Genomic DNA, 60,948 nt, shown 5'->3' on the forward strand with positions numbered 1-60,948 from the left:
GCAGCGGTAATGCTGGTTGTTCCTCAACTTGACTCGGCGTCTTTAGATGGACACTTCCGATGACGATCCTGGTCTTGTGATGAGGCCGGCCTGGCCTGGCACATCCACCTTGGGGTCCATGGGTCCTCCGCACGACAGGTCTCTTAGACGGTCTCCTAGGCGGGTTTTTTCCTCTGGACTGGCCCTTGGTGGCCTGGGACATCAGGTTATCGTCTCCGGATCGATCTCTGGCATCTGGTCTTTCCCACAGGACATTATAGCTTCCTTCTAGGGTCTGGTCATTGACACCTCCGATCGCCGGTCTGGTCATAGTCTGGGCCTTCCTTTCTAAATTATCAAAATGAACAGTTTGAGTAATGGATATACATAAAATTATGTTACTGGATCCTGTAAGGCAAAATATGAATTATATGTTTAAAGGAAATTTAATAATGATCTCAATATCTCCAGATAGGAATTGGTGGGTTCAGTCTTCCAACAACTGCAATTGAGACTTCGGATGGCAAGCACGTAATTGGTTGATGTGCACCCATCTATCACTGATTTCACCATACCGGGTAACCTGCAATTTATATGCGACCGGAGAAATTTTATCAATGATAGAGAACGGACCTTTCCAAGATGGAAGGAATTTCCGTTCCTTGATCTGGTCTCTTGCAAAGTTGTATAGATAGACTTTGTCACCAATCTCATATTCCTTCTTGGAGGTTTTGAGATCATAGTATGTCTTAGCACTAGTTGCAGCTCTTTCCAAATTTCGCTGGGCAAAGGCAAAAGCATATTGCAGATGTTTACGTAAATCCTCTATGTACTGGTGTGTGGTGGTAGCATTGATCAAATTTTGATCTGTAGTGCGATACAATAAGTGCTGGGGCAGTACCATCCGTCTACCTGTCATCAGTTCAAAAGATGACATTTTTGTAACTGTATTCGGAGTAGCCCTCAACGCCATCAGGACCAGCGGAAGTTTAACATCCCAGTCCTTGCCTGTTTCCTTAACAAATTTCTTAAGGACGTTAACGATGGTCTGATTGTATCGTTCTACACCACCACTAGAGGCTGGCCGATAGGCGATATGCAATTTCCTTTTAACCCCCAAAATTTTCCACAATTTGGCCATCACTTCGCTAGTGAAGTGCGATCCTCTATCAGACTCTATCCTCTGAGGTAAACCAAAACGAGAAAATACATGATTTATTAGCAATGCAGCACATGTCTCGGAGCTGTTATTTGGTGCTGGTATACATTCGACATACTTGGTGAATAAACATGTAACTGTTAACATATACCGATTTCCTCGTGAAGATTTTGTTACTGGCCCAATAAAATCCATTTGAAGGTCTGACCAAGGCATACATATCCCCCTCTTCTGGAGAGGTGCTCTGTGAGTTGGCTTGGTAGGTTGAAATTGGGGACATATTAGGCAACCTTGGCAGTATTCCTTCACATCACGTAACATATGAGGCCAGTAGGCATAATCCCGCAGGATCTCATACGTGATCTTCTCTCCACGATGACCGGAAGTGGGAGCATCATGGGCATGCTGTAGCATCAAACCTCTAAATTTAAGTGGGACGACCCATTGTTGTACGCCACCCTTTGAGGTTCGTATCAACAATCCCTGGTATAAAGAGAATTGGGATTTGGATTTCATTAAGATACGTAAATCCTCCTTCCCACTATATACTTCCTTATTTATGGGATTTTGGTTGGGATCTTCTATATGACTATAAAACAAGCCAATTATTGGGTCTTCTTTTTGGGCAGTAATTAAATCCTCACTAGGAGAATCGTGACTCCACTGTAATGCATTCGGATCACCAGCTGTTCTGGCCTGTTGCCTGGTGACAGCTTCAATCTGTACGGTACCTAAAAATTGGTCAATGTCTAACAATTCACCGGTGATTGCCCCTTCCTTGGCTAGAGAATCGGCCAGATCGTTCCCTTCTTTCTCGGCACCTAGAACCTTGGAGTGGCCTTTGGTCTTCTTGAAGTGCAGAGTGAGATCATTGTACCTTACCAGTTCATCGATGTGACAAAAGAGCTTACCATGTTTCACGGGTTTGTGATTACTCTTGTTCATGTTGTTTCGCTTCCACCTAGGGAAATACTCCACAAAACTATTCCTGACATAATTGGAATCGGTTATGATGGCACACTCTCTGATGTTGAACTCTATAGCCATCTCAACTGCTCTAAGAATTGCAGTAAGTTCAGCAACCTGACTGCTTTTTGGTCCAAGTTTGTATCCCACAGAAATTGGGGTGACACCTTGGGTCCAAACGATTCCAATACCTGCCACTAGTTGGAGCTGTTCCCCATCCTTGTGATGAAAAGCACAACCATCCACATATACACACGGCAGCTGTTTACAGTATTCTTCATCGTAAACCTTGTAGGGAGAGAACAGTTGTTCTTCCAGAAAGTCAGTGTCCGGGGCCTCCATAGCAGGCGTAGTTGCGGAACAATCATGGAGCTCGGCTAGGCCCTGGGCTACTGGACTTTCCTTGTTCTGTTTGTACCGAATTTCAAGAGGCCACCCTTGCAAAGACAAAGTCCAAGCAGTGATGCGGCTATTAGACACATTTCCTCCCTTGATACGTTCACTCTTTAAATACTGTAAAGGCTGGTGTGCCGTTTCAACAATGATTCTCTCTCCCTGAATGTAACTGCGAAAATTCTGTAATGCCCACACGGTGGACAATAGAGCTTTTTCACAGTCACTGAACTTTACTTCAACCGGGGACAAAGTTTTACTGGCATAGGCAATCACCTTACTGACATCATCACGTTTCTGGTAAAGAACAGAACTCATACTTACCTGCGTAAACCCTGTCTCTAGATAGAAATTTTTACCCCCTTCGGGATATCCGAGACACGGAGCTTGTGTGAGACGTTCCTTTAACTCCTTCATGGCGTCCTCCTGTTTCTTACCCCACGACCATTCGACATCCTTCTTCAGTAGGTGAAGCAGTGGCTTGCTTATCTCGGCGTAATTGTCAATAAACTTACGCGAGTAGTTTACCATACCTAGGAATGATCTCAATTCTTTAAGGTTAGTAGGGACTTTACAATTCAGAACCGCCTCAACTTTCTTCTTTTGTGGGTTCAAACCTTCAGCAGTAACTTCATGGCCTAGGAAGTTTACCTTCGTGCGACACCACTGGGCTTTTTGTAAGGACAGTTTAACTCCTGCTGCTTTTAATTGGCCCAGGACATGCCGAAGTTCTGTAATATGTTTGGTCATATCTGTACTTTTGATCAGGATATCGTCCACATATGCCAACGTCCCCCTTTCGAAGGCGTCTGGCATGGCCTTGTGCATGAACACAGCAAATTCATGTCCGGAATTTATGAATCCGAAAGGCATTCTCACCCAACAATATTGTCGATTCCCAAAACTGAAGGCCAGTTTGTATTGGTCTTCCTCACTCACCTTTATGGTCCAATACCCCTGTGCACAATCCAAAGCTGTGAAAACTTGGGATCCTTGGAGCTGGGCGAGACACTGGTCTATGTATGGGACCGGCCATCCTGACATGTACACACGTTTGTTCAGCTGACGGAGATCAGCGCATAAACGCCATTGTCCATTGGGTTTTAAAATACCCAGGATCGGGTGGTTGTAGGAGCTGTGGATGGGCCTAATTATACCCCTTTCATGTAACTTCCTGATAATCTCAGCTAGAGATTCATAGGAAGCTAATGGTAACCTATACTGTCTTACGAATACTGGTGGGGCATCTGGATCTGTTTGGATCCTAGCGACGTGTAGGTCAGTAGTCCCACAATCGTAAGAATCCTTGGCAAAGATCTCTTGGAATTCAAGGAGAAGCTCTCGGAGCAATTGTCGGTCGAGATCACTGGCACACGCGTCGGCGAGGGCCACCATCTCTTCCACTAACTCCTTGAATCCAGGAAAGCTTTCCGGCTGACCTATCTCATATGCCTCTTCAAGTTTTGTGGTGAGGTCATTGGGTATGTGATGTGTGTGTGTGTTCTCCTGCCATCCAGGTTCTTTGGGGTACTCTTGTTCTTTGATTGGGTGATCAAAGACAATTGATGTCTCTTCGATTCGACAGGTGCCATCTTTAGAATCGAATGGATAAATGGACTCTATGGTGAAAATACCCTCTGGTAATGAATGGAATGTTTGTTCAATTAATTGTTCCTCCGACAAATATTCATCGGGGATGAGTCCAATCACCTGGTTAGTGACCCCAAAGGTGTAATATTCAGTCTCTACCGCTAGACCAATAAGGGTCTCTTTGGGTAAGACGATGTCCTGATTGGACAGATTATGTACGTAAATGTACATCGGGGATTGATGTGTGTTGACTAGGGGCGTGTGTGTAATGTTCAGTCCCTCCCCCTGCATTTTATGGGAGAGGCATACTAATGCATCTGACCCCTTCAGTCTATGTCCCTTTTTAACTTGGATGGGGAGTATGAAATTATTTATGCCCTTAGGAATTGTAATCTTTTGGGCTACCTGGACTTCAACAGCATAAGGCATCTGTTGCTGGGATTTTAAAGCTAAGTCCAGATTTTGGTATTTTTCGGGGTCCCCCTTTAGTCGACTCCATAAACAGTCATTAATTAGGTCGACTTGCATTGCAAAGCGATGTAATATATCGTTGCCAAAATAAATTTTAGTTTGGGAATTATCCAAGACTAGGAACACATGGGCGGCTGTTTTGTTTCCTACAGTGACGTTTAAGAGACACCTAGCCATTGAATTGTGATCATCAGAGTCATCAAGGGAGTCTGAAATCCAATGACGCTGAGGTGTGGAGAAACGGATCATTTCCATTTCGGTCAGGTGTTTTATCAACCCATGGCTTACAAAGCTGTGTTCCTGTCTCAAATCTAGTTTGGCATATTTTGACCTATTAAGACCATTTATCCGGATGGGGATAAACAAGTCGCTGTTAACCCTTTCAATACCTGTCAAGAATTGGGTGTGATCTCCCCCTTTTCTTGGTTTATCCTCCTGATGAAAAGATATCGTAAGGATGTCATCTTGGAGGGAAATATCTTTGATTTTATCTTGGGGAATTCTAAAAATGTGTTCCTCATCTCTTCTGATAGGGTTACAGTCATCAGGTTTGATAACCGTTACATCAGGAAGTTGGCTGTTCCTGAAATGGATTTCTAATGATCCAGGCCTTTCTTCCACCAGGTGGCAGTGTTGTCGGGAATGGGGAGTTTTAAGTTTCCCATATTTAATCGGGGTATTTACCTGTGACCACAGCACTTGGTTCACACAATCAACTATGGTGTTTAGCCTTTTTAGGAAGTCCATCCCAATTATCATGTGGTGCTGTGATATGCTAGCAATGATGATGGGGTGTCTCAGTTCCTTATTACCCAGTTTCAGTTTAAGCCAGGCGGTACCCATGACTTGTAAAGGGTCTCCACCTACACCAATCAATGAGCTGTCAAAACTTTTAAGTCTTGGCTTGGTGGGCATGACATTCGCCACTTTGTCAAAATGCTCCTGTGACATGATGGTTGCTTGGGATCCAGTGTCTATTAAGCCGACAATCGAAAGATCACTGGCATCCTGCACCTGCACCGTGGCATAATATGTCCCATCAGATTCAGTCAGTTCACACATGAAATTAGTGTGGTTGAAGATCTGTGGGCCCTTCAATAACATATGACTGGCTCTTATCTCACCGCATGTGGTGGACACATTACCCTTATCCTCCCTGGTGGGATTCTTGGACTGTCTCAAGACAGAAGCACAACTAGAAGTTGGTGCTCCGTCTGGCTTGTCAATCCTGATGACTTCCGATGCCGCGACTATATTAGGGGCAATAGATGGACACTGAAACGCAGGAGAATCATTAATAACCAACAAATGGTCCCCCTTTGCCTGAGAACTAACTTCTCCATTAGTAGGCGTGTCAGGGACGGGGCACACATCTCCTGTCATTTGACTCAGTGTCCTCCCCTGTTGGTTTAAGGCTTGGTTGCCTGTTAATTCTGTGACCCTTGGTTGGTCACAGGAGCTGCTCCTAAAAAAGGATTGGATGGAAATTGAGTGACAAGCCTGTCCATTTGTTCAGCCATTTTGCTGACCTGTGCCTCTATTTGTCCAATACGCTCAGAGGAGTCATTCTGTTGATTCTCCCTCTTCCTATACTTGCGCTTGTATTTTGGACGGGACTGGTAATGAGACTCAGAGTCAGAACTACTGCTCTGGTCCCGACGCCATTGTTCTCTCTGAGGTTTTGGGGTCTCCCTGTTATTAAAGGGAGCCTGGGGTACTGTATCCCCCCTTTGAGCCTGAGGGTGTTCTTGGCGTGGAGGAAATCTTTGGAAGTCGGAGTTTTTATTAAAATTGGGATTCTTATTGTAATTATGGGGCCTGTTGAAATTGGGGTTCCCATAAAAATTCCCATGTTGGTTTTGGCGAGGATAATAGAACCTCTGAGGATACCATTGCCTCCTTTGATTTTCATCACTGTACTGGCCCTTACCATACTTTTTATTCTTCTCACTTCCACTACCGTAGTTCCCTGGCTTTTGCCTATCCTTTCTCACCCACTGGTTTTGGGGTGCAAAGTTATGGACCTCCTTCACTTGCTGGGTTTGAGGTACAAATCTAGGGGATCCATTGGTTTTACCCCCACGGACTACTTCCGCATATGATTTCTTCTCTGCCTGCACATTTGGATTTGGAGGGGAAACGGTAGTGGCTGCTACTATCTTGGGGCTATTTTTAGGTTCTCTTTTTATCCCGCCCTCACTGGACTGTTGGATCGAGAATAAATAGTCACTCTCTCTCACCAACCAATCAAGAGAGCATCCCTTTCTGTAATCCTTTGCAAGTCCCAATTTTATGTAAGCAGGTAATGCTTCATAGAATAGTGTCTTGAATTCTGGCTGGTTAGGATTGGGATCCTTTTCAGCCAGGAAATAGGCATTTCTGAGGACAGCCAGAAATTCTGCAGGGCTTTGGTGAGGACCACACTTTAAATTGTAGGCCGCAGCCTTGGCAGAGGTTACAGTTTTATAAGGCCCAAATTCCATGTGGCACTTATGTTTAACCTCTCTCCAGGACTGATTGGAATAGGCCCTCAAGGTCTCAAAGAATTGCCGGTATTTCTCCTCAAACACCCATGGCAGCAATTCTATTTTGGTGTGGTCATCTCTAATGCCCAGAATCTCTAACGTCTGTTCATATGTTTTCATGTGTTCGGTGATTTCAAGGGACCCTTTCTTAGAAAACATAGGAACAGTGTCCTTTAGGAACTTAATGACCTTTGGGGTGTCATATCTCCTGAATGACCCCTGGGATTTCCCTTCCTGCCTATATGAAACCTCATATCTTTCTTCAGAGCGCTCTGGAGTGTATCTTGAAAGCTTAGGAGGTGACCTATATTCTGACCCTGACTCACTATCAGATACTTCGCTGTGATGCGGGTATCTCCGCTCATCAGCCTCTGGCTTGACTGGGTTAGTCCGTCTTTGGACTCCAGAATTTATTTGGGCCGTCAACCTTATAATCTGCTCCTCCAGAGTTTTCTGCTCAGATTTTATCAAGGTAAGTTCTGACTGGTCATGCTTATCCCCTGGGTGAACTTTAATTTTGACAGGAGATAACCTCTCTGATCTGAAGTACTCCACCTCATCTTTTAAGTCCTGATACTTCTTTTGAAGTTGTTTTAATTCCTGAAAGTTTCTTTCATATAGGTCCTGAGCACTTCGAAAGTCTCCGACCAATCTATCATAATGTTTCTCGGATTCGTCTAAACGAACACCGGCATGACCAAGCTTCCCTTTCAAAGACTCAATGTCCTGATTTTTGCTTTCTAACAAGAGGCGGGCCTCTGACAACTCTTCCCTTAGAGTCTTGGTCTGCTGGGCAGCTCCAGCGGTCATGAACCATAACATGGGCCAAGCTTCTAGGAGAAGTCTGTCACGGCCTCTATCACTTTCTGCTCCAGCAAATGCCATTAAAAACCCAACAACCTGGCCCTTTTGGTTGAACAGGTCCTCAAAGGTATTCATGGCCTGCTCCTTCTCTTCATCCACAAATTCATTATTGCTATCCCCCAAATTCAATCTCTTGCGGAGATAATCTATTACTCCACATTCAACATAATTCTGCCAAGCACCGGCAGCTTTCCGGGCTGGCTTCAGAGTTTCTTCCTCAATACCTTGGGCCGCCATATTTTCCTCGTTATGCTTGGAAGAGGTGGATCCGTGATTACTGGATGCCATTTTGATACAAAATATATGTTTGATAACGTGTACAAATATACAATCACCAGTGCGTTTTGTGTTATGGTACGATTTCTATGGATCTCAGCAGTGCCTCCAAATTTATGTTGTGGTGGTTTATGTAAGGATATATTATTTATAAAGGGCGTGTCCCTTTCCCTTAGATGAAATATTACAGTGCCTCCAGCCGTTAAAATACGGCAAATATTTAGTAAACCAATAATTTGGACACCTTGATAATTCGATCACCACTTATTATTATACCTTGAATTCTTTTAGCCAATATGATTTCGTACCATACACACAAAATTTGCCTTATAATAGATAAATATAAAAATTTATTTATGTACAAAAATTATATATATATTAACACAAAACACAAAAGACTGGTGATAAATGAATATTGGTACACACAATCAAAAATATATCCTACCAATGTAAGACACACTAATAATGTCTCTAACTAATTACATCAATCACAAATTTAAATGATATGATTTTTATTAAATTTATTAATAATTAATAATTTCGAATATCTCAAAGGTTATATTCTTACATGCCGTGGCCATAGGCTTGCAAGAAGTAAGCCCTTGATATGTGATACTCTGGTTATTAATATTCAATAAATGATGAAATATGGAAAAATTTATAATATGGCAATCAACAATTTTTTTTAACAGTAACACAGTATCTGACTACATATATCTAACTATCCAATATTGTTGTAATACACTAAGGTAATTTTATGATTCTACACAACAGAGGAAATAATTAATACAAAATCAAATAAACATCTCACCACACCCGGACGTCAGACTAGGCAACTCTCCCGTGGATTTAGCTGGCAGTGGAACGCCTTTAGACTGATATATAGGCAAGTGATAGATTCAATAGGGGAGAATGTAGGAAGTTATAAGATTAGAGGTTTAAAGTTTTAGGAAGTTTGAAAAGATGGAAGAGTAGTTATTCAGTAGAGATCTTCTTCAGATGTCAGGTCTTTCCATCAGGTCTTATGAGGGTTCTTCTTTTTCATGAGGTTTTTTCTCTGTTACAGCACATGGGCTTTTTATATCCACTAGTCCATTGTTCTAAGATACCTTCCCACCAGGCTTCCTGATTGGCTAGTTGAGAAATGTGTGTACATAAGCTATTTCTCACCTGCCCGCCAGGTGGCGGTCATGTATCACAGAACAATGTGAGTATTTGATATGACTCATATCTTGGGTGGAATCTTCAGGTAATTTCAGGAATAAAATATACAGCACTTTCCAGATATAGCAGTGATCATACCTATGATATTCTAAATAGGGACCATGGAATATAGGTGTATATTCGGTTATTCCTCCTTGAAGTATCATCCTGTTTGTTTCCTGATAAGACATGTAACTAATGCTAGTTTATAATACATCTTACTTCCCATCATCTCAATACTCAAGTTAGTGATATATAGTTCCCATTGCTGAGTATTTAGTGGTGTTTAAAGTCTATGACATCTTATTTATAATCTGTTTTTGTAGTACATTTTTGTAATGATATACAGTGAACTTTTAAACTTAAATGTCCTGAATTTCACCCCTTGGTTTCAGCATCAACATTCCCTCTGTGTAGGGAAAAAAATCTCTGTTTGCCTAGCCCTTGTATTTGACTCATGGTAAACAATTGTTAATGCTTTCACCCTTGGTGAACAATAGTAGATAGTAATAGTTTCAGAGGTTTGTTGGTTCATCACACTCTACAGGTTTTGGGTAAGCTCTCAGACAATCAGTTTGGTTCCTCTATTGTCATGTCCAGACCTTGTATATGTTTACCTGCTTATTGAAGTCTGAATGATGGTGTTTGATCACCTGTAGAACTTTAAAATAGTATTGTCTCTAGGAGGAAAGAAAAACAATCCCTTTACCCATTACATTTCTCTAGCTAGATGGTTCAACCAAGACAAAATTAAGTCTTAGCATCCGGCTATTGCTGAGCTGTTTGCCATATAATATTATGTCTTGATAAAAGTCATATTTTTGAGACATGATTCAAAAGCCCACAACACTTTAATTTAAATGCCCTTGGAGATGAGGAAGGAGAAGGAGAAGGATGAGAAGAAGGAGAAGGATGAGAAGAAGGAGAAGGATGAGAAGAAGGAGAAGGATGAGAAGAAGGAGAAGGATGAGAAGAAGGAGAAGGATGAGAAGAAGGAGAAGGATGAGAAGAAGAAGGATGAGAAGAAGAAGGAGAAGGATGAGAAGAAGGAGAAGGATGAGAAGAAGGAGAAGGAGAAGGATGAGAAGAAGGAGAAGGATGAGAAGAAGGAGAAGGATGAGAAGAAGGAGAAGGATGAGAAGAAGGAGAAGGATGAGAAGAAGGAGAAGGATGAGAAGAAGGAGAAGGATGAGAAGAAGGAGAAGGATGAGAAGAAGAAGGAGAAGGATGAGAAGAAGGAGAAGGATGAGAAGAAGAAGGAGAAGGATGAGAAGAAGAAGGATGAGAAGAAGGAGAATTCCAAGCCGGCAAAAAGTGTATCTGCAGAGCTCCGCTATTTCTTAGCGGAGCTCTGCAGATACACTTAGCGGAGCTCTGCAGATACACTTTTTGCCGGCTTGGAATTCTTCTTAGTTTCATCCTACTTCTTCTTCTTCATCCTCATCCTCTTCTTCTTCTGAGGATGAGGATGAAGAAGAAGAAGTAGGATGAAAATAAGAATTCCAAACCGGCAAAAAGTGTATCTGCAGAGCTCCGCTAAGTGTATCTGCAGAGCTCCTCTATTTCTGACAGTTCTCTGACATTCACATTTACAGCGGTTGAAACATTGTATCTATTTGTTTCCATAAATGGAAACAAATAGATACAATGTTTCAACCGCTGAGCTCTGCAGATACACTTAGCGGAGCTCTGCAGATACACTTAGCGGAGCTCTGCAGATACACTTTTTGCCGGCTTGGAATTCTTCTTATTTTCATCCTACTTCTTCTTCTTCTTCATCCTCATCCTAAGAAGAAGAAGAATGAAAAGAAGAAGAATGAAAAGAAGAAGAATGAAAAGAAGAAGAAGAAGAATGAAAAGAAGAATGAGAAGAATGAAAAGATTCTTCTTCTTCTTCTTCTTTTCATTCTTCTTCTTTTCATTCTTCTTCTTCTTCTTCTTTTCATTCTTCTTTTCATTCTTCTTTTCATTCTTCTCATTCTTCTTCTCATTCTTCTTTTCATTCTTCTTCTCATTCTTCTTCTTTTCATTCTTCTTTTCATTCTTCTTTTCATTCTTCTTTTCATTCATTCTTCTTCTTCTTTTCATTCTTCTTCTTCTTTTCATTCTTCTTTTCATTCTTCTCATTCTTCTTTTCATTCATGAAGAAGAATGAGAAGAATGAAGAGAAGAATGAAAAGAAGAATGAAAAGAAGAAGAAGAAGAAGAATGAAAAGAAGAAGAATGAAAAGAAGAAGAATGAGAAGAATGAAAAGATTCTTCTTCTTCTTCTTCTTCTTTTCATTCTTCTTCTTTTCATTCTTCTTCTGCTTCTTTTCATTCTTCTTCTTCTTTTCATTCTTCTTTTCATTCTTCTTTTCATTCTTCTCATTCTTCTTTTCATTCTTCTCATTCTTCTTCTCATTCTTCTTTTCATTCTTCTTCTCATTCTTCTCATTCTTCTTCTTTTCATTCTTCTTTTCATTCTTCTTTTCATTCTTCTTCTCATTCTTCTTTTCATTCTTCTTTTCATTCTTCTTTTCATTCATTCTTCTTCTTTTCATTCTTCTTCTTCTTTTCATTCTTCTTTTCATTCTTCTCATTCTTCTTTTCATTCATGAAGAAGAGTGAAAAGAAGAATGAAAAGAAGAGTGAAAAGAAGAATGAAAAGAAGAGTGAAAAGAAGAATGAAAAGAAGAAGAAGAAGAATGAAAAGATTCTTCTTCTTTTCATTCTTCTTTTCATTCTTCTCATTCTTCTTTTCATTCTTCTCATTCTTCTTTTCATTCTTCTTCTCATTCTTCTTCTCATTCTTCTTTTCATTCTTCTTCTCATTCTTCTTTTCATTCTTCTTCTTTTCATTCTTCTTTTCATTCATTCTTCTTCTTCTTTTCATTCTTCTTCTTTTCATTCTTCTTTTCATTCTTCTCATTCTTCTTCTCATTCTTCTTTTCATTCCTCTTCTCATTCTTCTTTTCATTCCTCTTCTTCTTTTCATTCTTCTTTTCATTCTTCTTTTCATTCTTCTTTTCATTCTTCTTTTCATTCTTCTTTTCATTCTTCTTTTCATTCTTCTTCTCATTCTTCTTTTCATGAAGAAGAATGAGAAGAATGAAAAGAAGGAGAATGAAAAGAAGAAGAAGGAGAATGAAAAGAAGAAGAATGAAAAGAAGAAGAATGAAAAGAAGAATGAAAAGAAGAATGAAAAGAAGAATGAGAAGAAGAATGAAAAGAAGAATGAGAAGAAGAAGAAGAATGAAAGGAAGAAGAAGAAGAATGAAAAGAAGAAGAATGAAAAGAAGAAGAATGAAAAGAAGAATGAGAAGAATGAAAAGATTCTTCTTCTTCTTTTCATTCTTCTTCTTATTTTCATTCTTCTTTTCATTCTTCTCATTCCTCTTCTCATTCTTCTTCTCATTCTTCTTTTCATTCTTCTCATTCTTCTTTTCATTCTTCTTCTTCTTTTCATTCTTTTCATTCTTCTTCTCATTCTTTTCATTCTTCTTCTCATTCTTCTTTTCATTCTTCTTCTTCTTCTTTTCATTCTTCTTCTTCTTCTTTTCATTCTTCTCATTCTTCTTTTCATTCTTCTCATTCTTCTTTTCATTCTTCTTCTCATTCTTCTTTTCATGAAGAAGAATTGAGAAGAATGAGAAGAATGAAAAGAAGAATGAGTAGAATGAAAAGAAGAATGAAAAGAAGAAGAATGAAAAGAAGAAGAATGAAAAGATTCTTCTTCTTCTCCTTCTTTTCATTCTTTTCATTCTTCTTTTCATTCTTTTCATTCTTCTTTTCATTCTTCTTTTCATTCTTCTCATTCTTCTTTTCATTCTTCTTCTCATTCTTCTTTTCATGAAGAAGAAAAGAAGAATGAGAAGAATGAAAAGAAGAATGAGAAGAATAAAAAGAATGAAAAGAAGAATGAGAAGAATGAAAAGAAAAATGAAAAGAAGAAGTATTCCAGTACAGCAAAAAGTGTATCTGCAGAGAGCTCCGCTATTTCTGACAGTTCTCTGACCGTTCCTTCACATTTACAGCGGTTGAAACATTGTATCTGTTTCCGAATAAAAACATCTGTATCCTAAATGGAAACAAATAGATACAATGTTTCAACCGCTGTACATGTGAAGGAACTGTCAGAGAACTGTCAGAAATAGCGGAGCTCTCTGCAGCGACACTTTTGCCGGCTGATCGGGAAAAATCCGATTCGCGCACCCGAAGTATGCTAATATTCGGATTCGACGCGAATCGAATTTTTCCTGAAATTCGAAACGAATTCCACTTCGCCTGGTTCGATTCGCTCATCTCTATTCCCAACAAATGAGGAGATACTGTACACCACGTATGTACAATGCCCCACGTACTTTAGTTACATTGTACACTTTATCTGACTTCTATCTTTGCATTTTTATCTCTGTACTTAATTCTGTGCCAAGGATCTGGGTAAAAGTTTACTTCATTATTCCTAACTGCAGAACATGAACTATGAAGAACAATAATAATAATAATATTTCCAACAGGAGGCTGCAGAAGGTGGAACACCTCAGAGGGACGTCTTATTTTATCTGCGGATTATAATAAAGAGGATAGTGGTGGGGTACAATGTTCTCCAGGAGTAAGCAGTATTAATCACAAATTTAATCATACGGTAAGATCGACAGATTTGGTTTAATTCTGTGAATTGCATGTTTTAACCATGTTCTATTATTTGTAATGTCCATCCAATCTGTCACCATGCAGCTAAATCTCCAGATCTTTTTAAACCTGAGGAATCCTCTCCCAACAATTTGTGTCCTTTTCAGGATTGTGAAAGAAACCACGACCTGGTCGTACACCAGAGAAGCCACACCAGTGAAAAACCCTTTTCGTGTTCCGAGTGTGAGAAGATCTTCATAAGGAAAGCAGGACTTGCTCAACACCGGAGAACCCACACTGGGGAAAAGCCATTTTCGTGTTCCGTTTGTGGAAAGTGCTTCAAACAGAAATCGCAACTCAATAGACACCACAGAGTCCACACTGGGGAGAAGCCCTTTTCCTGTTCCGAGTGCGGAAAGTGCTTCACTGATAAAGGGAACCGTGATAAGCACATGAGGATTCATACCGGGGAGAGGCCGTTTTCCTGTTCAGAATGCGGCAAATGTTTTGCGCAGAAAGTGACGCTAATCATCCACCAGAGAACACACAGCACCCGAGACGGTTGAAATACGTAGGGTGGTGGCTTTTCACAGACTAAATTGTTATGGCTGTAGAACAACCAATAGAATAAAGGGCTGAAAGGACCAGCCAACCTATGTGGAATATTTCCGATTTATTTTGGTGCTATTTCTGTTTTTGTTTGTTCTGTTTTTGTTTGTTCTGTTTTTGTTTGTTCTGTTTTTGTTTGTTCTGTTTTTGTTTGTTCTGTTTTTGTTTGTTCTGTTTTTTCTGTTTTTGTTTGTTTTTGAGTTTTTTTGGTTTTCGTTTTTTGTTTTGTTTTGTTTCATTATTTAAAAACGTTTTTTTTTTTTAACTTGTCGTGTATTGTGCATCTTCATGTCGTAGTTTTTTTTAAAACTCCATTCCGGTGATTTTTCAGTTGTCACGAAGACCAGTATTGATGGTAAATTTCTCCAACAAGGACACAGGAATCAGTAAAAACTTTTATTTAGTAAAGCAGGGAAGAGTTTGATCTACTTCTTTTCTTTTTTAATGTTTCTGTGTGTCCCCCATCAGAGAGACTTCCTGTCCCTATGGTGGTTGTATTTGAGAAGTTTCTTCAAGAGGGACAACCCAAGGACCCAACAGAGGCTCTCACCTTCTCCATTCTATAAAAATTAAAAAAAAAAAATAAACTGTTTTCACTGGGTTTTCACTTTAGTTCTTTGGGAACCATAGTTCGGTCCCTTCTCACGTGCCATAAAGATATTCACTGTGTGACAGCAATAAAGTTCTCATGTAAACTGTGCTGTGGACTCGTTATTTGCTTCAGTTACTTCTATAGCGCCATCTTTTTACATGTATAAAGACTGAAATTTTTTTAAAAGAACTATTTACAAAACATTGATTTTGATATTTTATTTATTTCAGGTACTTGTATAGCGCCGTCAATTTACCCTGCGCTTTACATGAATAAAGACCGAAAATTTAAAAAAAAAACTATTTTCTGTTATAAAACATCCAATAAAATCAAATTTCTTCATAAATTTAGGTTAAAATGTGTTCTGATATATGTCGCAAGTGCTGGCAGCAATTGGGGATGATCTTGCTAACACATCATTTTTGGGGGCACTATATTATTATTATACAGTATTTATATAGCGCCAAAGGGTTTGCTCAGCGCTGTACAATAGCAAGGGGGGACAGAACATGAGACAAGACAGTAACAATATAATACACGAGGGCCCTGCTCTTTCGAGCTTACAATCTAGGAGGGAGGGGAGAGTGGTACAGGAGGAAATGGCTGTAGGGGATGGAGTGGTGGAGGTCAGTTGTTAGGTGAGGGTGGGGTAGGCTTCCCTGAAGAGGTGGGTTTTCAGGGTGCGCCTGAAGGTGAGTAGGGCAGGTGACAGTCTGATGGATTGGGGTATGGAGTTCCAGAGGATGGGGGAATTCCTGGAGAAGTCCTGCAGTCGGGAATGGGAGCAGGAGACCAGGGAGCTAGAGACTAGGAGGTCCTATGAGGAGCAAAGGGCACAGTTAGGATGGTATCAGGTCGGTTAGGTAGTTTGGGGCGGCATTGTGAATGGCTTTGTAGGTCAGAGTTAGCAGTTTGAATTTGATGCGCTGGGCAATCGGGAGCCAGTGAAGGGATTGGCAGAGGGGGGTGAGGTGGATGAGTCTCGCCGCTGAGTATTGGGGACACTAGTATAGTTCAGATCGCGATCAAGATTTTTACTTTTTTCTAAATTTATTACAAGTATAGCGCCATCAATTTACTTGCTTTACACGTACATACGATATATATATATATATATATATATATATAGCACATTCACATTAGTCCCTCAAGGGGTGTACAATCTAAGGTCCCTAACTCACATTCATACATACACATACTAGGGCCAATTAACCTCCCAGCATGTCTTTGGAGTGTGGGAGGAAACTGGAGTACCCGGAGGAAACCCACACAGGCACAGGGAGCACATGCAAACCACAGGCAGGTGGTGCCATGGTTAGGATTTGAACCAATAACCCCAGTACTGCCAGGCAGAAGTGCTAACCATTTAGCCACTGTGCTGCCCTATGGTGTTATGTTTCATAGACAGTAAGTGGATTGTCTTCTAACAATTCTGACGGGCTAAAAAGGGACATACAGGGGCTAGACAAAAATTTAAACACTATATGATTTGCAGGTGTGAAAGTGACAATGTTTCGCATTGAAATTCTTTTGCTTTTGCTATGTGATGAGACACCTAGGTAACAGGTGGGAAGCCTCACTTTCCTCATTCACTGCTAGTAATACGGAGTCATGTCAGAGCTTACTGAGCTTTAAAGAGGGTAAATTCATGCCGCTTAGCTGGCGCCTCTTGTGCTGGCCAAGTTGTGCGTTTATTTGCAGTTTCGCGAGGTGCAGGATCAAAGGTTATGGCGACGTATACAGTTTCCGGGAAAACGCATTCTGATGAGCATAAGCGCAGTCCACATGGGCAACTGACCGAAAGAGACAAAAGGATGTGCAAGATTGTGACTCGGAATAAGAAAACAACAGCTGCAAAAGTGACTGCAGAGCTCCACTTCGGTCTTCACGGGACTGAGATTGAGCTCTGCAGTCACTTTTCTTTATCCAAAACTAAAGAGAAGATGTTGACAGGCATTTGTTTTCAAGTCTCCATGCACACGGGGTGTTTTAAAAATGCTGGTAACGTTAGTTGTGTAAAGTCACGTTCACTGAGTTTTTTTTTAGTTTTTGCATTAGAGTTTTTTTTTTTTTTTTAAAGTCCCAAAACGTTGGTTTGTGGCATTTTCCCATGTTTTGCCACATTTGCGTTTTTTAATTTTTTTTTTTGGTCAAAAAAAGTGCAAAAACGCCAGTTTGTGGCGTTTTACTGAGTTTTTCAGCATTAGAGCATTTTTACAGTTAAAAAAACTCCTCTAGAAACCCGCTAGTCCTGATGTTTTTTTTCTTTCCAAAAAACGTTGATTTCAGTCACGTTTTGCATTTTTTTTTTTAGAAAAAAAAGTACAAAAACGCCGGTTTGTGGTGTTTTACTTTTACTACATGTTGCTGTGTTTTTCAGCATTAGAGCGTTTTTACAGCTTAAAAACTCCTCTAGAAGCCCACTAGTCCTGGGTTTTTTTTCCTGCCGAAAAACGACCCTGCCAAAAAACGTTGATGACAGTCTCTGTGTGCACGGACACATAGGATAACATGCTGGGGGTTTACTGTCTCTGTAACAAAAAAAAAACGTCAAAAGCTAAAAACAGCCGCTGTGACCCCTCATGCACACGGGCCGTTTTGATAATGCTGGTAACTAGAGATGAGCGAATCGAACATGACGAAGTGGAATTCGTTCCGAAGATTTGGAAAAATTCTATTCGCGACGAATCCGAAAATTAGCAAACTTCGGATGCACGAATCGAATTTTCCCAAAAATGGCGGCGACGGAGAAAATGGACAGAGAAGATGGGGCGGGGATCTCTGGGAAGGCGCGCAGACAAGGCGCGCTGACCCATAATGCATTCATGACATGTGATCGCATTAGCCAATCAGCAGCCAGCCAGCACTGTGTAATGGTGGAGCTATAAATCGCGGCCATCTTAGAATTCTCCATTAGCCTCCGGTCATTCAAGAGAGACAGACCTGTGTGTATTAAGGGACAGAGTTAGGGCCACAGAGACTTTAGGGCCACAGAATCGTTACTCAGGGCCACAGAATCGTTACTCAGGGCCACAGAATCGTTACTCAGGGACACAGAATCGTTACTCAGGGACACAGAATCGTTACTTAGGGCCACAGCTATCAAAGAATCGAAAATTTAAAGTGACATACACCCTTTTTTTTTTTGGTGGCTGTCGTGCACAGTTGGTGCTGCAGTTTGCCGATTGTGCAAAATAAACTGACTTTCTGCTTCACAACCACTATTGTACGTTCAAAGAGTTAAATCCATTTACACGCCGGCTGGCGGTAATAATTTTTGGGTGATTAGTGCATTCCAGTGACACAAACGTACAGTTTCCAGCCAACGGCAAGCTGCAATTGACCGATTGTGTACAATAAACTGACTTTCTGCTTCACAACCACTATTGTACATTCAAAGAGCTAGATCCATTTACACGCCGGGTGGCGGTAATATTTTTTGGGTGATTAGTGCATTCCAGTGACATAAACGTACAGTTTCCAGCCAACGGCAAGCTGCAATTGACCGATTGTGCTAAATAAACTGACTTTCTGCTTCACAACCACTATTGTACGTTCAAAGAGTTAGATCCATTTACACGCCGGGTGGCGGTAATATTTTTTGGGTGATTAGTGCATTCCAGTGACATAAACGTACAGTTTCAAGCCAATGGCAAGCTGCAATTGACCGATTGTGTACAATAAACTGACTTTCTGCTTCACAACCACTATTGTACGTTCAAAGAGTTAAATCCATATACACGCCGGGTGGCGGTAATATTTTTAGGGTGATTAGTGCATTCCAGTGACATAAACGTACAGTTTCCAGCCAACGGCAAGCTGCAATTGACCGATTGTGCTAAATAAACTGACTTTCTGCTTCACAACCACTATTGTACGTTCAAAGAGTTAAATCCGGTTTTATTTTTGGGGTGCTTATTGAATTAAAGAGTATGTCAGACAACACGCAGAGGAGTGGCAGAGGAGGCAATGTTTCAGGAGCGAGCAGACGTGGCAGCAGAGGAAGGGGTCGAGGCAGCACTAGTCGCAGCCAGAGGCCAGTGCTCCCGGTGTCATCCAGCGGTCGTGTCTCCACCGACAACCCTGCCGTCATCGATTGGTTGACTCGGTCGTCTTCCTCTTCCCAGGTCACCTCTGACACCTACAGCCAACGGTCGGTGGGTACGTCAGACACAACCGTTAGTTGGCATGGCCCGGAGCAAGCCCACTGAAATCACGTGTCCTCGACCTGCCCCTGTCCTTTGGTGTTCCCTCACCAAGCGAAGTATCGCATGCTGTGGGCTCAGCCCCACTTTACAGTGAGGAAGAGCTAACAGAGGGCGGTCAGGAACGGGGGGAGACATCCGCCTCTTCAGCAGCCAGGCGAAGAAGTACTGGCGAGGAGAGTGGCTCGGTAGCCGGTCTAGAGACAGGTCTGTCTCCTGACCCACACACAGCCGAGGGGGCTAGTAGTGACGCGGAGACCCTAATTGATGATGATGAGGCTGATCGCACTTGGCAGCCTCGTCGTCATCAGGCTATTGCTTCCGCATCATCAGGAGAAGAGGGTGCCAGCTTGCCAGCGAGCAAAACAGTCGGTGGGTTGCCCAGGAGGCAGCAGGGTAGCAGCAGTGTCAGTGGAGCCAAACGTCCACGGAGTAGAGCACCAGCTCCACTGCAGCCTACCACCACGGCCAGTAGTGGTGCCGGTGTGCACGGAGGAAGTAGCAGTCAGCCAGTGAGGAGTAGCGGGGGCAAAGTTTCCTACTCGGCGGTGTGGCAATTTTTCGTCAAACCGCCCGAGGAAGTAAACGTGGCCGTATGTCGACTATGTGGCCAGAAAGTCAAGCGTGGCCAGGGGGCCAATGTTGGGACTACAGCGTTGCGTCAGCATATGCAGCGTCGCCATTCGGTGGCCTGGGAAAACCGTGATAAAGATACGGCGGTTCTGCCTGCCCCAGCCCCGCTCCATCACCCGCTCCGTTACTTGCTCCGTCACCCGACGTCAATCGCCTTCTATCAGCCAGTCAAGGCTCCAACACCTCTGTTGAGGGGAGTTGTCGCTCGTTGGCATCTTCCGCTCATTCAGATGCTCCTTCTCCTGCTACTCCTCTTCACGGATTCCGTCAGCAGTCTTTCTTGGAATCCGTTTCCAAGAGACAACAGTTTGCGAGCACGCACCCGACGGTGCAGAAGCTGAACGTCCTCCTGTCCAAGTTGCTGGTGCTGCAGTCCCTCCCTTTCCAAGTGGTGGACTCAGCACCTTTCCGAGAAATGATGGCTTGTGCCGAGCCGCGGTGGAGAGTGCCAAGCCGGCATTTCTTCGCCAAAAAGGCAGTGCCAGCCCTGCATTCACATGTAGAAGAGATGGTGGGCCAGTCTTTGAGCATGTCGGTCTCTGCCAAAGTGCACGGCAGCGCCGACGTGTGGAGCTGTAACTACGGTCAGGGACAGTACATGTCATTTACGGCCCACTGGGTGAACGTGGTGCCGGCACAGCCGCACCAGCAACTTGGACAGGTCACGCCGCTTTTGCCTCCACGTTTGCACGTCCTTGGTCCAGCAAAGATGTCCGCCTCTACCACCTCTTCTTCCGCCGTGTCCTCAGCCGCCACCCCCGTGCCAAGTCCCATTACCCGACCGGCATATCACATGTGCAGGGCGCAACGGTGTCACGCTGTGCTGCACCTGGTATGCCTTGGCGAACGTAGTCACACAGGGGAGGAACTTCTGAGTGTAATGAACAGAGAAATCGACAGATGGCTGTCTCCGCGCAAACTGAAAATCGGAACCATGTTGACCGACAACGGAAAGAACATGGTGTCTGCTCTGCGTCAAGGAAGGTTGTGCCATGCGCCATGCATGGCTCACGTGTTCAATCTGGTTGTCAAGCGGTTCCTAAAATCCACCATCCCACTGCAAGACATCCTTAAAATGTCACGTAAACTTTGCATGCATTTCAGCCATTCCTACACCGCAAAGCACACCCTCCTTGAGCTGCAGCGGCAGAACGGAATTCCACAGCATCGCCTGATCTGCGACGTTGCAACAAGGTGGAATTCAACCCTACATATGTTAGACCGCCTTTACGAACAGCGAAAGGCCATCACCGATTTCCTGATGTTACAAGCGGATAAAGGTACTCCCCTGTGTAACTTAGATGTCAGCCATTGGCAGCTCATGCGTGACACCTGCCGCTTGCTCAGGCCCTTTGAGGAGGCCACGCTATTCGTGAGTCGGCAGGACTATGGGATGAACGACGTCATTCCTCTGTTGCACGTCCTGGAACAAATGCTGTTAACAATGGCTGGTCAGGGTGCGGTAGACGTGGCGCACAGATCTCAACGCCACATGACCCCTGTGGGGGCAGGACAGGAAGAAGAGGAGGAGGTAGAGGAGGACATTGGTGCTCAGGAATTATTGAGTGAAATGGGTGGTTTTTCCACTCAGCGGACAGGAGTGGAGGAGCAGGAGCATCTGGTAGAGGAGGAGGAGGAGACAGAGGACCCAGACACACCGTGGCAGTATGCTGTGGAGATGGAGGCAGGGAGTCCCTCGCATTCCTTGGCACAAATGGCCCATAGCATGCTCGGTTGCTTGCGTAGCGACAGCCGAATAATAACCATCAGACAGAGGGATGACTTTTGGCTGTCCACCTTGTTGGACCCTCGCTACCGTTCAAAAATGGTGGCCTTTTTCACACCTGCTGAGAGGGAGGCCTTGATAGTCGTCTCCCCACACTTCTGCTGGGGGGACTTTTTAACCTAAGCCTGTGTATGGCCTTCAATTGAAGCTGCTTCCGCTCCGCCACTCTGCCATTGGACTCTTGATAGTCGTCTCCCCACGCTGCTGCTGGGGGGACTTTTTAACATAGGCCTCTGTATGGCCTTTAATTGAAGCTGCTTACGCTCCGCCACTCTCCCATTGGCCTCTTGGGTATCCCAGAAGCTGCTCAGCGGGTCAGGGCAATAAAGCTCCCGGTTCGCAGGTTGTTCCATCTTATGGATGGAAGTACGACGGTATATGATCTTCTTCGCACCCACGGCATCACCTCATAGAATCTCTGCATTGCATCTGCAATCACAACGCTGACTTCCCGGATCGCCACTCAGCCATTGGACTCTTGATAGTCGTCTCCCCACACTGCTGCTGGGGGGACTTTTTAACCTAGGCCTGCGTATGGCCTTCAATTGAAGCTGCTTCCGCTCCGCCACTCTGCCATTGGACTCTTGATAGTCGTCTCCCCACGCTGCTGCTGGGGGGACTTTTTAACATAGGCCTCTGTATGGCCTTTAATTGAAGCTGCTTACGCCCCGCCACTCTGCCATTGGCCTCTTGGGTATCCCAGAAGCTGCTCAGCGGGTCAGGGCAATAAAGCTCCCGGTTCGCAGGTTGTTCCGTCTTATGGATGGAAGTACGACGGTATATGATCTTCTTCGCACCCACGGCATCACCTCATAGAATCTCTGCATTGCATCTGCAATCACAACGCTGACTTCCCGGATCGCCACTCAGCCATTGGACTCTTGATAGTCGTCTCCCCACACTGCTGCTGGGGGGACTTTTTAACCTAGGCCTGCGTATGGCCTTCAATTGAAGCTGCTTCCGCTCCGCCACTCTGCCATTGGACTCTTGATAGTCGTCTCCCCACGCTGCTGCTGGGGGGACTTTTTAACATAGGCCTCTGTATGGCCTTTAATTGAAGCTGCTTACGCTCCGCCACTCTGCCATGGGCCTCTTGGGTATCCCAGAAGCTGCTCAGCGGGTCAGGGCAATAAAGCTCCCGGTTCGCAGGTTGTTCCGTCTTATGGATGGAAGTACGACGGTATATGATCTTCTTCGCACCCACGGCATTACTTCGTAGAATTTCTGCATTGCATCTGCAATCACAACGCTTTCTTCCCGGATCGCCACTCAGCCATTGGACTCTTGATAGTCGTCTCCCCACACTGCTGCTGGGGGGACTTTTTAACCTAGGCCTGTGTATGGCCTTCAATTGAAGCTGCTTCCGCTCCGCCACTCTGCCATTGGACTCTTGATAGTCGTCTCCCCACGCTGCTGCTGGGGAGACTTTTTAACCTAGGCCTGTGTATGGCCTTCAATTGAAGCTGCTTCTGCTCCGCCACTCTGCCATTGGACTCTTGATAGTCGTCTCCCCACACTGCTGCTGGGGGGACTTTTTAACATAGGCCTCTGTATGGCCTTCAATTTAAGCTGCTTATGCTTCGCCACTCTGCCATGGGCCCCTGTACCGCCTCCTCTTGCTGCTGCCAGGTCCAGAGTGTGTCATGGGTCCCTGTACGGCCTCCCATTGCTGCTGACTTCATCGCCAGACTCTGCCATGTGCCACTTTCAGGTCTCCTTACACTGTTGGTGGGTTCCATTTTGTGATAGGGTGCTGTATGGCCTTCCATTGCTGCTGCCTCCACCGCCACCCTGCGCCATGTGCCTCTGTCGTCTGCTCACGCTGCTGACGGCTTCCGCTTTTTAACCGAGGCCTGTGTTTGGCTTCCGAATACTGCTGCCTACACCGCCACCCTGCGCCATGTGCCTCTGTCGTCTGCTCACGCTGCTGCCAGGTCCATACTGATTCATGGCCCCCTGTACCGGCTCCTCATGAACGTGGTTCAGCGGGTTTGCATCACTTAACGGCAAATCGTTGACAAACGCTGGGACGTTCAGTGTTGTGCGCATTAAGCCAGACACCAAAGGGCAGCACAGACCTGTTATTACTCGCTCAAGCATGGCTGAACAAAACCAGTCTCTACCACAAATTGGACCCAGACCTGCCCAGGGTCTCGTAAGTAGATTGCACGGAGGAGTAGAGTTCGTTATTGGAATTAACTGTGAGGGATTTTAAACCTAGGCCTGTGTATGGCCTTCAATTGAAGCTGCTTCTGCTCCGCTACTCTGCCATTGGACTCTTGATAGTCGTCTCCCCACGCTGCTGCTGGGGGGACTTTTTAACATAGGCCTCTGTATGGCCTTCAATTTTAGCTGCTTACGCTCCGCCACTCTGCCATGGGCCCCTGTACCGCCTCCTCATGCTGCTGCCAGGCCCGTAATCTGCCATGGGCCCCCGTACCGACTCCTCATGCTGCTGCCAGGCCCGTAATCTGTCATGGGCCCCTGTACCGCCTCCTCATGCTGCTGCCAGGTCCAGAGTGTGTCATGGGTCCCTGTACGGCCTCCCATTGCTGCTGTCTCCATCGCCACACTCTGCCATGTGCCACTTTCAGGTCTCCTCACACTGCTGGTGGGTTCCATTTTGTCATAGGGTGCTGTATGGCCTCCCATTGCTGCTGCCTCCACCGCCACACTGTGGCTCCACACTCTGGTTTTGGCCCCGTGACTGCCCAAATGAGTGAAGTGTGCGGTGATTCTAAGATCGACGGCACTCATCTGCATGTCATACTGACTGACAGTATTATTTCTCTTCCCCAGCAGACTCCAAGGGCATTTAAATTAAAGGTACAGTGTTCTGCACTAATATAAAGGCTCTCTGAAGCCTAGAAACACCCTTTTTATAAGTTAAATTCGCAGCGAATATATTCGGCTTGAAGCGAATTTATTCGGCGAATTCGGCGAATCAGCCGAACCGAATTTTTGAATAATTCGCTCATCTCTACTGGTAACGTTAGCTGTGTGAAGTCACATTAAAAACATTAGTTTTTCAGCTTTTTTTAGCATTTTTGTATTAGCGTTTAGCGGTGTTTTGTGATTAATCTTTGTTTTTTTACCCCCCCAAATTTTTTTTTGCTAAAAAAAATTAAAAAAATGCCGGTTTATGGCGTTTTTCAGCGTTAGAGCGTTTTTACAGCTAAAAAACTCTAGAAACCCGCTAGTCCTGGGTTTTTTTTCCAGCCAAAAAACATTGATTCCAGTCTATGTCTGCATGGACACATAGGATAACATGCTGGGGGTTTACTGGCTGTAGAAAAAAAATGCCTAAAGCCAAAACAGCCGCTGTTACCGCTCATGCACACGGGACGTTTTGATAACGCTGCTAACATTAGCTGTGTAAAGTCACATTAAAAACTTGTTTTTTCAGCTTTGTTTAGCGGCATTTTGTGTTTTTTGTGTCCTTTTTTTTTTTTTTCACCAAAGAAAATTTTTTTTGCTCAAAAAAAGTCCAAAAATGCCGGTTTGTGGCGTTTTGCTGCGTTTTTCAGTGTTAGAGCATTTTTACAGCTAAAAAACTTTAGAAACCCACTAATCCTGTTTTTTTTTCCAGCCAAAAAAATGCTGATTACAGTCTATGTGTGCATATACACAGGATAACACGCTGGGGGGTTTACTGGCTGTAGAAAAAAAATGTCAAAAGCCAAAAACAGCCGCTGTTACCCCTCATGCACACTGGGGGGACATTTTGATAAAGCTGGTAACGGCTGTGTAAAGTCATATTAAAAACATGAATTTTTTAGCGTGTTTGCATTAGCATTTAGCTGCGTTTTTTTAATGTTTTTTGTTTTTTACCAAAAAAAAATTTTTGTTGGTAAAAAACCGCAGATTTGTGACATTGTACCGCGTTTTGCAGCATTAGAGTGTTATTACAGTTAAAAAATTCCTCTAGACCCCCACTCATCCTGGGTTTTTTTCCAGCCAAAAAAACGTTGATTCAAGTCTCTGTGTGTACAGACACATAGGAGAACATGCTGGGGGGGTTTACTGGCTGTAGAAGAAAAAAGCCGAAAGCCAAAAACAGCCGCTGTTATCCCTCATGCACACTGGGGGGACGTTTTGATGACGCTGGTAACATTGGCTGTGTAAAGTCACGTTAAGCAGTCTAGTGAGCACACGGTACACACATTAACGCTTGTTAGGCACACAGTTAACCCTTTGATTGTTGCTAGATGTTAACCCCTTCCTTTTTTTTTTTTTTTACATTTTTAGTTATTGGATATATTTTATAGCAGAAAATATAAAATATTTTATTTTTCAAAATTTTTGGTCTTTTTTAAAATATATTTTTCTTCCATGTGGGTAGATACAACTATCCGACTCAATCATACCCATAAGATCGTAGGATCACCCCAACCTCAGGGCATAAAGGTATCACTTGTGCTGAACCAATGTGTGAACGATAGAAGAGACCAAAGTCTCAAGGGTGGGCACCAACATACTTTAACCCCTTGGTGTGGGCGCCTTCCTGCCCTTTAAGGGTTCCAGAAGCCAGGAGGCGGGGTGGGGTTTTAGGGTCATTTGACTGCCGTGATTCGCTGTCACCTACAGTGAAGGAAATAAGTATTTGCTCCCCTGCTGATGTTGAATGTTCGCCCACTCACAAAGAAATGATCGGTCTAAAAATTTAATATTCGGTGTATTTTAACACTGAGAGACAGAATAGCAACTACAAATTCAACAGAAATGCATGTCTAACAAATGATGACTGATTTGCATGTTCATGAGGGAAATAAGGATTTGATCCCCTTCACAAAACATGACTTAGTACTTGGTGACAAATCCCTTGTTGGCAATCACAGAGGTCAGACGTTTCCTGGAGTTGGCCCCCAGGTTTGCACACATCTCAGGAGGGATTTTGGCCCACTCCTCTTGGCAGATCCTCTCCAAGTCATTAAGGTTTGGTGGCTGACGTTTGGCAACTCGAACTTTCAGCTCCCTCCACAGATTTTCAATCGGATTAAGGTCTGGAGACTGGGCTAGGCCACTCCCGGACCTTAATGTGCTTCTTCTTGAGCCACTGCTTTGTTGCATTGGCCGCGTGTTTTGGGTCATTGTCATGCTGGAACACCCATCCACGACCCATTTTCAATGCCCTGGCTGAGGGAAGAAGGTTCTCACCCAAGATTTGATGGTACATTGTCCCATCCATGGTCCCTTTGATGCAGTGCAGTTGTCCTGTCCCCTTAGCAGAAAAACACCCCCAAAGCAGAATGTTTCCACCACCATGTTTGACAGTTGGGATGGTGTTCTTGGGGTCATAGGCAGCATTCCTCCTCCTCCAAACATGGCGAGTTGAGTTGATGCCAAAGAACTGGATTTTGGTCTCATCTGACCACAACACTTTCAACCAGTCCTCCTCTGCATCATTCAGATGTTCAGACGGGCCTGGACATGTGCTTTTTTGAGCAGAGGGACCTTGCGGGCACTGCAGGATTTCAATCCTTGTCGGCGTAGTTTGTTACCAATTGTTTTCTTGGTGACTGTGGTCCCAGCTGCCTGGAGTTCATTGACAAGATCCTCACGTGTAGTTCTGGGATGATTCCTCACTGTTCTCATGATCATTGACACTCCACAAGGTGAGATCTTGCATGGTGCACCAGACCTAGGGAGACTGACAGTTGTTTTGTGTTTCTTCCATTTGCGAATGATTGCACCAACTGTTGTCACCTTCTCCTTTGCCATGGTGGAGAGTTTGGAATCTGATTGTTTGATTGCTCCTGTGGACAGGTGTCTTTTATACAGGTAACAGAATGAGATTAGCAGCACTCCCTTTAAGAGACTGCTTCTAATCTCAGCTTGTTACCTGTATGAAAGACACCTGGTAGCCAGAAATCCTGCTGAATGATAGAGGATCAAATCCTTATTTCCCTCATGAAATGCAAATCAGTACATCATTTGTTAGACATGCATTTCTGCTGAATTTGTTGTTGCTATTCTGTCTCTCAGTGTTACAATACACCGAACATTCGATTTTTAGACCGGTCATTTCTTTGTGAGTGGGCAAACATTCAAAAACCAGCCAGGGAGCAAATACGCATTTCCTTCACTGTAGCTTAGAGGCAACAAGTAGATCCTTCACCTTCATGCTGGAGAAAGGGGCACGATGGCACATCTATGGTGGGGTTGCTCAAAAAATACAGGATTGCCGGAGGGCAATAATTCAATACAATCAGGAAATATGCGGGATGACTGTCCAGAGAGATGCCTGGAGGTTTATTTTATAACTTTGAACCTTCAGCGAAATTATACAAAAATAAGGTACTTTATGGCTGAATTAGCGCGGTGAAGGGTCTGATTCCCAAGTTCTGGAAGGTTCCTGAAGCACCAAGAATGAACAAATGGGGTTGGAAATATCTGTAGGATGGAGGATAAGATGGAAAAATTCAGGAAAATGTGGTGCAGTTGGTTGAAATGTAAAACCTCTGAAAGATACATGGAACTGGTCGGAACTGAGGGGGAAGCATGGGTGGACTGACCATTTGAACACTCAGGCACTGCCCGAGGGCCCAGGGTCAGTAGGGGGCCCCATGAGATGCCCCTGGTACGTTTCATTGGCTTTTTCATAGACTTTTTTGGGTGTGGGCGAGGACACAGGGGTCCCATGATTCCCTATTGCCTGGGGGCCCCATGAGTTGTCAGTCCGCCCCTGGGGGGAAGCTTAGAAGTCAGGAGAGATCCTTAATGGAGAATCTGAGAGAGAAATACGAGAGAAGATAAAGTTTAGGAAGAGGATGTGGATGGGGAAAACAGGTTGGGGGGTGGAAGGAAGGGTGGGTTGGGGTGGGGGGGATAATATTGGGGCAAATGGATATAGGTATATGTGAAATATTTTTGCAAAAAAGTCTCACATGTGAAGAGGAGTGTAAAGATACATCCATCCTGGGATCCAACAGCAAGGGGTCTCGGAGCCAACCCCAAATGTCCGGGACCTGTAGATGGAGCACAGTGGCTAAATGGTTAGCTCACGGGTGTCAAACTGGCGGCCCTCCAGCTGTACCAAACTACAAGTCCCATGAGGCATTACAAGATTGACCGTTACCAGCATGACTCCCAAAGGCAGAGGCGTGATGACTGCCAGTTTGACATGGCTAGCTCTTCCACCTGGCAGTACTCAGGTCATTGGTTCGAATCCCAACCAGGGCACCACCTACCTGGAGTTTGCATGTCCGTGGAAAAGAGAGCCAAATAGTTTGCTGACCCCAGAGAACACCCACAATTGTTTCATTAAGCGCAATCCACGCCAACTTTACGCTTCATTGCAGCCAGATCGATCACCGGACTGGACTATGGCGCTAGGAATATAAAATGGATTAAAGTCTGCAAGCATCCCGGGATATCGGCCGCTCAGTAATGGTGTTCTATCATCTGTGGGGACGTTGGCCGCAGTCACTGAATGAGAGCAGACCCTTCAGCCCCCTAAGACACGCCCTCCAGGTACGGAGAGCCGTTCCCAGCTTTTCATCAATTTCCTAATGCCTTTTGCATTGCGCTTTGCGTTTTTACATATGCATTTGCAACGCATTTTTTTAAATTTTCCAGCACTGTAATTATTTTGTTGCCAGTTAGAAAAACAACACAAAACGCAGCAAAAACGCACTGCATGCGTTTCAGTAGCTTCTTAGTCGAACTCTATTGTAGCAAAGGCGCTGCTTTTTTTGCGTTTAAACGCGGCTCAAAAAAGCATGTCCATTTTTTTTTAATGCATTTTGCATTTTTTTTAATGGTTTCTTTTTTGGTCAACTTGCTGCTGGGCAGATTAAAAACACAAAACGCACCAAAACTGAGTTGCATGCCTTTTCTCAAGCATCTCCATTGAAGTCTATTGAATCAAAAATGCAATGTTTTCCACAAACGCAGCAGCTGAAAACACATGTCCATTTTGCTGTGCGCTTTGCGTTTTTCGCATTCGTTTTTTATTTTTTTTATGCGTTTTGCATTTTTTTAATGGTTTTTTTTTTGGTCAACTTGCTGCTGGGCAGATTAAAAACACAAAATGTGTCAAACCCGCGTTACGTGCCTTTTCTCCAGCTTCTCCATTGAAGTCTGTTGAACCAAAAACGCATGTTCATTTTGCTTTGCGTTTTTGCACATGCATTTTTGATGGGGTTTTTTTATGCGTTTTGCATTTTTTTAATGGTTTCTTTTTTGGCCAACTTACTGCTGGGCAGATTAAAAACACAAAACGCATAAAAAATGCGTCAAAACTGCATTACGTGCCTTTTCTCCAGCATCTCCGTTGAAGTCTATTGAACCAAAAAAAACTAAATGTTTTCCAAAAACGCAGTGGCTTGAAAAAGCATCTCCATTTTGCTGTGCGCTTTGCATTTTTGCACGTGCGCTTTTGATTTTTTAATGTGTTTTGCATTTTTTGTAATGTTTTCTTTTTTGGTCAAATCTATTGAACCAAAAACGCAATTTTTTTTCCAAAAAACGCAGCGGCTCAAAAAAAGTATTAGATGTGAACCAGGGGTTACTATGCCGAACAAGCGTGTTCCTCCAGGTCTGCTGGGCTACAACAAAATGGTCAACGAGAACCAATCACAGAACGGCTTGACTGTTACCCATGATGCTCGGCATTGGGGGATGGGCACTATTGTTGCAGGAAGTGAATGGAAGAGAGTTGGGAGCGATGGAGGCAAACTGCACCAACCTGACGGAGAGGATATTACAGCTCACCCTGGAGATCATCTACCTGCTGACCGGGGAGGTGAGGAGGATTCTGGGAACATAACCAACACTTTGGTTCAGTTTATCTGTTGATGACCGAAAAGTTAACTTTCCTCCAGTCTTCAGGAAGTACCGAACGGATGCGTTTTTTTTTTGCTGTTTACCGTGTTTATTGGCGACATTTTGTAACTGACGGCGGCGCACTGTTAAATTATGTATTTTGTACTCACGACTTGATGATTTTTTTTTTTTAGAGTCTAACTGACTTTTTTTCTTAGTTTTGGATGGAGAGGTAAGGGATTATTTATTTATTTCAGCTCCGTCAATTTACATATATATTGTACATTCACATCTGTCCCCGAGGGGCGTACAATCTAAGGGCCCTAACTCGCATTCATACAGACACATGCTAGGAACAATTTAGACAGGAGCCAATTAACCTACCAGCATGTCTTTGGAGTGTGGGAGGAAACCCACACAGGCACAGGGAGAATATGCAAACTCCAGGCAGGTGGTGCCGTGGTTGGGATTTGTACCCGCTCTTCCGTCTTCACCCGCTCTTCCGTCTTCACCCGCGCTTCTGTCTTCACCCTTTCTTTCTTCACCCTTTCTTTCTTCACCCATGCCTCCATCCTCACCCTTTCTTCCGTCCTCACCCTTTCTTCCGTCCTCACCCTTTCTTCCGTCCTCACCCGCTCTTTCGTCTTCACCCCCTCTTTCGTCTTCACCCGCTCTTTCGTCTTCACCCGCTCTTCCGTCTTCACCCGCTCTTCCGTCTTCACCCGCTCTTCCGTCTTCACCCGCTCTTCCGTCTTCACCCTTTCTTCCGTCTTCACCCGCTCTTCCGTCTTCACCCGTGCCTCCATCTTTACCCATTCTTCCTTCTAGGTTCGTGGGCTGCAGCCATCTGAATGGCCAGGGCCTTGAAGGCATTACTCCCGTGCATGGGCATGGGAGTATTGGCTGCAGCATGGTGCCCTGCATTCAGGGAGGTCTCAGGGTAGGACGGCTTCAGATGGGTGCCAGGAAATCCCCTATTGAGAGGCCATGGCATGGGTCCATGTAGCAGCTTGCTGCAACAAAAGGCTGAGAGCAAGGAGAACCCAAGGAGCCAGGAGAGTTGGGTGAAACAGTCTGAGGGACCAATCAAAGGCCAAGGTTTAAGGCCTACATCATATGGAGAACTCCAAAACTAGACCCTTACAAGATCAGCACAAAGAGGGACCATAAATACAGGATGATGCAGTAGGATGTCCTGCATTGTGACAAGAGGGTGGTCTTTACGTCTGGAGGAAAAGCGATTTAATCTCCAAACATGGAAAGGTTTCTTCACAGTGAGAGCTGTGAGAATGTGACTCCCTCAAGAGTTGGTTCTGGCCAGCTCAGTGGATTGCTGTAGGAAAGTCCTGGATTGTTTCTTAGATAGAATAGAATTCTTAGACAGAATATAACTGGATATAACATTTATAGGTAAAGTTGATCCAGGGAATATCCAATTGCCTCTGGGGGGATCAGGAAGGATTTTTTTTCCCTGCAGGAGCAAATTGGATCATGCTTTGCTGGGGAGTTTTTTTGCCTTCCTCTGGATCAACTGTGGGTATAGGATTGTACCTTTTTTTTTTTTTTTTTGTGGTTGAACTGGATGGACTTTTGTATTTTTTCAGCCAGACTAACTATATGTTGTCTTAGCAGTGTACAGATACAATATGACTGGAAACAACTCCAAGCCAAGTATGAGAAGAAATATCATTACCTCTGAAAGGGAGATGCAGTCAATCAGATCCTAGCAAAGAGGGATGATGAATGTAACGCCTTTTGTTGGGAAATGTCTATAGTGATTGCTCATCTCTCTCCACAGAATAACATCGTTGCGAAGAAGGCATCAGGAGATGAACAGGACCCCATTACGGTTCCTCTACATTCCTTACTGGTTCCAGAAAGAAAAAATGAAGAGAAGATTTTACAAATCACCCAAAAGATCACTGACGTCCTTATTGGAGAGGTGAGCTGTGCCAGGAATTCTGGGACATTGACCAGTAACAGACAAGGGATGTGTCTGGATGGTGACTGTATCATTGTGTGTGTCAGGTTCCTCCATGGAAGATGCTTTACTATTTTGTTTTACATTTATATTCAGAGTGGAAACTGGAGCAATTTTAATGTTGGTTCCAAAGAAAATATAAAAGAAGGAGAGCAGGAGCCTAGTGTGATGGAAGGACAGAAGGATCTCTACAAGGACGTCGTGATGAAGAATCAGCCGCCCCTCACATCACCGGGTAATAGGAGACTTTATTGTAAAGGAGAGAGCAGTATGGAGGATCCACCTAGATCCCCCATCATCTGATAAACACATAGAAACAATGGATTCAGTCAGTGTGTGTGTTTCCTACAGCTGGATCCAGTAACCGAAAGCCACCAAAGAGACGTCCCCGTCCTCGGAATGCCCGAAAATCCACACAGACAGATCGCACCATCCCTCACCATGATAAGGTAGATGGGATTGAAGATGTCAGATTTACACTTGGCTCTGAACTGTATTAGATGATATTCTTCTATGTAGTCTCAGGATAATAGTGCTCACAATCCTACTCTAATTATAGGGAGAAGAAGTGATGGGTATAAAAATTGTTATTAAAGAGGAAGAAGAGATGTTTTTGATCGATGATCAGCTGTCTCTAAATGAAAATGAAATACTGGAAACAAAGACCCAGGAGGAATCTTCTATATATGGCAGCACAGGTAAAAATGATGTAATATGAAATGAAACGCTTCATATTTTTTAATTTTATGTTCATTCTTTCGTATTTCAATCAATTATCAAATTTTAGGAATGCAGATTGACCAAAAAAGATGAAAAATCCGCAATCCAACAGACAATTTTCAGAGAGGATGCCTTGACCGTTGAAAGAATAATTTTGGCTTCTTATGATATGATGGAAAAGTATCCAATGAACCTACATTATACTACATCCCATGCAGTGGAGATACTGTAAATCATTAGGTCTATCTCCATTCCTCAATATAACGTCATGTTCCCAACAAATGAGGAAGAGTTACTGGACACCATATGAAAGGTCCATCTCCATTCCTCAATATAATGTCATGTTCCCAACAAATGAGGAGGAGATACTGGACACCATATGAAAGGTCCATCTTCATCCCTCAATATAACATCATATTCCCAACAAATGAGGAGGAGATACTGTACACCATATGAAAGGTCCAACTTCATTCCTCAATATAACGTCATGTTCCCACAAATTTGGTGGTGGAAGGTCCATTTTTGTTCCTCACCATATCAATGTCATTAATGTATGTCCACCTCCACCCAGGTGGCTATAGTTGCTTTGGTTGTCTGGTTTGGTTTGCTGACTTCTGTCCTTGCACAATTATCTCTGTACCCAAGATGTTGATAGCAGTTGACTTCTACACTAACATTCATTATTCCTAACTGCAAACAAGTTTTGATATTTTTATTATTATTAATGAAAAAATATTTCCAACAGTAGGCCAGAAAAGCAGGAATACCCCAGAGGGACGTCTTATTTTACCTGCCAATTATAATAAAGACGATGTTGGCATGGCGCTGTGTTCTCCAGGAAAGAGCATCGTTGCTAAAAATTTACATCGCCAACTTAATCTTTTGGTAAGATCAACAAATCAGTTTAACCACTTGAGCTCCAGAAGGTTTTACTCCCTTCATGACCAGGTTATTTTTTGCTTTTCAGTACTGTTTTTTTTTGTTTTTTTAATAAAGTCCCGTTATGCCTTTAAAAGTGCACTTTAGAAAGAGTTTTGAACAGCTAAAAGTCTTTTTTTTTTTTTTTTTACTTTTTTCTGACCTTTGGAACGGATTAATTGGTTTTTAATGCATTTATGAATTCATTTTTAATCATGTCCCTGTACAGTATTTATCCCTTTAAAGTGCACTTTATAAAGAGTTTTGAACAGATAAAAAACTTTTTTTTTTACTTTTTTCAACGCATTTACAATTTTTTTTATCATGTCCCTTTATGCCTGTAAAGTGCACTTTATAGAGTTTTGAACAGATAAAACTTTATTTGACTTTTTTCTGACCTCCGGAATGGATTACTTGGTTTTCAATGCATTTACACATTTTTTTTTAATCATGTCCCTTTATGACTTTTAAAGTGCACTTTATAAAGAGTTTTGAGCAGATAAAAGACTTTATTTTTTTACTTTTTTCTGACCTCCGGAACGGATTAATTGGTTTTCAGTGCATTTACAAATTAATTTTTAATCATGTCCCTGTACAGTATTTATGCCTTTAAAGTGCACTTTATAAAGAGTTTTGAACAGATAAAAGACTTTGTTTTTTTACTTTTTTCTGACCTCTGGAACGGATTAATTGGCTTTCAATGTATTCCTATGGGAAACCGCGTTTCGGTTTACGAATTTTTCGCAATACGAATCGTCCCGCAGAACGCATTAAATTCGTGAACTGAGTTACGCCTGTATATTGATATTCCGTACATCTGTATGAATTTTCTCACCATTATCTGTATCCTTTTTCAGAATTGTGAAAAAGCATTCAGCATGAAACCAGACCAGGCGTTTCTCACCCTCGAAAAACCCTTTGTCTGCCCCCAGTGTGGGAAAGCCTTCTTGAGGAAATCGGGACTGGTTCAACACCTGAGGATCCACACCGGCGTGAAGCCGTGCCCGTGTCCTATCTGCGGGAAGTGTTTCATCGACAAGTCGCAGCTCAATAGACACAACAAAGTCCACTCCGGCGAGAGGCCCTTTCCCTGTCCTCAGTGCGGGAAGTGCTTCTCTCATAAAGGGAACCGCGACAAGCACATTATAATCCACACCGGGTTGAAGCCGTTTTCCTGTTTTCAGTGCGGGAAATGTTTCGTGCAGAAAGTGTCACTAATCCTGCACCAGAAAACACACACCACCACCTGAGGGCTGCCGAAAAATGTACGGCGGCATTTCATTGGCCGAATCGTAACAATACAGTCTGAAACAGGGGCGAACTGACAACTCATGGGGCCCCTGGGCAATAGGAGATCATGGAGCTCCTGTGTCCTTGCCCAAACTCAAAAAAGCCTATGAAAAAGGTACCAGGGGCATCTCATGGGGCCCCCTACTGACCCCGGGCCCTCGGACAGTGCCCCAGTTTCCAAATGGTCAGTCCGCCCCTGGTCCGAAAGGATCAGCCAACCTATATGGAATATTTTAGGTTTTTCTTTTTTTTTTCTTTTTTGTGTAATCTCTGTTCTTTCATTCTTTTTTTAGTAAATTTTTGCCGTTTATAATTTATTAGGCATTTTATGTTGCTTAAAACTAATTTTTTTTCTCTTCTCCATTCTGGGGGTTTTCCACCTCTTCCTGTTGTGGTATACAGGCAAGACTTGCAGGAAAGTCTACTCCACAAAGTCGCATAAAAGTAGTTTAGGAACCTTCGTGTATCAAAAGTCGCTTTTTTTTGGGGGGGGGCTTGTATGACAGGTTTTTGTTCATATAGAGCGACTTTAATCAAGTCGCACTAATATAAACAGAACTGTCATACCAAAAAAAATGACTTTGCACATATAAAGGTTCCTGCACTACTTTCACGCGACTTAAGTGCCATAGAGTGTAACGTCGCATCAAAGTCACACTACATGAACAGAACTGTCGTACTTTCCTATTAGCCAAAAAAACAAAAAAATGCAACTTTGGGTACATAAAGGTTCCTGCACTACTTTCATGCAACTTTGATCTGACTTGAGTGCCAGAGAGTGTAACATTGTATCAAAGTCGCACTACATGAACAGAACTGTTATACTTTCCTATTAAAACAAACACATAAAAAATGCAACACTTGCATGCGACTTTACACTCTCTGGCACTCAAGTAGCATCCACTACTTTCATGCGACTTTGATCTAACTTGAGTGCCAGAGAGTGTAACGTCGCATCAAAGTCACACTACATGAACAGAACTGTTGTACTTTCCTATTAGCAAAAAACACGCGATTTTGGACACACAAAGGTTCCTGCACTACTTTCATGTGACTTTGATGCTACTTGAGTGCCAGGGAGTATAAACACCTATCAAAGTTGCACTACATGAACAGAACTGTCATACTTTACTATTAGCAAAAAAAAAAAAAGCAGTGCAACTTTTGACAAATAAAAGGTTCCTGCACTACTTTGATGCGATTTTGATGCTACTTGAGTTTTAGAGCATGTCAAGCCATATCAAAGTTGCATGAAAGGAATGCAGGAACCTTTATGTGTCCAAAATCGCATGTTTTTGGCTATTGGGAAAGTACGACAGTTTTGTTTATGTAGTGCGACTTTGATGCAACGTTATGCTCTCTGGCAGTCAAGTCAGATCAAAGTCGCATGAAAGTAGTGCAGGAACCTTTGCGTATCCAAAGTTTTGTGTTTTTTTGGCTATTAGGAAAGTACGACAGTTCTGTTCATGTAGTGCGACTCTGATGCGACGTCACACTCTCTAGCACTCAAGTAGCATTCACTACTTTCATGCAACTTTGATGTGACTTGAGTGCCAGAGAGCGTGATGTTGCATCAAACTTGCACTACATGAACAGAACTGTTATAGTTTGCTATTAAAAAAAAAAAAGCATCACAAATGCAACACTTGCATGCGACTTTACACTCTCTGGCACTCAAATAGCATGAAAATAGTGCAGGAACCTTTATGTGTCCAAAATCGCATGTTTTTGGCTATTAGGAAAGTATGACAGTTCTGTTCATGTAGTGCGACTTTGATGTGACGTTACACTCCCTAGCACTCAAGTAGCATCCACTACTTTCATGCGACTTTGATGTGACTTGAGTGCCAGAGAGTGTAACATCGCATCAAAGTCGCACTACATGAACAGAACTGTCATACTTTCCTATTAGAAAAAAAAAAATGCAACTTTTGAAAAATAAAAGGTTCCTGTACTACTTTGATGTGACTTGAGTTTTAGACAGTGTAATGTCATATTAAAGTTGCATGAAAGGAATGCAGGAACCTTTGTGTCCAAAATCGCATGTTTTTGGCTAATAGGAAAGTACGACAGTTCTCTTCATGTAGTGCGACTTTGATGCAACGTCACACTCTATGGCACTCAAGTAGCATCCACTACTTTCATGCGACTTTGATGTGACTTGAATGTCATAGAGTGTAACGTCGCATCAAAGTCACACTACATGAACAGAACTGTCATATTTCCTAATAGCCAAAAAAAACACAAATTTGGATACGCAAAGGTTCCTGCACTACTTTCATGCGACTTTGATGCTACTTGAATGCCAGAGAGCGTAACGTCGTATCAAAGTCGCACTACATAAACAGAACTGTCATACTTTCCTATTAGCAAAAAAAAAAACCAGTGCAACTTTTGACAAATAAAAGGTTCCTGCACTACTTTGATGCAACTTTGATGCTACTTGAGTTTTAAAGCGTGTCAAGCCATATCAAAGTTGTATGAAAGGAATGCAGGAACCTTTATGTGTCCAAAATTGCATGTTTTTGGTTATTGGGAAAGTTTGACAGTTCTGTTCATGTAGTGCGACTTTGATGCAACGTCAAGCTCTCTGGCATTCAAGTAGCATCCACTACTTACATGCAACTTTGATATAACTTGAGTGCCATAGAGTGTAACGCCATATCAAAGTCGCACTACATGAACAGAACTGTTGTACTTTCCTAATAGCCAAAAACATGCAATTTTTGGACACATAAAGGTTTCATGCGACTTTACACTCCCTGGCACTCAAGTAGCATCAAAATCGCATCGAAGGAGTGCAGGAACCTTTGTGTATCCAAAATTGTGGGTTTTTTGGCTGATAATAAAGTTGCATGAAAGGAATGTAGGAGCCTTTATGTGTCCAAAATTGCATGTTTTTGGCTATTAGGAAAGTATGACAGTTCTGTTCATGTAGTGCGACTTTGATGTGACGTTACACTCCCTAGCACTCGGGTAGCATCCACTACTTTCATGCGACTTTGATGTGACTTGAGTGCCAGAGAGTGTAATGTCGCATCAAAGTCGTACTACATGAACAGAACTGTTGTACTTTCCTATTAGCCAAAAAAACCCACAACTTTGGACACGCAAAGGTTCCTGCACTACTTTGATGCGACTTTGATGTGATTTGAGTGCCAGAGAGTGTAACGTCGCATCAAAGTCACACTACATGAACAGAACTGTCGTACTTTCCTTTCATGTGACTTTGATGCTACTTGAGTGCCAGGGAGTATAAACTCCTATCAAAGTTGCACTACATGAACAAAACTGTCATACTTTCCTATTAGCAAAAAAAAAAAAAAATGCAGTGCAACTTTTGACAAATAAAAGGTTCCTGCACTACTTTGATGCGACTTTGATGCTACTTGAGTTTTAGAGCGTGTCAAGCCATATCAAAGTTGCATGAAAGGAATGCAGGAACCTTTATGTGTCCAAAATCGCATGTTTTTGGCTATTAGGAAAGTACGACAGTTCTGTTCATGTAGTGCGACTTTGATGCAACGTAATGCTCTCTGGCAGTCAAGTCAGATCAAAGTCGCATAAAAGTAGTGCAGGAACCTTTGCGTATCCAAAGTTTTTGGTTTTTTTGGCTATTAGGAAACTACGACAGTTGTGTTCATGTAGTGCGACTTTGATGTGACATTACACTCTATGGCACTCAAGTAGCATCCACTAATTTCATGCAACTTTGATGTGACTTGAGTGCCAGAGAGCGTAACATTGCATCAAAGTCGCACTACATGAACAGAACTATTAACCAAAAAGAAAAACACATAAAAAATGAAACACTTGCATGCAACTTTACACTCTATGGCACTCAAGTAGCATGAAAATAGTGCAGGAACCTTTATATGTCCAAAATCGCATGTTTTGGCTATTAGAAAAGTATGACAGTTCTCTTCATGTAATACGACTTGAGTGCCATAGAGTGTAAAGTCGCATCGAAGTCGCACTACAGGAACAGAATTCATACTTTCCTATAAGTCAGCAAATGCAACTTTGGACACATAAAGGTTCCTTCATTCCTTTTATGCGACTTTGATAGGACATTACACTCTCTGGCACTTAAGTAGCATCAGAGTCGCACTACATGAACAGAACTGTCATACTTTCCTAATGGCTAAAAACATGAGATTTTGGGCACATAAAGGTTCCTGCACTACTTTCATGCTACTTGAGTGCCAGAGAGTGTAAACTTATATCGAAGTCGTACTACATGAGCAGGACTGTCATACTTTCCTATTAATCAAAAGAAAAAAAAACGCATCAAAAATGCAACACTTGCATGCAACTTTATACTCTATGGCATTCAAGCAGCATGAAAGTAGCGCAGGGACCGTTATGTGCCCAAAATTGCATGTTTTTGGCTATTAGTATAGTATGAAAGTTCTGTTCATGTAGTGCGACTTTGATGCGACTTGAGTGCCAGAGAGTGTAACGTTGTATCAAAGTCGCACTACACGAACAGGACTGTCGTACTTTCCTATTATGCCAAAAACATGCGATTTTGGACAAGCAAAGGTTCCTGCACTCCTTCGATGCTATTTTGATGCTATTTGAGTGCCCAGGATTGTAAACTCCTATGAAAGTCGCACTACATATACAGAACGATCGTACTTTCCTATTAACCAAAAGAAAAAAAAACGCATCAAAAGCACAACACTTGCATTTCTGCTACAGGTCCATTGAAGTCTGTTACACACAGAACGCAAATCTGCAGCAAGGAAGAAAAGTCCCTGACCCTTTCCGGAAAACGCAGCGGCTCAAAACGCACAGATGTCCACATCTGTGCGTATTTGAGCCGGTACGTTTCCCGCCCATTTAACATGGTTTGCTATGGATCTTGTTCACAGTAGGCTGTAGTGCGTTTCTGCAAGGGTCAAACGATCTATTTAGTAGAGCGGGGGGAAGAGTTTGGCCTCCCTTTTCTCATGTATGTACATGTCCAGAGAGACTTTGTGTCCCAATGATTGTTGTCGCTGGGAAATGTCCTCATCGGGGACACAGAGGACCCAACAGAGGACTTCTCTATCAATAACCTTCTCTGTTCTCCTATCAAATAACAAAAACATTTTATGTTGGATTTCCACTTTACTTACTTACTGGAGGGTTTGGGCTGTCTTTTTTTTTTTTTTTTCTACTTTTTTTTTTTCTTACATTACATAAAGATATGTAATGTGTGGCAGCAATAAAATCCATTTCTCATTGGTACACCATAGACTCTTGTTTTGTTTCCTATGTACCGATACCACGGATCACAATTACATGCTCTTCTGATCAGCGACACGGAGTCTCCACGCACACGGGGCATTTTGATCACGCTGGTAACATTAGATGTGTAAAGTCACGTTAAAAACTCGAGTTTTTCAGCTTTTTTTTTTAGCATTTTTGCATCAGCGTTAAGCTGTGTTTTCCGACGTTTTTCCATGTTTTTGTTTTTTCTACCAAAAACGTTTTTCTTTTGGTCAATTATTGGTTAATGAGCAACAAAAAAATAAAATATTTACATTAACGCACAAGGCTATAGATATGAAGGTTATATAGTGTTTTCCCATGTTTAGCTGCGTTTGCGTTTTTTAGCAGTTTTTTCTTTATGTATTATACATGGAGATCATATCCCCCCTTATGTATTATACATGGAGATCATATCCCCCCTTATTTATTATACATGGAGATCATATCCCCCCTTATGTATTATATATGGAGATCATATCCCCCCTTATGTATTATACATGGAGATCATATCCCCCCTTATGTATTATACATGGAGATCATATCGCCCCCCCCCTTATGTATTATACATGGAGATCATATCCCCCCTTATGTATTATACATGGAGATCATATCCCCCCTTATGTATTATACATGGAGATCATATCCCCCCTTATGTCATATATATGGAGATCATATCCCCCCTTATGTATTCTACATGGAGATCATATCCCCCCTTATGTCATATATATGGAGATCATATCCCCCCTTATGTATTATACATGGAGATCATATCCCCCTTATGTATTATACATGGAGATCATATCCCCCCTTATGTATTATACATGGAGATCATATCCCCCCTTATGTATTATACATGGTGATCATATCCCCCCTTATGTATTATACATGGAGATCATATCCCCCCTTATGTATTATACATGGAGATCATATCCCCCCTTATGTATTATACATGGAGATCATATCCCCCCTTATGTATTATACATGGAGATCATATCCCCCCCTTATGTATTATACATGGAGATCATATCCCCCCCTTATGTACTATACATGGAGATCTTATCCCCCTTATGTATTATACATGGAGATCATATCCCCCCCTTATGTACTATACATGGAGATCATATCCCCCTTATGTATTACACATGGAGATCATATCCCCCCCTTATGTATTATACATGGTGATCATATCCCCCCTTATGTATTATACATGGAGATCATATCCCCCCTTATGTACTATACATGGTGATCATATTCCCCCTTATGTATTACACATGGAGATCATATCCCCCCCTTATGTATTATACATGGTGATCATATCCCCCCTTATGTATTATACATGGAGATCATATCCCCCCTTATGTATTATACATGGAGATCATATCCCCGCTTTTGTATTATACATGGAGATCATATCCCCCCCTTATGTATTATGCATGGAGACCATATCCCCCTTATGTATTATACATGGTGATCATATCCCCCCTTATGTATTATATATGGAGATCATATACCCCCTTATGTATTATACATGGAGATTATATCCCCCCTTATGTATTATATATGGAGATCATATACCCCCTTATGTATTATACATGGAGATCATATCCCCCCTTATGTATTATGCATGGAGATCATATCCCCCCTCATGTATTATACATGGAGATCATTTCCCCCCCCCCTTATGTATTATACATGGTGATCATATCCTCCCTTATGTATTATACATGGAGATCATATCCCCCCCCCCCTTATGTATTATACATGGAGATCATATCCCCCCTTATGTATTATACATGGAGATCATATCCCCCCTTATGTATTATACATGGAGATCATATCCCCCCCCCCCTTATGTATTATACATGGAGATCATATCCCCCCTTATGTATTATACATGGAGATCATATCCCCCCTTATGTATTTTACATGGAGATCATATCCCCCCTTATGTATTATACATGGAGATCATATCCCCCCTTATGTATTATACATGGTGATCATATCCCCCTTATGTATTTTACATGGAGATCATATCCCCTCTTATGTATTATACATGGAGATCATATCCCCCTTATGTATTATACATGGTGATCATATCCCCCCCCTTATGTATTATACATGGAGATCATATCCCCCCTTATGTATTTTACATGGAGATCATATCCCCCCTTATGTATTATACATGGTATCATATCCATAAGGGGGGAGGACACTCAATGGCCAGCTCAGTGGATTGCTGTAGGAAAGTCCTGGATTCTTTCTTGGATACACAGAATATAACTGGATATAATATTTATAGGGAAAGTTGATCCAGGGAATATCCGATTGCCTCTCGGGGGATCAGGAAGGAACATTTTCCCAGCAGGAGCAAATTGGATCGTGCTTTGCTGGGTTTTTTATACGGTGGGTATAGGATAACTTTTTTTTTTTTTTAATGGTTGAACTGGATGGACTTTTGTCTTTTTTTCAGCCAGACTAACTATGTAACTGTGTATATGTGTCACAAGTCTTAGAAATTCATCCTACTCTCGGCTGATGGTAATTTTTGGTGGGTATTAGATGTCCTCAGGGCTGAGCATTAGTTTAGGCTGAACAGCGTGTTCCTTCAGGTCTGTTGGGCTACAACAAAATGGCTGAGAAGAACCAATCACAGAGGAGCCTTCCTTTAACCCATAAGGATGAGTATTGGGGGATGGGCGCTATTGTTGCAGGAAGTGAATGGAAAAGAGTGCCAGCGATGGAGGCAAACTGCACCAACCTGACGGAGAGGATATTACGGCTCACCCTGGAGATAATCTACCTGCTGACCGGGGAGGTGAGGAGGATTCTGGGAGTATGACTTTTTTTTATTTTATTGATACCTAACCGAAAAATATTTTTCCTCCAGTTTTATTCCAGCAACAAATCACCGGGGAGTGTCTAACTGACGTATTTATTTACTTACTGTTTTTATTCATAAGATTTTGTCTTTGACAATTAATGACGGCACATCTATACTGAACTTTTTTGCTCAACTGTATGATTTTTATTTTTTTTTATAACAGCTGGTTTAGTAAATTATAAGACAAAGCTTTAGTTAACTTGTGTTACTGACAGACAATCAATGTCAGATGTCTTTTTTTTACATACGTAAAATATATGTACCAATATGTACATATATATATGTACCAATATAACAAATTATTATATTATTATTATTTTACAGGATTTATATAGTGCCAACAGTTTGCTCAGCGCTTTACAATATAACGGGAGACAATACAGCAACAATACAGTTCAATACAAGAGAGTTAGGAGGGCCCTGATCCTGGGAGCTTACAATCTAAGAGGGAGGGGCTGGTGGTACAAAAGGTAATAACTGTGGGGGACAGACTGGTAGAAGGAGTAGAAGATTCCATTATTAGCTGAGGGCAGGATAGGCTTCCCTGAAGAGAGAGGTTTGCAGAGATCACCTAAAAGTGAGCAGAGTAGGCGATAGTCTGATAGATTGGGGTAGAGAGTTCCAGAGGATGGGGGAGGCTCTGGAGAAGTCCTGGAGACTAGCATGGGAGGAGGAGACAAGGGAGCTAGAGAGTAGGAGGTCGTGGGAGGAGCGGAGAGGACGGTTACGGTGGTATTTGGAGACAAGATTGGTGATGTCATTTGGGGCGGAGTTATAACTGGCTTTATATATTATTGTTAATGTTTTGAATTTTATTTGTTGGGCAATGCAAAGCCAGTGGAGGGATTGGCAGAGTGGCATGGAGAACACTGAGTGGAGACCAGTGGAGGGATTGGCAGAGAGGGATGGAGAACACTGAGTGGAGGCCAGTGGAGGGATTGGCAGAGAGGGATGGAGAACACTGAGTGGAGGCCAGTGGAGGGATTGGCAGAGAGGGATGGAGAACACTGAGTGGAGACCAGTGGAGGGATTGGCAGAGAGGGATGGAGAACACTGAATGTTGGCCAGTGGAGGGATTGGCAGAGAGGGATGGAGGACACTGATTGGAGGCCAGTGGAGGGATTGGCATAGAGGGATAAAGGACACTGAATGGAGACCAGTGGAGGGATTGGTAGAGAGGGATGGAGGACACTGAATGGAGACCTGTGGAGGGCTTGGCAGAGAGGGATGGAGGACACTGAATGTTGGCCAGTGGAGGGATTGGCAGAGAGGGATGGAGGACACTGAGTGGAGATCAATGGAGGGATTGGCAGAGAGAGATGGAGGACACTGAATGAAGGGCAGTGGAGGGATTGGCAGAGAGGGATGGAGGACACTGAATGTTGGCCAATGGAGGGATTGGCAGAGAGGGATGGAGGACACTGAATGGAGACCTGTGGAGGGATTGGTAGAGAGGGATGGAGGACACTAAATGGAGACCTGTGGAGGGCTTGGCAGAGAGGGATGGAGGGATGGAGGATACTGAATGTTGGCCAGTGGAGGGATTGGCAGAGAGGGATGGAGGACACTGAGTGGAGGCCAGTGGAGGGATTGGCAGAGAGGGATGGAGGAAACTGAATGGAGACCAGTGGAGGGATTAGCAGAGAGGGATGGATGACACTGAGTGGAGGGCAGTGGAGGGCTTGGCAGAGGGGGATGGAGGATACTGAATGTTGGCCAGTGGAGGGATTATCAGAGAGGGATGGAGGACACTGAATGGAGACCAGCGGAGGGATTGACAGAGAGGGATGGAGGACACTGAATGTTGGCCAGTGGAGGGATTGGCAGAGAGGGATGGAGGACACTGAGTGGAGGCCAGTGGAGGGCATAGCAGAGAGGGATGGAGGACACTGAATGTTGGCCAGTGGAGGGATTTGCAGAGAGAGATGGAGGACACTGAATGGAGACCAATGGAGGGATTGGTAGAGAGGAATGGAGGACACTGAATAGAGACCAGTGGAGGGATTGGCAAGTTGCAACTTCTTTTGCTGGGGAATGTATATTGTGTTTGCTAATCTCTCTCCACAGGATGACATAGTTGTGAAGAAGACATTAGAAGATGGACACAACTCCATAATGGTTCCTCTACATTCCTTTCTGGTTCCAGAAAAAAACAATGAGGGGAAGATTTTACAAGTCACCCAAAAGATCATTGATATCCTTAGCAGAGAGGTGAGTGGTGCCGGGAATTCTGGGACATTCTCCAGTAACAGACAAGGGATGTCTGGATGGTGACTGTATCATTGTGTGTGTCAGGTTCCTATAAGGTGTCAGGATGTCTCCACTCAGTGTAAAAACTGGAGCAAAATTAATGTTAGTATCAAAGAAGACATAAAAGGAGAGGAAGAGAGTGTGATAAAGGAGCGGCAGTGTTTAGGACACAAGGATCTCTACAAGGACATCAAAATGGAGAATCAGCCTCCCCTCACATCACCGGGTAAGAGGAGACTTTATTATAAAGGAGAGAGCAGTACGGAGGGTCCACCTAGATCCCCCATCATCTGATAAACACATAGAAACAATGGATTCAGTCAGTGTGTGTTTCCTACAGATGGATCCAGTCATGGGAACCCACCAGAGAGATCTCCCCGTCCTCTGTATTCCCAGGATTTCACACAGAAAGGTCACACCATCCCTCACCATCATCAGGTAGATGGATCCAGTAATGGGAACCCACCAGAGAGAGGTCCCCGTCCTCTGTATTCCCGGGATTCCACACAGGAAGATCACATCATCCGTCACCATCATCAGGTAGGTGAGGATGCTGAACTCAAACTTGACTCTAAATTGTAGTAGATGATATTATTCTATGTAGTCTCAGGATAATAATGCTCACATTCATTCTGTTATTTTAGGGGGAAGAAGTGATGGGTATAAAAATTGAGGTTAAAGAAGAAGATGAGATGTATGTGACAGATAATCAACTGTCTTTAAATGAAGATGAATTGATGATGACGATGACCAAGGAGGAATCTTCTCTAGATGTCAGCACAGGTAAAAAAAAAATTATATATATATACTTAATGTAAAATGCAGCACTTCATATTTTTATTTTATGTTCCTTCTTTCACATTTCCATACATTTCCATCACATTTAGATATGCAGATTTACCAAGAAGGATGAAAATCAGCAATCCAATCCATTTGGCTTGTTATGATGTGATGGAAAAGTATCCAGTGAATCTATATCACATCATATGGAGTGTAGATTCTGTACACCATATGAAAGGTCCATTTCCATTCCTCAATATAACGTCATGTTCCCAACAAATGTGAAGGAGATACTGGACACCATATCAAAGGTCCATCTCCATTCCTCAATATAACGTCATGTTCCCGACAAATGAGGAGGAGATACTGGACACCATATGAAAGGTCCATCTCCATTCCTCAATATGATGTCGTGTTGCCAACAAATGTGGAGGAGATACTGTACACCATATGAAAGGTCCATATCCATTCCTCAGTATACCGTCATGTTCCCAACAAATGAGGAGGAGATACTGTACACCATATGAAAGGTCCATCTCCATTCCTCAATATAGGGTCATGTTCCCAACAAATGAGGAGGAGATACTGTACACCATATGGAAGGTCCATCTCCATTCCTCAATATGATGTCATGTTGCCAACAAAAGTGGAGGAGATACTGTACACCATATGAAAGGTCCATATCCATTCCTCAATATAACGTCATGTCCCCAACAAATGAGGAGGAGATACTGGACACCATATGAAAGGTCCATCTCCATTCCTCAATATGATGTCATGTTCCCAACAAATGAGGAGGAGATACTGTACACCATATGAAAGGTCCATCTCCATTCCTCAATATAACATCACGTTCCCAACAAATGAGGAGGAGATACTGTACACCATATGAAAGGTCCATCTCCATTCCTCAATATAATGTCATGTTCCCAACAAATGAAGAGGAGAAACTGGACACCATATGGAAGGTCCATCTCTATTCCTCAATATAACGTCATGTCCCCAACAAATGAGAAGGAGATACTGTACACCATATAAAAATTTCCATCTCCATTCATCAATGTGATGTCATGTTCTTACAAATTTGATGTTGGAAGGTCCATTTCTGTTCCTCATCCTATCAATGTCATGATCTGGGTAACGGGTGACTTACAAATCGACATTCATTATTCCTAACTGCAAAACATGAACAATAAATATGTTTTATTAATATGATTTAGTCCTCGGGGACTTCAATATCCCCATCAATGACAACAGCCCGGCTACTTCCCAATTCCTCCACCTAACCTCCTCCTTCGCGCTCACACAGCACACTCAATCCTCCACCCACATCATTGGGAACACCCTGGACCTCGTCTTCTCCCACCTCTGTACCCTCAACCAGTTCTCTAACACCCCCTTCCCTCTCTCCGACCACCACCTCCTCACGTTCTCCATCTCCCCTTCCCCTAACTCCCCCCCCCCAGAGCGCCAAACCATCACCAGCCGCAACCTTCGCAACCTGAACCCGGCCCCCCTCCACTCAGCTGCCGACCGCCTACACGACAGAATCCTTCCACTGTCTTGTCCGGACCTAGCCACTAACACGTACAACGACTCACTATCAGCTACCCTAGACTCTCTGGCACCCCTAACCACACGCTACATCAAACCCAGACCGCTCCAACCATGGCAGAACGACCACACTAAATGCCTCAAACGTCGCAGTCGTGCGCTGGAGAGACTATGGCGCAAAACCAGGTCCCCCCGTTCATTCTCCCTCTACAAATCTGCCTTCCTCACTTACACCTCCTCCCTCCACGCCGCCAAGCAGGCTTACTTCGTAAACCTGATTAACACCCTCTCCTCCTGCCCTCGCCGACTCTTCTCCACCTTCAACTCCCTGCTCTCTCCCCCCCCTCCTCCACTCAGTACCTCACTCACCGCCCACGAGATTGCCACTCATTTCCACAATAAAATTGATGCTATCCGTCAGGACATAGTCAACTCGCAATCTACCTCCCCACCTAGCCTCCCCCCCCCTATCTCCCCCTCATCTCTTCCCTCCTCTGACCTCGCAACCGCACTGCCCCCCTCCACACCCAAGACCCCGCTTACCGTAACCCCACCAGCTCTGCACTCCTTCAGCCCCGCTACCACTGAGGAAGTCACCAGGGTCTTCTCTGAAGCCCGCCTCACTACCTGCCCCCTAGACCCTATCCCCTCTCGACTCCTCCAGTCACCCCCCTCTTCCCTCATCTGCTCCCTCACCCACATCTTCAATCTCTCCCTCTCTACCGGCGTATTCCCCTCCCCCCTAAAGCATGCGCACATCACCCCCATACTCAAAAAGCCCTCCCTGGACCCCTCTGACTCAAACAACCTCAGACCCATCTCCCTGCTGCCACTCACTTCCAAACTCCTGGAGCGCTTAGTCTACAACCGCCTAAGCGCCCACCTAACTGACAACAACCTCCTTGATCCACTACAGTCCGGCTTCCGTCCCCTACACTCCACCGAAACCGCCCTCCTCAAAATCACCAACGACCTACTTACCGCCAAAGCCAAAGGCGACTACTCTGTCCTCCTCCTCCTGGACCTCTCCGCGGCCTTCGACACAGTTGACCACCCCCTCCTCCTTAATAAACTATTCTCCCTTGGCGTCAGAGACACCGCTCTCTCCTGGTTCTCCTCTTACCTATCCCGACGCTCCTTCAGCGTTTCCTACAATGGTGCCACCTCCCCTTCCCTCCCCCTCTCTGTTGGGGTCCCCCAGGGCTCTGTCCTTGGACCCCTTCTCTTCTCCATCTACACCTCCTCCCTTGGCAAACTCATACACTCCCACGGCTTCAACTACCATCTCTATGCAGATGACACTCAAATTTACCTCTCCACCCCTCACCTCACCTCCACTTTCTCCGCCCGCATCACTCACCTCCTAAACGACATCTCTGACTGGATGTCGCTCCATTTCCTCAAACTCAACCTCTCCAAAACCGAGCTTCTCGTCTTCCCTCCTGCCCGCGCCCCCCCCCCCATCCTATCCATCACTACTAACATCACCACCATCAATCCCGCCCCGCAAGCCAAAGTCCTTGGGGTCATTCTGGACTCTAACCTCTCCTTCCAACCTCATGTCAAATCACTGACAAACACATGCAGGCTCCACCTCCGCAATATCGCCAAAATACGCACCTTCCTTACCCCAGACACCGCTAAACTACTTGTGCACTCCCTGATTATCTCACGCCTTGACTACTGCAACTCCCTCCTCACCGGCCTACCCCAGTGCAAACTCTCCCCGCTTCAGACCATCCTGAACTCAGCTGCCAGACTCATCCACCTCACCAGCCGCTCCACCTCTGCCACCCCCCTCTGCCTCTCCCTCCACTGGCTCCCTATCGCCCAACGCATCAAATTCAAACTACTCACTCTGACCTACAAAGCCATTCACAACACTGCCCCTAACTACCTCACCGACCTGATTCCCAAGTACCACCCTACCCGTACCCTTCGCTCTTCACAGGACCTCCTTCTATCTTGCTCCCTGGTCTCCTCCTCACACTCACGTCTGCAAGACTTCTCCAGGTCCTCCCCCATCCTCTGGAACTCACTACCCCAATCCATCAGACTGTCACCTTCCCTCCTCACCTTCAGGCGCTCCCTGAAAACCCACCTCTTCAGGGAAGCCTACCCCACCCTCACCTAACTGCTGCTCTCCTTCATTCCTCCTACCACTCCATCCCCCACAGCCACTTCCTCCTGTACCACTACCCCCTCCCTCCCAGATTGTAAGCTCGAAAGAGTAGGGCCCTCTTACCCCTCGTGTGCTGTTCGTAGCTGCTGTAATGTTTCATGTATTGTCCCCCCCTCTATTGTACAGCGCTGAGCAAACCCTTTGGCGCTATATAAACTCAATGTAATGTAATGTAATGTAATTATTATTTTTGATTTTAAAAAATTTCCAACAGGAGGCCACAGAAGCTGGAATATCCGAGGGAGACGTCTAATTTTATCTGCAGATTACAATAAAGAAGATAATGACGTGGTACAATATTCTCCAAGAAAGAGAATTGTTACTAAAAACTTACATCACAAACTTAATCCTATGGTAAGATCAACAAATCGGTTTGCTTTTGAGAATTCCAAAAATAAATTACATACCGATATACCAGATGTCCATACAAGCTATGACAGTGCAGATCCATCACTGGATCCTTCTAATCTTGAGGAATCTTCTCCCAATATTTTGCATCCTGATCAAAATTGTGAACAATCATTCATACAAAGCCATGACCTGGATGTACAGCAGAGAATTCCCACCAGCAGAAATCCTTTTTACTGTTCCCAGTGTGAGAAATCCTTTTTGAGGAAATCAGGACTTGTTCAACACCTGAGAATCCATATTGGGGAAAAGCCATTTTCTTGTTCTGTTTGTGGAAAGTCTTTTTTTGAAAAATCGCAACTCAACAGACACCACATAGTCCACACCGGTGAGAAGCCCTTTCCCTGTCCTCAGTGTGGAAAGTGCTTCTCTCATAAAGGGAACCGCGATAAGCACATGAGGGTTCACACCGGGGAGAAGCCATTTTCCTGTGTAGAGTGCGGAAAATGTTTTGCACAGAAATCGACGCTAATCATCCACCAGAAAATGCACACCACCTGAGGCTGCTGAAAAACTTATGGTGGCATTTCATTGGCTGAATCGTTATGCCCTTAGAACTTTTTTGTTGTATTATCTCCGTTTTTTTTTTTATAATTTATTGTACATTTTCGTGGTGTAGTTTTGCTTAAAACTTAAACATTTTGCCTTTCTCCATTCTGGTGATTTTCCTCTCGTCCTGGTGTGTTATGCAGGCAGGAATTGTGGGAAAATCTCCCCAACAAGTACACAGGTATAAAAAAAAAAAACATTTATTTAGTATACTGGGGAAGAGTTTGATCTTATTTTTTTTTTTTGCTTGTACATGTGCCCACTTAGGGAGACTTCCTGGGCTACAGATAAAAAATAACCCAAGAGAGGCTCTCATCTTCTTCATTCTTTCAAAAATAACAAAAAAAGTGCTGGATTTCCACTTTAATTGCTGAAGTTCTCTGGGAACAGTGGTGGGTACTGAAGCTGTCCTTCTTTTTTTACCTTACTTAAAGATAGGAATTATGTGGCAGCAATAAAATAAATTTCTCAATGAAAAACCATAGTGTGGACTCTTGTGTTTTTTTTTTTTTAAAACTTCATTTTTATATTTATTGTTTTTATTGAGATTATTTCACTAGCTAAAGAGCATGTACAGCATGTACAGTTATCAAAGGGATTGAGACCTTCTAAGCCAGTAGTCGTCAACATATGAGATAATGGGGACCTCAAATGCTACCCCTGACATCACCTAAGGGCTGCACATAATGTCCAATATATGTAATGCTTGAGAGGACTGTCAGAGATTGCAGACCTAATGTAGGAAACGAGGGTCAAGGAGTGTGGAGAGGATACATTGTTGGCTGGAGAGATGCTGCAGAAGACAGTATGAAGCTGGGAACATGTTACCTGAGGCTGGTGGGGATCAATGCTTCTGCCATAATCGATGTTCCCACCAGAGATTGCCGAGGTCCAACAGGCACACATCATATACCAAAGGGCTGCATGTGGCTTTCGGGCCACAGGTTGGGCACCAGGGACAGATGCATACTTTCGAAGTCACAATGATACAATATACAGTATAAACTGCAATGATATCTATTGGTATAACTATATGATACAAAAACATTCCAACGAAACCAACGATAATGCATATGATATAGTCACGTATATGTATACATACAGTATATTCAGACTGTAAACTTGGAACTGTGGAATTCAGGAGTTAACTGGTGCTTTGCCAGGGACCTTCTCATGGGTATGACCTCCAGGCTATTCAACAGTTACAGATGCACAGGATGGAAGGTGCCAGGCAACAAGGAACTGGAAAAGGCACAGGGCATTTGGAAGTGGGAAGGAGGCTTGATGCTGTGGGTTTAAAGATTGTGCAGCCGGGTTCAGACTGATGAGACTGGATGTGGAAGTGGTTCAGCAAAAAATGAGGCTTTTGTGTGCTGCGATGACTGCGAGATCAGCCGATGTGCAAAGGATGTTGCAAATGCATTGTAGGTACTGTGCAGGCCATGATTGCAGTTGCTATGTAGAGGAGGCTGTGGATTTGGCTAAGGTGCAGTGGAGGCTGAGACTGTGGGTGTTGTGAAGGCTGTGAGAGAAACTGAGGTGCAGCAGAAGTGATGTATGTACAAGAGGGCTGTGGTGGTGGAAGGATGGCTGCTGCAGAGACAATCGGGTAAATGTACTAAAACTGATGCACTCAGAATCTGTTGCAGCTGTGCATGGTAGCCAATCCACTTCTAACTTCAGCTTGTTCAATTAAGCTTTGGCACAAAAAAACCTGGAAGCTGACTGGTTTCTATGCAGATTTGCATTCGATTTTGCACTCCCTGTGACTCTCTCTGAAGTATCCGTAGCTGTGGGGAAGAGAGGAACCACCAGCGATGGATCACAGAAGGTAAGCAGCTGTGACATTAGCCGCTTCCTATAGGGTCTCCCCACCCACTGAGGGCCTGGTTTCAGAGGGAGGAGGTGATGGACTTTCCATACAGGATGAGGACAAGAAACATCTAATGCCAGTTGGGACCAGGAATGTTTTTCAAGCCAAAGCTTTCCAATCTTACAGGTAATTCAACTTGCCACTGGAATTTTATATTTGCTGGAACTCTCATTCCCAAAAGAATGCTGCTTGAGGAGAAACAAGGAGTAGAGTAGAGTAGGATAAGACAATCTCTTAAGACCACGACCAGCTTCAGAACAGAGATATGAAAGGAGTTGTGTATGTGAAGATACATCACTTGAAAGCCACAGGATTGATATCGTCTGAGGACCAGCAATGCAGTTGCAGAAGGAACAGAAGCGATGTTGAGATTCACGCTCCTAGTAAAGTTCCTGGAACCCAACATAGATAAGGATGGAGATGGAAATCAAATCGGTCAAAGAGGAGGGTAGTTCCCTGTCTGCCAGCTCAGTCAGACACAGTCAGATAGTCCCCACCAGGATGTGGCTCATTACTCCAAACCAGTTCAGCCACGAGGGCCCAAAATTAAATTGCTTACTGTTCCACTGTCATGCTTCCATGGTGCAGGGATAGGAGGGGGCTAGAAAGATGGCTTGGAGCTCTGGCAAATTCTAAGCCAGGGGATAGTCTCTCTGCCAGAGGGAGGAAGCACAGACCAGGACATCTTGGGCTAGAAGGCAGATTACATATTCCATCTTGGAACAGTGAATGGGGAAATTCTGGAGCTGCAGTTGGAAGTAAATTACTCACTAATTAAAGAAGCCCCATTAGCTCTTAGGACCCTTGGAGTAATGAGGAGATGGCTGTAGATGCAGAGTCTCACAGGCAGTCTATGCGAGAGTCTAGGTCTTGCAAGTATCACACAACCTATTCTTGAGTGGCCTGCTTTGCTCTCAATTTGCTGGTAGTGCTGAACAAGACTTCAAGTGGATCAGTGGAAGGTAGAGGCACCTAGAGAAGGTCTGTGCTTGGCTCAAGCATTATTCAGTTTAAAATGCTGCTTTATGCATTGACATTCCTCCTTAGACCCAGTGACCCTGATTTACTATTGTGCCTAGGCGCATTTCCGTGGGCGAATGTCTAATTTTTACTATCGGCCGTCTACTTTTACCCTGCTAAGAAATTTACTAAAGAGAAGCGTCAACAAGTAGACGCCAAATCGAATTTACTAACGAGACACAGATCAGGAATCAGACTCAAAATGCAGACTTGCTAAGAGGCACATCTAACACCATGAAAAATCACTGCAGAAACATGTTCACATCGAAATTTGCTTTGCCAAATATCAGGACTTCACTTTAAACAATATCAGCCATTTCCAAAAAAATTTAAAATGTGTTAAAAAGTTTTTTTTTAAGCAAGTCGACACAGTGAAGAACTAGATGCTTGTGCAGTGTATTTGTCCGATATAAATGCGCATGTGCAGAACACATTTTAGATGTCCTCTGTGGGCGTTTGCTTTTTAGCTGCTCTTCAATAGTAAATCTCTATGTGGAGTACTCTGACAGCCGGCACTCAGTCGTGTCTACTGTGTTTAACAAACAGGACTAGGCATATCTTTATGTATTCTAATTTGATTTCCTTAGTTCTAGTGATTCTGTTTTTGTTTCTTATCCTTTATAATTATTTCTGTAATGATTTTACTTATTTCGAAGGTCTAGATAATATTTATTTTGACAGCTGAATATAAAAATAAAGGTCTGCAATAAAAAAAAAAAAAAAAACAGCGTGGGGTTCCCCCTCTCATCCATACCAAGCCCTTCAGGTCTGGTATGGATATTAAGGGGTTACTCCACGCCAAAATTAAAAAAAAAAAACAGTGTGGAGTCCCCCCCAAAATCCATACCAGACCCTTACCCGAGCATGCAGTCCGGCAGGTCAGAAAGGGGGGGGGATGAGCGAGCGCCCCCCCTCCTGAACCATACCAGGCCACATGCCCTCAACATGGGGGGGTGCTTTGGGGCAGGGGGCTCCCCCCCCAAAGCACCTTGTCCCCATGTTGATGGGGACGAGGGCCTCTTCCCCACAACCCTGGCCGGTGGTTGTGGGGGTCTGCGGGTGGGGGGTTAATCAGAATCTGGAACCCCCCTTTAACAAGGGGGCCCCCAGATCCCGGCCCTTCCCCCCCTACGTGAATGAGTATGCGTACATGGTCCTGCTACTAAATCACAAAAAAAGTAAAAGTGTAGTATAAAAAAACAATACAGAGTCTTTGACAAGTCCTTTAATAAAACGCTCGTCCCCCCCCTCCTTTCCTGACCTGCCGGGCTGCGTGCTCGGATAACGGTCTGATATGGATTTTTGTTTTTTAAATTATGGCGTGGAGTTACCCTTTAATATCCATACCAGACCCGAAGGGTTTGGTATGGATGGGAGGGGGGACCCCACGCAGTTTTATTTTAATATTTATTTAATTGACGGAAATGATTTAAAATTCAGCTTTCAGTGGGGAACCCCGCTGACAGCTGAAACATTAATGCAGGCCATAGACGGGTCGAAAACCAGCCGTTTAAAAAAAAAAAAATGAAAAATCGGTCGTTTAATAGGCCGACGTTACCACCAATGGTAAATATAATCGGTCAATTTTCGTCCTGTCTATAGCCTGCATTTTTCTTTTTCTTTTTTTTAATTCCTTTTCTTTTTGTTCTTTTTCTTCTTTTTCTTGCAGGTCACAGCTCATGCGCAGATTTTTTTATTGGTAAAAAGATCGGCCGATTTGACGATAATTGCCGCGAAAATCGGCCGATCAGCAAAATCGGCCGATTTTTTGCCAAATTTCCCTATAAAATAAATGTGCCAAAATCCCGAAAAATGGCCGACCAATTAACCCACTAACGGCCCGAAAATCAGCCGATTTTTTTTTCCGGCTGAAAAATTGGCCGATTTTAGAACCATCTATGGCCTGCTTTAGATGGGTCTAAAATCGGCCGATTTTTTGGCCGAAAAAGAAAAACGGCCAATTTTCGGGCCATTAGTGGGTTAATTGTTCGGTTGTTTTTCAGAATTTTGCTACTTTTTTTATCAGTAAATTTGGAAAAAAATCGACCGATTTTGCCGATCATTGCCGTGAAAATTGGCCGCTCGGCAAAATCGGCTGATTTTTCCCCAAATTTACCGATAAACAAAATGTGCCAAAATCCTGAAAAATGACCGACCAATTATCCCACTAATGGCCCGAAAATTGGCGGGTTTTTTTTTTCGGTCAAAAAATCGGCCGATTTTAGACCCATCTAAAAAAAAGCAACATGGGGACAAGGTGCTTTTGGGGGGGAAGACCCCCTGCCCCAAAGCACCCCCCCATGTTGAGGGCATGTGGCCTGGTATGGTTCAGGAGGGGGGGCGCTCGCTCATCCCCCCTCCCTTTCCTGACCTGCCAGGCTGCATGCTCAGATAAGGATCTGGTATGGATTTTGGGGGGGACCAAATGCAGTTTTTTTTTTTTAATTTCGGCATGGAGTTACCCCTTAATATCCATGCCAGACCCGAAGGGCTTGATGTGGATGGGACCCCACGGCGTTTTTTTTTTTACATTTTGGTGTGGAGTTACCCCTTAAGATACATACCAGACCCGAACGGCTTGGTGTAGATGGGAGGGGGACCCCATGCCGTTTTTTATTTATTATGGTGCTGGTTTTTAAATGTAATTCTCCCTTTTTTTCCTTCACTATAGCTCAGATATTCACCTGTCACTTCCCCCAGCTAAAAGAGAAAGTTTTCTTGGAATTTATATCCCTAAAGGAAACAATGTTTACTTTGAGTTTATTAAAAGATACAAAGTTTTCTGTAACTTTGGGGAAAGTGACTTCTAACCTTGTGAATTATAGTGAAGAAAAAAAAAAAGGCTGGCATTTGCATTTGAAAATCAGCGCCGACATACACTTTGTATTGCAAAAAAAAATTATTAACAATTGTGTAAACCGAGGCATTATTTTCAATGGATTTTCATTCGTAAACCGAAAATTACGTTAACCGAGGTGTTGGTAAACTGAGGTACGCCTGTATTAGTATTGCAATCCTTTGTATTGGGATACATAGAACCAACATACATCTGAATTGGCAACATAGCACAACATTTGTGTCACATTTGAGATATCTGGCTAGTTACACTGACCTTGCCCAGGGACATAGAGTTGATTCACACCACAGAAATACAGGTAAGATTTGTGTTCAACAGCTCTGTGGATTAGTGGTTAGCACTGCTGCCTCACAACGCTAGGGTTGTTGGTTTGAATCCCAACCACAGCAATTAATTTGCATGATCTCCGTGTGATTACCCTAACATACATGTGCTGGTGGCAGCATCTTTGCTTTCTGTCTAAATGATCCCTAGAATGTGAATTAGCATGAGGCCTTGTCTGTTCAAACACCTTTAAAGTTCTACCTTATGTGAATGTCAAACGATGGGATGAGATAAGGGCCTGGACTAATGATTGATTGGATAATGCTGGTTTGCACTCCACCTCCTTTTGGGAAGGTTTGTCAAACCATGAGAAGAGTGAGCGAGAGAGAAAAGGATTAAAAAAAAAATTATAAAATAATGGCATGGAGTCCCCCCCCCCCCCCCAAATCCATAACAGACCCTTAACCGAGCATGCAGATACCGAATGCTTTCAAAGATTTAGTCCCTTTATTGAATTGCCTGCTTGGTTTACACTAGATGCGATTTAAAATTGTGCTTTTTGTTGGCAATTTCACCATGTTTTCTGTAGATTTACCAACAAATTATTGCGTTTTCAATTGTGTTTTGCATTGCGATTTCTATTGTAGTCTATATGTGAAATCGCTACAAATTGCTAAAAAAGTTAGACAAGAACTACTTTTGAAATTGTGCTGCAGCAAATTGCTTACGTTAAGACACTCACATCCACATTCATTAGATCCGATATCAGGTATAATTTCAATTCCCAAATCGCACCTGAAATCGTGCACCCTGGATGTGACTTGGCATGCAATTTGCATGGCATGCGACTTGCAAATCGTATGCCATGTCGCACCCTATTGTCTGCTATTAGAGCAGTCACATGGGTGCGTTTCCGACACTGATTTCTAAAGTAGTACATGTACTACTTTTGTGACGATTTGCATAGATATCTGTGTCATATGTCTTGAAAATCGCAAGGAAATCAGCATCTTCACTGTTCGTCGCACAATTTCTAAATCCGCTTTGATGTGACCGGGGTGTAAGGCCTTTTTATGTTTGATTTCCTGAGTGTTTTTCCGATTTATGGGAAATGCCGCATACTAGCAAAAGTAAATTGACATTTTCAGTATTGCATGCGAGATGTGGTCATGTGACTGCCTTAACTCATGCGATAATCTGGAGTGAATTGTGCCCATAGGGCCAAGAAATATTGCCAATAGGTTTCCCTTTTACATCCCTTTTCAATGTTCTGTTGTATGCTGCACAGGTACACTTCACTGTGGCTTTCTTTCTGACTCTGATTTGTGGGGCCTGTATACCAAGGGTTAACGCAAGTGGGAAAAGAATTAATCAGGTGCAAACACTTTCTCTGACCAAATGAATGACAGTGGTGGGTGTGGCCTACCTTATATAAAGAGATGCAGTAGTGGCTGGTATTTTTCCTTGTACAGGCCACATTATTTTCTGCAAGTCCTTGTCTGTGGTGGTTTGGGGAAGAAGAGATATTGTGGTGAATTGGCCCAGGCCACACTCACGCTGTGTTTTGATGTGGGCTGTAAATGTTTTGCATGTTCTTCCTTCTAAGGTGTTTGTGTGTTATTGTACAATGATTGTGTTTATTATCTTTGCATTGTAATCCTAACACATATCAATTGCTCTGCTCTTCCAAGTTTGCTTTATTTAGAATGAAATGCAGTTTTCAGACAAACATGATGAGAAATGTACGTGTGGGGGATTTGGGGAGGTGGGAGCTTAGTACGCCCCTTGAGGGTTAGGGACTGATGTGAATTTACCACCTATATATGTAAAGCGCTGCGTAAATTGACAGTGCTATATAAGTATCTGAAATGAATAAATGTACTAGCACCCCTAACACTTATTTTTGCTAGCTATATAACATGGCCAAATCTTCCTTTGTTAGAGCGCACATATGCAAGTATGTCCAAACTAACAAACCAAAAGCCCCCTATTGCACCAAGACCATGTTATGTACCAATGAATAGGTCATGTTCAATGTCCAGCTAGCTATTCTTTTTCTACAATCCTCTTAACAGTAATAAATTGGGCCCCCTAATGTATATTGACTTTGGGCAAATAGATATTTACCAATGTCATATACACAGTAGAGCTGCAAGCATACATTCACCAATGCCAAATCCACAATAGAACTGCAAACATATATTTGCGAATGTCACAATGGAGCCGCATGTAAAATTGCTATGGTGCACAAATAAACACCAAGACGGCTGTTGGAGGAGGCGCTAGAGCAGCTGTCATACCGGAAATATGTCATGATGTTGGCGGAAGGATGTTTGCACACACCCGGAAGTGGTAGTGGGGAGTGTGAGTGGATGGGAGTGTAGTTAGGAGAGTTTAGTGGTAATTTGCAAGTCTATTTTTTAGTTTTGTGAATTGTTCTTTTGTGGAATTCCAGACCATATCTGGACATGGCGAGATTGCTGTTTTCCACCAAGGAGCTGATCCTCATTTGCAGGGGAAACATTACTAATAATTGTATTTTCAGTTGAAAACATGTCCAATTCCTAGATCCATTGAGGTACATAGCAGATGTTCAAGGTTCTTCCAAACTATACAGGTGGCACAGACACAAGCATACACCCAGGGCCACTTTTAGATATCACAGGGCCCCATACAGCATACCTGACAGCCCCCCACCACCAGAGAAAATATCCAAATTATATTTATGGTAAAAATACACTAAAACCATTATTAATTGACATAATCCCAACCATATTCCCGTGAAATCTAAATGATAAAACTGTACTGAGTTCATAAATAAAGCTGTGTGTGTAATTGAGGTCTTGGGGCTCATGGGTGCTGTGGCCTGTAGAGTGGGAATCAGTGGTTTGTTTTTGTGGCTATCGCTGTTTGCAGGCAACCTATGGTACACAATGGAAATGCTGCAGGTCATAATTTGACAAGCATATGGGTGCAGGTGTACAGCCCTGAACACAGACAGTGAGCATTCAGTGCCACTTCCCCACGCCTTCACACCTGTACGATTAAAACCTGTGTTCATACAGCTCCTGTGTCCCCATAGTGTAACAGGTGGCTCCAGCCACATGAACAACCCCCTCATTCATGCTGTACAGGACAGAGGACCTGTGTGAATGGGACATTTTTTACTTTTTTTTCCTCAGCTCATTAATTTCAATGGGCTGCCTAACGTGTGGGAACGTGCAAAAATACTGCAGGCATGTTATTGTAAAAGTATGTTGCACCTAACCGCACAGTAGTGTGGTGCCATGAGTTTTGGTGGCTGTGAATGCATCTGTGTTTACTAGACATGTGGAGGTGAAGTTTTCATCATGGTACCTGCGCACATCTGCAGAGGGCATTGCATTTGTTTGCTGTGCTGGACAATGCGTGCTCTTGCATGCGTTTCTGCACCACAAATGGTGTGAACAAGTCCTAAGGGCCAGTTCACACTATAGAAACAGTCTAGATGTGTTCCAGATGCATTTTTGCATGCACTTTTTTGATGCATGT

General features: G+C 43.3%; 3 protein-coding genes across 3 annotated transcripts in view; all 3 read left to right on the forward strand.

Moving 5' to 3' along the window:
- The window catches only part of LOC149453479 (uncharacterized), an 83,882-nt gene extending 68,538 nt beyond the window's left edge, over positions 1 to 15,344 (forward strand). Inside the window, exons 13-14 of the mRNA XM_089688649.1 lie at positions 2,710 to 2,719; positions 14,303 to 15,344. Of these exons, the coding sequence (XP_089544775.1) occupies positions 2,710 to 2,719; positions 14,303 to 14,606 (314 nt within the window). The 3' untranslated portion in view covers positions 14,607 to 15,344. The remainder of the gene's footprint in view (positions 1 to 2,709; positions 2,720 to 14,302) is intronic.
- A 15,150-nt stretch (positions 15,345 to 30,494) lies between these two features.
- LOC149453480 (gastrula zinc finger protein XlCGF66.1-like) lies at positions 30,495 to 40,775 on the forward strand. Its single transcript, XM_089688521.1, has 7 exons — positions 30,495 to 30,611; positions 32,430 to 32,573; positions 32,709 to 32,847; positions 32,964 to 33,061; positions 33,172 to 33,310; positions 34,078 to 34,217; positions 35,108 to 40,775. The coding sequence occupies exons 1-7, from the start codon at positions 30,534 to 30,536 to the stop codon at positions 35,498 to 35,500; spliced, it is 1,131 nt and encodes a 376-aa protein (XP_089544647.1). The 5' UTR covers positions 30,495 to 30,533; the 3' UTR covers positions 35,501 to 40,775.
- Positions 40,776 to 43,413: 2,638 nt separating this feature from the next.
- Positions 43,414 to 51,887, forward strand: LOC149453481 (uncharacterized). Its single transcript, XM_089688464.1, has 6 exons — positions 43,414 to 43,614; positions 45,748 to 45,891; positions 45,976 to 46,156; positions 46,271 to 46,470; positions 46,575 to 46,713; positions 50,661 to 51,887. Exons 1-6 carry the CDS (start codon positions 43,429 to 43,431, stop codon positions 51,353 to 51,355), a joined length of 1,545 nt encoding a protein of 514 aa, XP_089544590.1. The 5' UTR covers positions 43,414 to 43,428; the 3' UTR covers positions 51,356 to 51,887.
- The last annotated feature ends 9,061 nt before the right edge of the window (positions 51,888 to 60,948 follow it).

The sequence above is a fragment of the Staurois parvus genome, unplaced genomic scaffold (genome assembly GCF_062004578.1).
Source record: "Staurois parvus isolate SC_StPar_1 unplaced genomic scaffold, SC_StPar_1.0 ptg000449l, whole genome shotgun sequence".
Classification (NCBI taxonomy): domain Eukaryota; kingdom Metazoa; phylum Chordata; class Amphibia; order Anura; family Ranidae; genus Staurois; species Staurois parvus.

What these genes read in the sequence shown, in the direction of transcription:
- LOC149453480 (XM_089688521.1), top strand. Translation starts at nt 30,534, where the DNA reads ATGGAGGCAAACTGCACCAACCTGACGGAGAGGATATTACAGCTCACC. An exon ending in TTCTATATATGGCAGCACAG is followed by an intron (nt 33,311 to 34,077) that starts GTAAAAATGATG and finishes TATTTCCAACAG; the next exon opens with TAGGCCAGAAAAGCAGGAAT. An exon ending in ATCGCCAACTTAATCTTTTG is followed by an intron (nt 34,218 to 35,107) that starts GTAAGATCAACA and finishes ATCCTTTTTCAG; the next exon opens with AATTGTGAAAAAGCATTCAG.
- LOC149453481 (XM_089688464.1), top strand. Translation starts at nt 43,429, where the DNA reads ATGGCTGAGAAGAACCAATCACAGAGGAGCCTTCCTTTAACCCATAAG. An exon ending in TCTACCTGCTGACCGGGGAG is followed by an intron (nt 43,615 to 45,747) that starts GTGAGGAGGATT and finishes CTCTCTCCACAG; the next exon opens with GATGACATAGTTGTGAAGAA. An exon ending in TCATCCGTCACCATCATCAG is followed by an intron (nt 46,471 to 46,574) that starts GTAGGTGAGGAT and finishes CTGTTATTTTAG; the next exon opens with GGGGAAGAAGTGATGGGTAT.